At 39.1% G+C, this 72,089-nt stretch overlaps 4 protein-coding genes and 1 non-coding gene across 5 annotated transcripts; all 5 read left to right on the forward strand.

Moving 5' to 3' along the window:
- Window positions 1–18,093: 18,093 nt before the first annotated feature.
- Window positions 18,094–19,917, forward strand: LOC140184175 (uncharacterized). The gene has a single exon (XM_072234474.1). The coding sequence runs from the start codon at window positions 18,094–18,096 to the stop codon at window positions 19,915–19,917; it is 1,824 nt and encodes a 607-aa protein (XP_072090575.1).
- A 3,716-nt stretch (window positions 19,918–23,633) lies between these two features.
- Window positions 23,634–24,974, forward strand: LOC112795051 (protein FAR1-RELATED SEQUENCE 5-like). Its single transcript, XM_025837008.1, has one exon. The coding sequence runs from the start codon at window positions 23,634–23,636 to the stop codon at window positions 24,972–24,974; it is 1,341 nt and encodes a 446-aa protein (XP_025692793.1).
- Window positions 24,975–31,571: 6,597 nt separating this feature from the next.
- On the forward strand, window positions 31,572–31,982 carry LOC140184176 (uncharacterized). Its single transcript, XM_072234475.1, has one exon. It carries the CDS (start codon window positions 31,572–31,574, stop codon window positions 31,980–31,982), a length of 411 nt encoding a protein of 136 aa, XP_072090576.1.
- Window positions 31,983–49,893: 17,911 nt separating this feature from the next.
- LOC112799189 (small nucleolar RNA R71) lies at window positions 49,894–49,997 on the forward strand. The gene has a single exon (XR_003200766.1). It is a non-coding gene; the product is annotated as a small nucleolar RNA R71 (small nucleolar RNA).
- Window positions 49,998–56,931: 6,934 nt separating this feature from the next.
- LOC112795053 (putative F-box protein At1g67623) lies at window positions 56,932–58,558 on the forward strand. The gene is made up of 2 exons (XM_025837010.1): window positions 56,932–57,024; window positions 58,172–58,558. The coding sequence occupies exons 1-2, from the start codon at window positions 56,932–56,934 to the stop codon at window positions 58,556–58,558; spliced, it is 480 nt and encodes a 159-aa protein (XP_025692795.1).
- The last annotated feature ends 13,531 nt before the right edge of the window (window positions 58,559–72,089 follow it).

The following is a 72,089-nucleotide window of genomic DNA, read 5'->3' on the forward strand; positions in this document are numbered from 1 at the left end:
TTTCACAGAGTTAGGACTCAACAACCTTGATTTTGAGAAGTGGATGCTCCCTCAGCTTGAGAGGAGAACTTTTGGCGTTTCAATTCTTGGAGTTCACGCCCCTGCTTCTCTTGTTCCTTCAGCAATTTGCGGAGCATGCAGTTCTGATTCTGCTGTTCTTCCTTCAGTTGCTCCATAGTCTCTTGCAGCTTGTTAATAGATGCTTCTAGGCTGGTCCAGTAGTCAATTCTTGGGAATTCAGGGAGGAATTCCTGCGCCCTCCTCTTGATAGAGTTGTCTTGCACTTGTCCTTCCATTGACTTCTTGGTGATTGGGTGTTCAATGGGTATGAACTCATCTACTCCCATCTTCACCCCAGCCTCTTTACAGAGCAAGGAGATTAGGCTTGGGTAAGCCAATTTGGCTTCAGTGGAATTCTTATTTGCAATTGTGTAGATCTCACAAGCAATCACATGATGGACCTCCACTTCTTTTCCAAGCATAATGCAATGAATCATCACTGCCCTCTTGATGGTGACCTCAGAACGGTTGCTAGTGGGCAATATGGAACGCCCAATAAAGTCTAGCCAACCTCTTGCAATTGGCTTGAGGTCTCCCCTCTTGAGTTGGTTTGGGACACCCTTTGAATTGGTTATCCACTTAGTCCCAGGGAGGCATATGTCCTCTAGAACTTGATCCAACCCTTTATCTACTCTCACCATCCTCCTATTGAAGGAGTCAGGATCATCTTGCAGTTGAGGTAGTTTGAAGATTTCTCTTATTTTGTCCAGATGGAAGTACATAACTTTCCCTCTGACCATGGTTCTGTAGGTATGGTAAGCAGTTCCAGTCATTCTCTGCTTATCTGTTAACCACAGATTTGAGTAGAATTCCTGAACCATGTTCCTTCCAACCTTTATTTCAGGATTGGTCAGAACTTCCCATCCTCTGTTTCGAATTTGCTCTTGGATCTCCGGATATTCATCTTCTTTCAGATCAAATTTAACTTCCGGGATCACTGACCTCAGACCCATTATTTTGTGATAATGGTCTTCATGTTCTTTGGTTAAGAACTTCTCTTGATTCCAAAGATTCTTTGGATTAGTCTCTTTCTTTCCTCTTGAGTTGGTTTGTTTTCCCTTAGGAGCCATGATCTTGATGAATCTTGGCTTAGTGATCACGGAAAAGCACACCAAACTTAGAGATTTTGCTTGTCCTCAAGCAAAAAGAGAAGAAAGAAGAGAAGAGAGAGAGAGAGGAAGAGGAAATTCGAATGGTGTGGTGGAATGAGGAAGCCAAACACGAATTTATAAGGTGAGGGGGAGAGCTTTTTCGAAAAAAAGAGAGATTTGAAAGGAGATTTGAGAAGATATGGAAAGAAATTGAGAAAAGGGTGAGTTTTTGAAGAAGATTTGGGATTAATTTGAAATAGATTTGAAGAATGGTTTTGATTTGTGAAGATTTGAAAGTGAATGATGAAAGGTTGAAGTGCATTTATGTAGAAGAGTATGGGTAAAAAAAGGAAAGTTTGAAAAAAATTTAGTTGAAAACAAAAATGTGGTCCCCCCACCTTTCTAGCGTTAAACGCCCAGAATGGCATCCATTCTGGCGTTTAACGCCCATATGGCACCCCTTTTGGGCGTTTAACGCCCAGCCAGGTACCCTGGCTGGCGTTAAACGCCAGAAAACCTTCATCACTGGGCGTTTTTCAGAACGCCCAGGATGTTGCACACCTGGCGTTAAACGCCCAGAATGGTGCCCATTCTGGCGTTTAACGCCCAAAATGGCACCATTCCTGGCGTTAAACACCCAGAATGGTACCCATTCTGGCGTTTAACGCCCAAAATGCACCTTACTGGCGTTTTTTCGCCAGTAAGCTCATTTTCTCTGCTTTTTGAGCTGAATCCTTCTGTAACTCTGTGAATTCCTTCATTTTTGATATTTGCCTCTGTAAGAACTAATCATATAACCTCCTAATGACTGGGTTGCCTCCTAGCAAGCGCTTCTTTACTGTCTTTAGCTGGACTTTCACTGAGAATCACTCAAGTCTCAGTTTTGAGCATTCCTGCTCAAAATTTCCTTCAAGATAGTGCTTGATTCTCTGTCCATTAACAATGAACTTCTTGTCAGAATCAATATCCTGAAGCTCAACATATCCATATGGTGACACTCCTGTAATCACATACGGACCCCTCCAACGGGATTTGAGTTTTCCTGGAAACAGTTTGAGCCTAGAGTTGAAGAGCAGGACTTTTTGTCCTGGCTCAAAGACTCTGGTTGATAACTTCTTGTCATGCCATTTCTTTGCCTTTTCCTTATAAATTTTTGCATTTTCAAAGGCATTGAGTCTAAACTCCTCTAGCTCATTTAGCTGGAGCAGTCTTTTTTCACCAGCTAACTGTGCATCCATGTTTAGGAATCTGGTTGCCCAGTAGGCTTTATGTTCCAGTTCCACAGGCAAATGACAGGCCTTCCCATACACCAGTTGGTATGGAGAGGTTCCTATAGGAGTCTTGAATGCTGTTCTGTATGCCCACAGAGCATCATCCAAGCTCTTTGCCCAATCCTTTCTTCGGGCCATCACGGTGCGTTCCAGGATTTTCTTTAGCTCTCTATTAGAGACCTCAGCTTGCCCATTTGTCTGTGGATGATACGGAGTTGCCACTTTGTGGCTAATTCCATATCTAACCATAGCAAGGTGCAGCTGTTTATTGCAGAAATGAGTGCCCCCGTCACTGATTAGCACTCTGGGAACGCCAAATCTGCTGAAAATGTTTTTCTGGAGGAATTTCAGTACGGTCTTAGTATCATTGGTGGGTGTAGCAATCGCTTCTACCCACTTAGACACATAGTCCACTGCCACCAGAATGTAAGTGTTTGAGTATGATGGTGGGAATGGCCCCATGAAGTCAATTCCCCATACATCAAACAGTTCTATCTCTAATATCCCTTGTTGAGGCATGGCATATCCATGAGGCAGGTTACCAGCTCTTTGGCAACTGTCACAGTTACGCACAAACTCTCGGGAATCTTTATAGAGAGTAGGCCAGTAGAAGCCACATTGGAGGACTTTAGTGGCTGTTCGCTCACTTCCAAAATGTCCTCCATACTGTGATCCATGGCAGTGCCATAGGATCCTTTGTGCTTCTTCTCTGGGTACACACCTGCGGATCACTCCGTCAGCACATCTCTTGAAGAGATATGGTTCATCCCAGAGGTAGTACTTGGCGTCTGAAATTAATTTCTTTCTCTGCATGTAACTGTACTCTTTGGGTATGAACCTCACAGCTTTAAAATTTGCAATATCTGCAAACCACGGAGCTTCCTGAATGGCAAATAGTTGCTCATCTGGGAAAGTCTCTGAGATCTCAGTAGAAGGGAGGGACGCCCCAGCTACTGGTTCTATTCAGGACAGATGATCTGCTACTTGGTTCTCTGTCCCTTTTCTGTCTCTTATTTCTATATCAAACTCTTGCAGAAGCAACACCCATCTGATGAGCCTGGGTTTTGAATCCTGCTTTGTGAGTAAGTATTTAAGAGCAGCATGGTCAGTGTACACAACCACTTTGGACCCCACTAGATAGGATCTAAACTTGTCAATGGCATAGACCACTGCAAGTAACTCTTTTTCTGTGGTTGTGTAGTTCTTCTGTGCGTCATTTAGAACACGGCTGGCATAGTAAATGACGTGCAGAAGCTTGTTATGCCTCTGTCCCAACACTGCACCAATGGCATGGTCACTGGCATCACACATTAGTTCAAATGGCAATGTCCAATCTGGTGCAGAGATGACTGGTGCTGTGACCAGTTTAGCTTTCAGGGTCTCAAATGCCTGCAGACACTGTGTGTCAAACACAAATGGTGTGTCAGCAGCTAACAGGTTACTCAGAGGTTTTGCAATTTTCGAAAAATCCTTTATAAACCTTCTGTAGAATCCTGCATGCCCCAGAAAGCTTCTGATTGCCTTAACATTGGCAGGTGGTGGTAATTTTTCAATTACCTCTACCTTTGCCTTATCCACCTCTATTCCCCTGCTTGAAATTTTGTGCCCAAGGACAATTCCTTCAGTCACCATAAAGTGACATTTCTCCCAGTTTAAAACCAGGTTAGTCTCTTGGCATCTTTTCAAGACAAGTGCTAGGTGATTAAGACAGGAGCTAAATGAGTCTCCATATACTGAAAAGTCATCCATGAAGACTTCCAGAAATTTCTCTACCATATCTGAAAAGATAGAGAGCATGCACCTCTGAAAGGTTGCAGGTGCATTGCACAGACCAAAAGGCATCCTCCTATAGGCAAACACGCCAGAAGGGCAAGTGAATGTTGTTTTCTCTTGGTCTTGAGGATCTACTGCAATTTGGTTGTAGCCTGAATAGCCATCCAAAAAGCAGTAATAATCATGGCCAGCTAGTCTTTCTAGCATTTGGTCTATGAATGGTAAAGGAAAATGATCCTTTCTGGTGGCTGTATTGAGCCTTCTGTAGTCAATACACATGCGCCACCCTGTGACTGTCCTTGTAGGAACCAGTTCATTTTTTTCATTATGAACCACTGTCATGCCTCCCTTTTTGGGAACAACTTGGACAGGGCTCACCCAGGGGCTATCAGAAATAGGATAAATAATCCCAGCCTCTAGTAATTTAGTGACCTCTTTCTGCACCACCTCCTTCATGGCAGGATTTAGCCTCCTCTGTGGTTGGACCACTGGTTTGGCATTATCCTCCAACAGGATCTTGTGCATGCATCTAGCTGGGCTAATGCCCTTGAGATCACTTATGGACCACCCAAGAGCTGTCTTGTGTGTCCTTAGCACTTGAATCAGTGCTTCCTCTTCCTGTGAATTTAAAGCAGAGCTTATAATCACTGGAAAAGTGTCACTCTCTCCCAGAAATGCATATTTCAGGCATGGTGGTAGTGGTTTGAGTTCAGGCTTGGGAGGCTTATCCTCCTCCTGAGGAATTTTCGAAAATTCCTTTGCCTCCTCTAGTTCTTCCTGATCAGGCTGAGCATCTTTGAAGATGTCCTCAAGCTCTGATTCTAGGCTTTCAGCCATATTGATCTCTTCTACCAGAGAGTCAATAATGTCAGCGCCCATGCAGTCATTTGGTGTGTCTGGATGCTGCATAGCTTTTACAGCATTCAACTTGAACTCATCCTCATTGACTCTCAAGGTTACTTCCCCTTTTTGTACATCAATGAGAGTTCGTCCAGTTGCTAGGAAGGGTCTTCCTAGAATGAGAGTTGCACTCTTGTGCTCCTCCATTTCCAGCACCACAAAGTCAGTTGGAAAGGCAAATGGCCCAACCTTGACAATCATGTCCTCAATTATGCCTGATGGGTATTTAATGGAGCCATCAGCAAGTTGGAGGCATATCCGGGTTGGTTTGACTTCTCCAGTCAACCCAAGCTTTCTGATAGTGGATGCAGGTATTAGATTGATGCTTGCCCCAAGATCACATAGAGCTGTCTTGGTGCAGGCACCTTCCAATGTGCATGGTATCATAAAGCTTCCTGGATCTTGAAGCTTTTCTGGTAAGCTCTTTAATATGACTGCACTGCATTCTTCAGTGAGAAACACTTTTTCAGTTTCTCTCCAATCCTTCTTATGACTTAAGATTTCTTTCATGAACTTAGCATAAGAAGGTATTTGCTCAAGTGCCTCTGCAAACGGAATCTTTATTTCAAGAGTCCTTAGATAGTCTGCAAAGCGGGCAAATTGCTTATCCTGCTCCGCTTGGCGGAGTTTTTGAGGATAATGCATTTTGGCTTTATATTCTTCAACCTTAGATGCTGCAGGTTTATTCCTTACAGAAGTGGTTGAAGAAGCCTTGTTAGAAGGATTACTGTCAGCACCTTCAGGTGTCTGATCCCCCTTAGGCGTCTGAACGCCAGGATTGGGAGGAAATTGGGCGTTTAACGCCAGCTTTTCCCCTTTTTCTGGCGTTTGAACGCCAGAACTGGGCAAGGAATGGGCGTTTAACGCCAGCTTTCCTTCCCTTTCTGGCGTTTGAACGCCAATAGCATTCCTCTCTGGGCTCTTACTGTCCTCAGAGGAATTTTGAACAGTGGTTTGGTTGTCCTCTGTCAATTGTTCCTTGTTTGGCTTTTTACTCTTTTGAGCAGTGTTATTCAAGGTCTTCCCACTCCTCAATTGAACTGCTTGACATTCCTCTGTTATCTGTTTAGATAGTTGCTGTTTTGCTTGATTCAACTGCAGTTCTATGCTCTTGTTAGCAACTTTAGTTTCATTGAGCATCTCTTTAAAATCTGCTAACTGTTCTGTCATCATGAGCAATTGCTGATTAAGCTCAGTTATCTGTTCTTGAGGACTAGGGTCAGTGACTACTGTCATGACTTCCTCTTTTGGAGAGAACTCATTGCTAGAGTACAAATATTGGTTTCTAGCAACAGTGTCTATAAGCTCTTGAGCTTCTTCAATTGTCTTCCTCATGTGTATAGATCCACCAGCTGAGTGGTCTAAAGACATCTGAGCTTTTTCTGTAAGCCCATAGTAGAAAATGTCTAACTGTACCCACTCTGAAAACATTTCAGAGGGACATTTCCTTAGCATACCTCTATACCTCTCCCAGGCATCATAAAGGGATTCATTATCCTCTTGTTTAAAGCCTTGGATGTCCAGTCTCAACTGTGTCATCCTTTTTGGAGGGTAAAAATGATTCAGGAATTTGTCTGATAACTGTTTCCATGTCTTTATGCTTGCTGTAGGTTGGTTATTCAACCACCTTTTAGCTTGATCTTTTACAGCAAATGGAAACAACAATAGTCTGTAGACATCCTGATCTACCTCTTTATCATGTACTGTGTCAGCAATTTGTAAAAACTGTGCCAGAAACTCAGTAGGTTCTTCCTGTGGAAGACCGGAATACTGGCAATTTTGCTGCACTATGATAATGAGTTGAGGATTTAGTTCAAAGCTGCTTGCTTTGATGGGAGGTGTACAGATGCTACTCCCATATGCAGCTGTAATGGGGTTAGCATATGACCCCAGAGTCCTTTTGGACTGATTGATCCCACTTAAGTCCATAATGGACAAAAGGGAAATGATAATGATTGCAAAGAGATAAATTTTGTTTTTTTTTTGAATAAACGAAAAAAAATAAAATAAAACAAAATAAAATTAAAATAAAAATTCGAAAATCAAAAAGAAAATAAAATCAAAGCAAATTGAAAACTGAATCAATTAGTTAATTAAAAAGATTTTGAAAACAGCAATTAGAAAGATATGATTGAAAAATTTTTATGAAAAAGATTTGATTTTGAAAAAGAGGAGAGAGAAAAACACAAAAAGACACCAAACTTAAAATTTTAGAAAATCAAACACACAGTTTTCGAAAATTTTTAAAGGAAAAACACAAAGAGGACACCAAACTTAGAATTTTTTTGTAAATCAAAAAGGGACTAAAAACATGCAAAAATCGAAAATTAAAAGAAAAAACAAAAGCATGCAATTGACACCAAACTTAGAATATGAAACTAGACTCAACTAAAAGACTCTAAACCAACAAAAATAAAACAGTCCTAATCTAAGCAACAAGATAAGCCGTCAGTTGTCCAAACTCAACAATCCCCGGCAACGGCGCCAAAAACTTGGTGCACGAAATTGCAATCACACCTTTGCAACTCCGCACAACTAACCAGCAAGTGCACTGGGTCGTCCAACTAATACCTTGCGTGAGCAAGGGTCGATCCCACGGAGATTGTCGGCTTGAAGCAAGCTATGGTTATCTTGTAAATCTTAGTCAGGATATCAGAAATTATCAGGATTGATTGTGAAAAGCAAAAGAACATGAAATGATTACTTGTTTTGCAGTAATGGAGAATAGGTTGAGGTTTGGAGATGCTCCATCTTCTGAATCTCTGCTTTCCCACTGTCTTCTTCTTCAAACACGCAAGTCTCCTTCCATGGCAAGCTGTATGTAGGGTTTCATCGTTGTCAATGGCTACCTCCCATCCTCTCAGTGAAAGCGATTGCATATGCTCTGTCACAGCATAGCGGAATTCATCTGTCGGTTCTCAATCAGGCCGGAATAGAATCCAGTGATTCTTTTGCGTCTGTCACTAACGCCCCGCCTTCAGGAGTTTGAAGCACGTCACAGTCATTCAGTCATTGAATCCTACTCAGAATACCACAGACAAGGTTTAGACCTTCCGGATTCTCTTGAATGCCGCCATCAGTCTAGCTTATACCACGAAGATTCCGATTAAAGAACCCAAGAGATAACTACTTAATCTAAGGTAGAACGGAGGTGGTTGTCAAGCACACGTTCATAGTTGAGAATGATGATGATTGTCACGGATCATCACATTCATCCGGATTAAGAACAAGTATTATCTTAGAATGGAAGCAAGCATGATTGAATGAGAAACAGTAGTAATTGCATTAATCCATCAAGACACAGCAGAGCTCCTCACCCCCAACCATGGGGTTTAGAGACTCATGCTGTGGAAGAAAACGTGTAAAAATGTCATAAAGTCATCAAAAGGCCCTGATACAATGTCAAAAGATCCTATTAATAGTAAACTAGTGTCCTAAGGTTTACAGAAATGAGTAAATGACAGAAAAATCCACTTCCGGGCCCACTTGGTGTGTGCTTGGGCTGAGCAATGAAGGAATTTCGTGTAGAGACCTTTTCTGGAGTTAAACGCCAGTTCTCATGCCAGTTTGGGCGTTTAACTCCAAATTTTATGCCAGTTCCGGCGTTTAACGCTGGAATTTCTGTAGGTGACTTTGAGCGCCGGTTTGGGCCATCAAATCTTGGGCAAAGTATGGACTATCATATATTTCTGGAAAGCCCAGGATGTCTACTTTCCAACGCCGTTGAGAGCGCGCCAATTGGGTTTCTGTAGCTCCAGAAAATCCACTTCGAGTGCAGGGAGGTCAGAATCCAACAGCATCTGCAGTCCTTTTTGGTCTCGGAATCAGATTTTTGCTCAGAACCCTCAATTTCAGCCAGAAAATACCTGAAATCACAGAAAAACACACAAGCTCATAGTAAAGTCCAGAAAAGTGAATTTTAGCTAAAAACTAATAAAAATATACTAAAAACTAACTAGATTATACTAAAAACATACTAAAAACAATGCCAAAAAGCATACAAATTATCCGCTCATCACATACCGACCTTTTCGCATGGACACCATCAGACATGCCCGGAATCGACCCACAGATCATCAGTCATAGACTAGCAATAAGCTCGGCAATCCGACCAGTACAACAGAAGAAACGCAAACTCGGCGAAGAAAAAAAGAGAGCCTCACTGGAAGAAACACAAAAGCTCATCAACGCCGAATTTATTAAAGAGATCAGATTCACCACCTGGTTAGCCAATGTGGTAATGGTAAGAAAACAAAACGGTAAGTGGCGCATGTGCGTCGATTTCACTGATTTAAACAAAGCATGTCCAAAAGATTCTTATCCTCTGCCATCCATAGACTCTTTAGTAGACAATGCATCAGGCTACGCTACTCTAAGTTTTATGGATGCATATTCAGGGTATAACCAAATAATGATGCATCCCTCTGATCAAAATAAAACAGCTTTTATAACCGATTTTGGTAACTATTGTTATAAAGTTATGCCATTTGGATTAAAGAACGCAGGTGCAACTTACCAACGCCTTATGGATAAAGTGTTCGCCAAACAAATCGGCAGGAATATCGAAGTTTATGTCGATGATATGGTCGCCAAAACAAAAGTCGGAGCTAACCACATCAGCGACCTTACCGAAATATTCGGCCAGGACCGCCAGTACAACATGCGTCTCAACCCCGAGAAATGTGCATTCGTAGTTCAAGGGGGTACGTTTTTGGGTTTTTTTGCTAACATGCAGGGGAATAGAGGCAAATCCAGACAAATGCCAAGCAGTGCTGGACATGGCCAGCCCTAAAACAGTAAAAGAGGTTCAGCGCCTCACAGGACGACTCGCTGCCCTTTCCAGATTTGTTCCCTGCCTCGCCTCAACTTCTATTCCTTTTTTCCAAACAATTAAAAAGAAAAATAAATTCGAATGGAACGACGACTGTGAGAAGGCATTTTCAAAATTAAAAACAACCCTCTCACAACTGCCGATTTTACAGAAACCCCCTACAAGGGGAGGATTTATTTCTATATCTGTCAGTTACTGATTGGGCGATAAGCTTGGCCCTTGTTACAGAGAGAAACAAAGTTCAGCATCCAGTATACTTTGTCAGTAAGACCCTCCAGCACGCCGAACTCAACTATCCAAGGATTGAGAAACTCGCACTTACATTGATATTCTCGGCGCGACGTCTCCGACCTTACTTCCAAAGCCACGTTATCCACGTCAGAACCGATCATCCACTAAGACAAGTGTTACACAAACCAGAAATTGCAGGTCGACTCATAAAATGGGCAGTCGAACTATCTGAATTCGACATCAGATACCAATCCCGAGGACCGATCAAGTCACAATTCCTCGCGGATTTCATCGCCGAGCTTACAATACTATCAGAAGAGGATCATGCAAAACAATGGATCTTGTATGTGGATGGCTCTTCAAATAACGAAGGCTGTGGTGCAGGAATTCGTCTGGAAGCCGAGGATGGATTCATATTGGAACACTCAATACACCTCGCTTTCAAAGCGAGCAACAACCAATCTGAGTACGAAGCACTACTCGCCGGACTACGACTCTGTTTAGATCTTCAGATCTCCACGATCAAGGTATACTGTGATTCATTGTTAGTCGTACAACAGGTAAATGACCTTTTTCAGGTAAAAGATCCCCTACTCTCTAAATACTTGTTATTAGTAAAAAGATTAACAAGAAAATTTTTCAAATTCGAAATAGAGCATATACCACGCGAACAAAATCAAAGAGCGGATATCTTATCTAAGCTCGGCAGTACACAATTCGATCTATCCACATTACAACAGTTCACAATAACATCACCCACTGTTACTCTAACAACCGTGTTAAGTGTTTCACAGGAAACAGATTGGAGGAACGACTTTATACACTATTTACAAACAGGTAATATACCAGAAGGAGTCGAGAGCGATAAAAAGTTCTGACGGCAAGCATCTTCCTTCACAATACTAAATGGAACGTTGTATAGACGAGGATATACTCGCCCTCTACTCAAATGCCTCAACAAGTCAGAGGCAGAAATAGCATTAGCAGAAGCACATGAAGGAATCTGTGGCACGCATACAGGGGCTCGAAGCCTAGCATCAAAAATCCTCCGAGCTGGATTTTTCTGGCCAACTTTGAAACACGACAGCCAACAGAAAATAAAGTCTTGCAACAAATGCCAAAGACATGCACCACTGATACACATCCCTGCCGAGCAAATGCATCATTCAGATATCAGCTGGCCATTTAACCAGTGGGGTTTGGATATACTCGGACCGTTCCCTACGGCACCGGGCCAGGTAAAGTTTCTTATTGTCGGAATTGACTATTTCTCAAAATGGGTTGAAGCCCAACCCATAGCAAAAATAACATCACAACAAATAATTTCGTTCATATGGAAAAACATTATTTGCCGTTTCGGCATACCTCAACATATCACAACTGACAACGGCCGCCAGTTCGCCGATCAGAAATTTCAATCTTTTTTGCAGAATCTCAAAATAAAACAACACTTTGCCTCTGTTGAGCATCCTCAAGCAAACGGACTAGCTGAGGCCGCAAACAAGGTCATCCTGCATGCACTAAAGAAAAAACTAGATGATGCCAAAGGACTGTGGGCCGAATTAATTCCAGAGGTACTCTAGGGTTACAACACCACCCCACAAACATCAACAAAAGAAACGCCATTCAGACTGGTATATGGATCGGAAGCCATGATCCCTCTGGAAATCTCCCAGCACTCCATCCGAACTTATATCGACAACCAAGACGAAGCTCGGAGATCTGAGCTCGACATCATCGAAGAAGTTAGAAACATCGCCGCCTTAAAGCAATGCGCAGCGCAACAAGTCATAGCTCGACAATACAACAAGTCGGTCAGAAACAGATCATTCGCTAAAGGAGACTTAGTGCTCCGCAAAACAGAAACTGCTCGGAAGCCACCAACACATGGAAAGCTCGCCGCTAATTGGGACGGCCCATACCGAGTATCCAAAGCACTCGGACAAGGAGCATACAAGCTAGAATCACTAGATGATAAACTCTTGCCTAATACATGGAACGTGTCTTCCTTAAAGAAATTTTATAGTTAACAGACAGGGACAGGCTGGTACTCTTTTTCCTACTACCAAGATTTTATCCTAAAGGGTTTTGCTTGGAGAGGTTTTAACGAGGCCAGCCTACCTGCACCTTTGTATGTAAAAGGTTCAAAACAAACTCCGAATATAAATGAGACGAATAATGTCTTATCTTTGCTACTCTATCAAATCAATCTTATCAATCTATCAATACAGCTCGGACAAATGCCACTACTCGTCTAAGCTACAAATCAAATAACACACTCAAACCAGAAAACCAATAAACTCGGAAAAACATCCGAACAATCGCAAAACAGCTTTTATAAAAAGCAACGGAACAAACATTCAAACAAGTCACTTCAACACAAGTTCAAAAAACAAGAGCCATACTGTTATCAACCTACAAATAAATATTCAAACTAAACATATGTAAAACAAGTTCAAAAGAACTTTTTTCTAACACCCTAAGCATTATCAGCCTCGTCTTTTGCATCCCTATCATCTTCAATAAGCTGACCATCTCGAACAATCTTCCTAGGATCCATGCCAGAAAGGTCGACATCCGGAACCAAAAACTTAACCTGCAACCTTGCCCTTTCGAAACCTTCAACAAATGAATCCAAAATCTCATCCCTCTTTCTTTTCTCCATATCCTTAAACTGAGCAGTCACCTCAATCAGACGACTTTGCACGTTCACCAGATCACTTTCCTTTTTCTTCAAGTCCTCAACATCCTTAGAATAATTTTCCTTAGTCTCTTTCAGCAACTTCTCGGTCTCAGTCAAACGACCTCGAACCTCAGCAGCAAGTTTCTTATATTTAACCAACTCCTCCTTCAAAACAGACACCTCACCCTTTTCCGCAGCAACTCCCTTATATTTCAGCTCCTGACTTCGCCCAAGACTTGCAAGCCGCAACCCAACAACCTATAGAACAAAATAAACTCATAAGACTACCAAAGGAAAAATAAGGAAACATCAATAACTTATTACCTGCATATATTGACCAATAGCCATATCCCCGACCTCCTTTGCAAGAGTTACATCAGCCGACGATTGGCAGTACTCGTCCACAACAGCCATGAAAGGATACTCCTTTCCCCACACTGAAAAAGCCTCACTCTCTTCAGAAATTTTGTGAAGCCTTTTTTGATTCCCCATAAAGGCATGTATCTCTTCCAGAGGGACAGCTAACTCTTTTTCATCAGAATCATCTGATAGCTCCACAAGGTCAGACTTTTTTCTCTTCTTCACAATCACCTTCCTCCGCCCTTGACGAACCTGCGACACCTCGCCAGTCCCAACAACCTTCTCAACATTTGATGAAGATACCTCCTTCTCCAGATTCTTACTCTTGAACCGCGTCCTTAGCGATGCGGCAGACACGCCTGGATACTTTCCACCTACAAAGAACAATTTGTGTTAGACTTCTCAGAAAAAAAGATGGACATTAATGTAAACCCTACAAACTCACCTAAATACTCTACAACAGCACCTTTATCATCTTCCCACTTCAGCAACTCATACATTGATATCAAATTTTTCCGATCAACATTCTCCACCAAAAACTCTATCAGACACTCATTCCTCGGCGATATCACCTCTGGGCCGAGTATATTTTGTGGCTCTGAACACCAAAACAGAGGAAACTTCTCAGCAAGATTTTCATCAATAAAAAACGGGAATTGCTCCTCTGAACCCCTGACCTTAAAATACATCTCTTTGAAGTCTTTAAATGAAGACTTGTAAAGTTTGAAAATTCCAAATCCCGGAGTACTATTGAAGTTCACCCACCCCCTTCCACACTCCTTTAGCTTGAAATAAAGAAAAGAATAAATCCACAGACGGCACTTCCTCTAGAAATTCCATCAAAACTTCAAAGGATCTCAGGAAAGCCCACCCATTGGGATGAAGCTGTGAGGGGGCACAGTTGAGCTGCTTAAGAATCTGACACTCAAACTCCGTAAACGGAAGCCTAACCCGCAACTCTTCAAGCACACAACTATGCATGTAAAAGAAGCCAAACCCCCACTCTCGATGATAAATCCTATCATCCACGCTACATGGTAACAATTCCACCTTAACCCCGGAACCCGCCCTCACTATTCTATTCACATCAACCTCCCTCACCGCCGCTTCATCAGAGAAGAGTGACACCCGTGATTTAACATCTTCACCTACCCAATCATAAGACCAATCCACCTTATCCTTTTTCTCTTTCTCAAAACCCATTAGTTCGAAAGATAGTACCAGAATAACAGAAAGAAGAAGAAAGAAAGAAGAGAGCACAGAAAAGGATCAGAAATAGAAAAGGAGACTCATACCTCTCTTGCTCATTCTTCAAAGAAGCAAGCAATATATCAAACAACCAACAAAAACCCACGAAAAATCTGAGAGAAACCAAGCAACTAAAGAGACAGACAGTTCAAGATAGTAACCCCCACTCCCAAAGCCACATCAAACAGTAAATCTAACATTGGGAATCAACAAACTTAAATGCAACCATCATTCTTTCTCTTTCATCAGGAAGTAACGGACACGACTCCCCACGTACCCAAAAAAATTAAAACACTGAACCATCTTTTAATGAAGTAAGTTGATCTGGGGGCTCATCCACTAACCCACGCAAACCGAGTTATAACTCATCAAAACATAAAAAATAAAGCTCAACCTGCTTCATTAAAATCCTCCTCAGGCTAAGCTTGGGGGCTGTGATATGGTCACCATTAATACGAATCATAACTCGTCATTTGTCGTTATTATTCGGCCTTTATGAGTGAATTATAAATAACTTTTCATCCTAACTAGTTTATTTTTATTTACTTTTATACACATTTAATAAAAAAAAGAGTGAATTAGTTGACACATTAATACATATTGATACACTAGTATTTATAATTTAAAACTAAAATTATATATAAATACCAAAACAAAATTAAACATGTATGTTTATATAAAATAATAAAAATTTAATTTATAATTATTTTTATCTTTATCTTTTTAAAATAATTAAATTTTTTATATATTTTTAATTTAATTTTGATATATTATCATATTAAAGATTTTATGCATCTATTTAATTATGTATTATAATTAAAAAATATAACTTTTTACATTCATCATGTAAATAGTTATCTAAAAGAATAAATGTAATTAAATGACTATGTAAAAAAAATACATATTTTAATATATCAAAATTAACTTTTATACTTTTAAACAATTGTTCTACTACTCAATGATTTTCAAATATTAATTATCACCCATTGAATTAGAAAGTTTATTTATTATAATATTTATGCCATAAGATACTTTTTAATCCAAAATAGTTATTACAAGAAAGATTATTTAAGAGATAAAATTAAAAAATATTATATAATTTTAAAATAAAGAATATTAATTAATAGATACTATTTTTTCTTATTTCAACTAATTTTTTAAGACAAAATAGATATTGTTAATTTTACTTATATTCAAAAAATTGAGTTTTAGTTTAGTAATTAACTAATTAATTAGTTTTAAAAATGATATATTAACACTACTCATTAATTTTTTATTGAATTAATTTATATACTTATTTTTTATTTTTGTATTAAATGAAATTTTACAAAATAAATATTGTTACATATTAAATATAATAAAAAATTATTTTTAACATAAATCTCAAGATAAAATTTTGTAAATTTTTGTGGGAGTAAAAGACAAATAGGTTCCTAACCTTTTTAAATGCGAAACATTTTTGTCCTTAGGATTAAAAAATACATTTAAATTCCTCACCTTATAAAACGCGTCACAATTATGTCCCTCCGTCGAGTTGGGGCTCAAAACGGCAACGGAAAATACTGACCTGGAGGAGTGGAAAATGAGCTGTCTATTTTGGTTGATAATGTGGATGGGGAATAAATTGTTAATGAACAAATTACTGGTTAAACTGATAGAACCGGTCCTATGTAAATAAAAAATAAAAAATAGTGAAAAATCAGTAAAGTGATAATTAGGTCCTTGAAGCTTTTAACTTCGAATTAATTCGCCCTTAAAAAAATAAAGTACTAATTTTGTTCTCCACATTAACAAATGGTGGACACGTTATATTCGAATATCAATTTATCACGTAAAACTTAACATTGATGCGTATATGTATCGTTAACTACTATGACATATCTATTTATGAAAGATTTTTATGAAGATAACAATTTTTGGAGTGAAACTTTACATGTTTTAATAGGATTCGTCATAAATAGAGAGCAGTTGATAAATATTATATGAAAACTCAAAAGATAATAAATGCTTTATTATCCAAAACTAAATTGTTTCTATGTTTATGTGACAGCAACGAAACATGCATCATTGTAAATAACAAAATACACGAAAAATTTCATTTTATTTTGTACTATCCATTGAAGAAAGGATATAATGTCCATTGTTTACTGTCGTGGATGACCTAATTAATACTTTTTTTTCTTCAAAAACAAATTAATCCTAAATCGAAATCTTTAAAGACCTAATTGTCATCACTTTACTCTAAACAATTTAAAATAAATATCTTTATTAATATTTTAATATGTAAATGTAAATATTAAAAATATTTAATACTTATTTTAATAATTATACAAATCCTAAAGAATTATAAATAAAAAAAGTGATTATAAAACCAAAATTAAATTAAATAAAAATAAAATAATTCAATTATATATATATATATATATAATAATTAGCACATATATTAGTAAAGAAAGCACCGTAACACTCAGTTGGTTCACGAATTTGTATCAAACTATCCGATTTATGACGAATTGTCTGATTTTTAGCGGTTTAATTGCGTCTTCCATCCAAACTTTCAATCGAATTGGTTAAACCACCAATTCACCAATTTTTTTTTATCGAACTGATCTAATTGCATGGAACGCAGGAAATACTGTAAGACTCGGTTGGTTCGCAAATTTGCATCGAATTGATCGAATTTATGATGAATTATCTGATTTTTGACGGTTTAATTTTGCTTTCGGTCTAAATTTTCAATCAAATCGGTCAGACTAACATTTCACCGATTTTTTGATCGAATCGGCTAATTCAATCTAGTTTTTATAACTATCAATTCAACTCAGTCTTTTAATGGCCAATAATGAATAGAAAGTGCATTAAAAACTATTATAAATCGCAGAATATAACTTTAAAATATAATATATTTAAATAGTTATTAATTTTAGAGATTATTTTATGATTCGAGAATAACTTTGAATACCACGTCACTTGACTCGTACATTATTTTCACACGCTACTAATTGTGACCAAAATGAAGCTTCAACATGTTTCAATTTTATAGCTATATGCTTGTTTTGACTTTTATATCTTTTTGCTTTATATATTTATCGCGTTGTAGTATTCTTTGACTTTATATCATATTTTAGGTCAATAATTTGCTATAAATATATGAAAAATTATTAGGTACTTTAACTCTAAATTAACTCTTAATTACATTAATATATTAATTAAATAATAAATTATTAATAAATATTTATAATTAAATTATATATATTATTAATAAATATTTATAATAAAATTATTTTATTGTATGTGACATAAATTAATTAAAAAGAACAAATTCTTTTAATTTTCTCTCGAATCACCTAATAATATCTCATATATATATGGTCGCACTCCTCTAAAACAAACATATATATGCACCCATTTTTTTCGAAACAACACCCAAGCACCAAAACTCCCGAAAATCCTCAACTAACCAACAAGATTAAGACATTCCTTTCTCAAATCACAACCAAACTATAAAAGTCAACGAAAAAATTTACCCACATGCAAACTAAGTAATGCAAAACCATGGAATCTTAAGCAAAATAAATGTCCCAACCTACGAAATTGCATCCATTTACCTAGTGTGAACAGCTTTCAAGGCCTAATTGCAGCACAATGAGCAGTAAATCAACAGAAGATCATAGTTTGGGAGACCACTTGAATCTGAATAGTGAGGAAGGTTACAAGTCACATATACAAACTATTCTAACTAGTATCGACGACCGATATGTTCAATCAGCTAGCATTGTCATAGTTCCACATGGGTTTCAAAAAGGGAATGAAGATGCTTACAAACCAAAGGTTGTGACCATCGGACCCCGATTTAGGGGATCCAGAAAAGAACTACTAAACATGGAAGAAACAAAGCTGCGCTGCATGTTGTCTCTCCTTCATCGAATCAAGGACGACAAGGACGACGGCATCAACAAAAGGTTGGATGATTGCCTCAAGACCGTTTTGGAGTTAGATAAGATAGTTCGAGCGAGCTACGTCGACTCATATCACATCAAACTCAACAAGTATGAATTGGCAACAGTTATGTTAGTGGACGGTTGTTTCCTTTTAGAGCTTCTTATTTGCGGATCCAAGAAACTTAGTAAAGACTACCCAAGCTGCTTGGAGCCTCGGGGTCCTGGACCTGAAGTGGTTAAAGAAGAAGTGGTCTTTTCTGATCTTACACTGTTGGAGAACCAGTTACCTGTTCTAGTCATCCATGCCTTGTCTCAAACATTATTTCCTGATTATTTTTCCAAAGATATTGATTTGGAAAACTTTCCCAAAGAAGAAGTTGAAGAAGCTAAGAAGAAGAGAAAGGAAACAAAGAAGGAAAGGGCAAACAAAATAAACGATCTTGCGTTGTGTCTCTTTTCCTACTCTACTAAGGTTGAGAGACCATATTCCCCTCACTTTCTTGAACTTCTGCACTCTTCCATCCCTGGTGATGAGAGCGTGGGGAAGAAACACATTAATGTTAGTGGCGGAAATAGTGATCATCAGCCGGACCACCAGTCGGCCATTGTTGTGAATGATGTTGAGCAAGAAACCAGTAAACGTGCTGAAAAATTGCTAGCAAAGACTCGTGTGGATCAAAGACTAAAGCGATGCGCTACAAGGCTTGAAGCATCTGGTATCAAAATTAGACCTTCTAAACACGGAGGTGAGGGGAAGAGTCGATTAGGTATGAGTTTTCTTGTCCACAAACTCTTCATATTTTTTGTCATGCTGGGGAATTGTTTGGGTACGGCGATAATAGGATTAAAGAACATGCTTCAGAAGCTGCTTGCTTATGCTTGGGGTACCCTCAAGTTTGTGCTTCTGGGAATTCGTGCCGATAGCAAAAACAGGGACACATGGCAAGAAGAGGAAGTGAGGGGCTTTGATTTTGGCATCAAATTCAGCAAAGAAAATGGGATACTAGAAATTCCGCAGCTGCACATCACAGAAACGACGAATGCAAAATGGTGCAATTTCATTGCTTGGGAACATCATAAAAACGATCCGATGCGTTCTTCTGTAGTCGGTGCGGCAAGTCTCAGCCTCAGCGCCAAATGCTCTTCTGCTGCGTTGATTTTCAATGGACTAGTTTGTTGTTCTTCGGATGTTAAGCTTCTTAAGAAGAAGGAAATTATTGTGGATCATATGAACATGAGTAATGATGAGCTGGTTGCGTTCTTTCGTCGGATCGCAGAAACGGTTGACCACGGTATACTTGATGACTATTCCGGTTATACTAAAATTTGTGATGATCTCAACGCTTACTCGGCAACAATTGGTATCAAACAATTGTTCTTAACAGGGTGGCATATTTTCGTCTGTAATGTCATGAGGTTTTACAAATTTTTGCGTCGCAAGTACAACTTTGCTGCTCTGTTCTTGATTCTTCTCACTGTTGGACAGCTTCTCTACGCAATGCTCGCCTATCATCGACCGCCCAAATAATTTGTTTTGTTTGGAATTGAATGGGACGCGGAAAAACTGCGTGTCTATTAATTTCCATCTAAGCTGCTATGTTTTTTATTTTTTTTAATGAATTAAATGTTCTATTTTTAATTTTTTTAATAGATTTAAATGTTTTATTTTAGATAATTTAATATGTTTGATTAAATTATTTAATATAATATATATTAATATTTTAAATATATTTTTATGTAAAAATATATTTATTTGTAAGGGTGTTCATGGATTGGATTTTATCCGCATATTCTCGGTATTTATCCGAATTCGATTCGAAAATTGCGAATATGGATCCGATCCGCAAGACTATCGGATCAGATCCGTATACTAATCGGATCGGATTGCGGATTTTGTGTTGGTATCCGTATATCCGATCTGTATATTTGCATATCCGCAAAAATAAAGAAATAAATAAGTAAATATTCTTTTTATATTTTATTTCATGAAATAATTATTATATATGTTGTATTATTTTAATTTATTATTTAAGAAAAATATGTTTAATATTATTTAAAGAGTAAACATATTTAAAAAATTGAAAAAATGAATGTTATTGATATTTTTTAATAAAAATAAGCTTTTAAAAATATTTTTGTGTTTTGCGTATATATTCGATATCCGATCCGACTCGATCTGCAAATGTGCGGATCGGATCAGATCGGATCCAAGCTTAAAAACTGCGGATATTGGATTCAATCCGATCCGATGATTTTAGTGCGGATCGAATCAAAATTTTGGCCATATCCGATTCGATCCGCATTCATTTGAGTAGTTATTTTTTAAATTAATTTGTATGTTGTATATTTTGTATTTTTTAAAATTGTGTTTTAAATTTAATATTATATGAGATACTCTAATAAAAATTTAAAAAAAGTTTTGAATTTATTTATTACCATTGCTAATTAAAAAGAAAAATATTAAATTAAATTATTGCATGAATTGAATTATATAAAAGGAGAAGTATTAGATACAATAAAAAAATTTATATACCCCAAAAATACTCTTAATTTTTGTTAATCTGTCACTTGTGCTCTTTTTTTCTCAATAACATTAAATCTTTTTAAATATTAACAAGAATTACTTATAACATATTTTTTAATTAAAAAAAATGAAGTTGTGCTGCTCTAAGTGTTTCAAGATTATTGGTATGAATTGTAGTTTTAATGATCACACGTCTAATACTAAAAGATTTTGTCCAAATCATTTCACCTACGGATAAAACGGTAATAAATCTTTAAGGACAGCGCATAGCACGATTTATAATAAAATCGTTCTAATATTTTTTTTATTTATTTTCTTATAAAATTTTATTTGTATTTAAAAATAATTAAAATATTATTTTAAAAATTTTAATTTCCAACAGTATAATGATTGGATAACTGTATTATTTACTTGGTCATAAAAAACTAAAAGTTACACTTTTGTATTAAAATTCGATATGACATCTTAATAATAATTCCGTAATTTAATAAATAATTAAATTATATGTTAAATTAAAGAATTATGTACAGAATAACAGAAGAATTTCATGAGACATATTTTAGACCGTGCAAATCAAAATGATCAGTTTCCTTCTTTTAAAGTACATGTAGGGATATATTTTTCATCAATATATAAAAGATAAAACTTTCATTTAAAATTGTGATATTGTGAATTAGGTTAAAAAAAATGCAATATTTTTTAAAAAAATTGTAAACGAAACTAGTCAGTTGTCAGGTGGAGGCCCCAAAATTATACTGACCACTACATGTATCCTGTCGTTTTCTATGTAAAAGTATCAATTCATTGTATTGAACACTACATACACCAGGTAGCTTTTTTTTGTGTGGTAATTCTTATGTGTTTTTTTAAAACTTATTATTATTATTACTACTACTTCTAAATGGAAAAACTAATTTCTTTTTGAATAATTAATTTTCTATGCTATAATACATTATTATAGTACATAAATCAAAATTAAAGTTAATACTATTCAAAGGTTGATTAATAAAAATTTAAATTGTTCAAATAAATGTAAAGACAATACAAAATTATTATTGGTTATAACATTAGACAATACAATAAAAAATTTAAAAAAATAATTATAATTTAATTTTAACAGAGTATTTAACTAATATTTTTTTATAAATGGAACACTACACCTAAGGTGTCGCTTTCTTTGACTAAATTTTAAAAATTGAAAAGCTACATGTCATGTATCGTATTCTTTGTATTTGACAATGACACCAACTTTAAAAATCAGAGTTTTATAATACTTTTAAAATTCTTCTTTTTGTAATCAGAATTTGTTTTTCTACATTTTTGTGAATCAATTTATATTTTACAAAAGTGTGTCCATTTTTATAACATTTAAATTTTTAAGATGAAAATATTTAAAATACCTTTAATATATCAGATAAATAATGGTGCCCAGGATTCTTAACAATGCATATTGCATTAGTATTATGGATGTTTCTACGGTGGAAAAAGTATATTCAAGACCTTGGTGGACCAGATAATGAAGTTAATTTTTGGAAAAGTTTGGGACCGGTTCACAAATAATCAAAAGTAGCGGTTAGGGATGGAATTAAGAAAACAACCAAAAAGAAGGGGAGGAGATGAGAATCCAGTATTAATCCAAAGCCATTAATAGTTACGTAAAAGATGTTTTGGGGTCAGTGTGAAGCTTCGTTTGGTCGAACTGCACGGAGACGGCGGTGCACGGCGGAGGAGAAGTCGGGGTTGAACGGCGCGGAAGCAGAGATCGAGATCTGGCTGTCTCGAGGTTCAAATAAGGGAAGGAAATGGACCACCCAGGGCAACGAGATTCACAGGTACGCTTTGTCGGTGTCGATTAGGTTTTTACCGTCCGATAATTGCACGGGAGGCATGCGCAGAAATTGATTTCAATTGGGGGGCGGCCTTCCCATGTCCGCCGACAGTTTTTACCGTTTGATTTTTCGGGGTTGCCGTTTAGAGTGGCATACCGCCGAATTAGATTTGTTACCTCTTAAATTCTATACCGAAAATCGGGGGCGGTCGTTACAGTTGAATGAGTTTTAGTTGGATTATTATAGTATGACTGGAAATACAGTTGAGTGAGTTTTAGTTGGATTATTTTAGGGTGTCCGGAATTATAGCTGCGTGTTCGCAGTCATGGTTGATAACACCTATATTCTGTTCGCTCACTGCGATTTTTTGAAATGTGACAGCCAAATGGGTTTGTGGAGCCTAGCTACGAGTTTTCATTTAATTTTGACCGAGTCCATGCGTCACAGGTGTGTTTGTTTCTCATGTTATGAGTTTTTGTTGACCGGTTTATGTTCATGTGGCCCATCGCCTGTTCTCACACATGCCACGTGTTGTTAAATGCAGGATGCTGATGGTGGGATGAGCAGCGAAACCGTGTCGGTAGAGGAAGCAGAAGCGATGGAATCGTCCACCGCAGATGCTGACATAGATGTAGAAGCAGCAGTGAGGATTGTTGATGGGATAGGGTCCTTTGGCGCAACTGAATTTTCTTCCCTGACAGCCAAGGACGTGCTGACGACGGAGTTCACAAGCCTACAGGCAGCTTATGACTACTACAACGAATTCGGTCGTATGAATGGATTCTCGGTCAGGAGGTCCAAGGTGGGCCGCAGAACAAAGCAGGGGCAGAGGGCGAAATAATTTGGCAGATATTCGTGTGCTCCAGGGAAGGAGAGCGCGACAGGAAACACATGCATCGGGAAGACAGGAAGAAGGATCCTCGACCGATCATGCGGTGCGGGTGTGAAGCCCGGATTAAGGTCCACGCTGATGATGCCAGCGGGCGATGGTTTGTTGAACAAATCTGCGATAACCACAATCATCCCATGCTGGATGCGAGGTTTAGGGGTCTGTCGCGGTCACAGAGAGCAATCAAGGAAGGGGATTTGCACCAAATGAATTCCATGAGGAAAGCTGGGTTGCGAGTGTCGACGATTTTCCGTGCGTTTGCCAATCAGTCAGGAGGATTCGAGACTGTTAGGTTCGAGATAAAAGACATATATAATGCGATAGAGAAGCAAAGGCGGGCTGGCGTGACAGATGCGGAGTCCGCGTTGAAGTTCCTGGGAAATTTAAGGACAACTGATTCCGGGATGTTCTGGAGGTACTCGCTGGATGTTGACAAGAGGCTGGAAAATCTCTTCTGGTGCGATGGAATAAGTCGTTATGACTACAGCATCTTCGGTGATGTCCTGGGTTTTGATGCAACTTACGGTCGTAACAAATACAAGTTCCCTTTGGTAATATTCTCAGGGGTGGACCATCATATGCGGACGGTGGTGTTCGGCTGTGCCATCTTGAGCAACGAGAGCAAAGCAAGCTATGTGTGGTTGCTGCGGTCATTCCTTGAGGCAATGAAGGGAAAACAGCCGAAATCTGTCATCACGGATGGTGACCTCGCCATGAAGAGTGCGGTTAGCACAGTTTTTCTGGGTGCACATCACAGGTTGTGTAGCTGGCATCTGTTAAGGAACGCCACTGCTAGAGTTGGACGGCCGGGTTTTCTTAGGAAATTCCGTCTATGCCTCATGGGAGATCTAGAGGTTGACGAATTTGAGACAATATGGACGGATAGTGTGGCGGACCACGGGTTGGAGGATCATCCGTGGATAGTGGATATGTATGCCAAGAAGCATTCCTGGTCCAATGCCCATATCTGGGGGAAATTCTTCGCAGGACTGAAGACGACATCCAGGTGCGAGGCTCTGAACATGCAGCTTGGAAAATTTATACACAACGGGTACAATTTGAGGGAGTTTGTCGAGCACTTCCAACACTATTTAGAGTTCATGAGGAGGAGAGAACTAGTGGCAGACTACAAGTCTGCGTATGGCGAGCCTATTGTGAAGACGAAACTCGAGCCCATTGAGCAGTTCGTTGCAACGATTTATATAAGAGAGGTCTTCGAACTGTTTCGGGAGGTGCTGATGCTAGCCAGCAACGTTAGAGTTGTGTCCACCAAGAGGACGAGCGCTTGTGTTTTGTTCGAAGTTGCAATGTACTGTAAGCAGAGATCATGGGCCGTGTCGTAGGCCGAGGAAGACGACGAATTCAGGTGTTCTTGTCAGCGGATGGAGTTCTTTGGGCTTCCTTGTGTCCACATGGTTGGAGTTCTGGTTTATCTGAACATGACAGCTATCCCCAAAGGCCTAATACTTGACCGGTGGACAAAGAGGGCTAAGCAGCCGCGTGCACCCTGCGACGAAACTCGTGTTGGGGAGATCCCAGACGCGGCATACATGATCATGCACGCGGCGATGCTAGATGATTGCAGGGAGCTGGTGAGCCTGTCTTGCCAGTTTTTCGAGGACTACGTTGACGTGAAAACAAGGTTGGCAAAGGAGCGTCAATCCCTGCGGGACAAACATCGCCAAAGGTTGGGTGTTGCTGAGGAGGCCAGCAGGGTGTCTGTTCGGGACCCGATGCGGGCAAGGTACAAAGGATGCGGTCGAAGAGTTGTCACTTCCTGGGAAAAGTTTCACCGTGTTCAGAGGTGTCGGCTGTGTGGAAAGGGCAGACACAATTCTCGCAAGTGTCAACAATCGAGTACGGGGGAGAACATCGACAGTTTTGAGGCTGGCGCGGCTTACGAAAGCATGGAGGTAGGAGAGGGGGTGAGGAGTACTATGAATTTGAGTGAGCTGGCTGAACCGTTCTTGTTGGTGGTTACGCATTGAGCTGGATTCCGTATGGGTGGCTGCTAAGCACTGTACTTGTTGGCGTGGCATCCGGAAGGGCGTATGCATAGCGTAGGTTATGTGAGTTAAAAATTTTATACTTCTGTTCATATTCATTGAGATCAGGGACGGATGTATTATGCAGTGCAGCTTGTGAAGATGTATACAGTGCAGCTTGTGAGGACGTGCCTCCTCAATGTATTGGTCTGTGTTGTGACAATATTTGCGTTTGTGTGTTTGATTAATTAAATTAGTAAGGGCTAGTTAGTGTAAACCGAGTCATGTAACGAGTCATTGTTGCCTCAAAAAATTTTATTCATTCGGCCATATCGGTTGCGTTCACGGAAGAATGTAGTATGTAGTGGAACTTGTGAGGAGGTTCCTCCTTAATGTGTTGGTGTGTCTCAATGTGTTGCTATGTGTTGTGACAATAGTTGCATTTATGTTTGATTAATTATACTAGAAAGGGCTAGTTAGTGTAAACCGAGTCACAAGTTTGTGTTGATTAATTAAATTAGAAATGGCTAGTTAGTGTAAACCGAGTCATGTAACGAGACATTGTTGCCAAGTTAAAGTGGTCAGTGCGTAGGGATTTCGGATGCCTGGGTTTCAGGACGAAATTGCCTATCATAAACTGCATCGACTGTTTATGCTTTCCTGGTATTGAGAATATGGCACTATGAATCGGCAAAGGAAAAAAATAACCATATAGTGAGACGATTTGTTTAGGGGTTGATAATAAAGGCATTGCATTATATTGTAGACTCCGTGGTAAAACATACAAAACAGAGGACAAAAATGCTAATTTAACATCCAGCGCACGACAATAAAGTAGTTTACCAAAAAAGCGGTTGTTCCTGGCATGCAAGGGTGGATACGCATGCAATCAAATACAGTCAAGCAGTTAAAACTACCTTTAGTGGTTTTACAATACGGCGGGTCAGGTAGCTATCACGTCGAAGTGGATTCGTGTACAATGATTTGTTGGTACCACTTCAAAGTGACGGCCTACCCCGGTCGCCAACAAAAGGGGGCATGAGAAGCCCAACATGGTCAAAACATAGCTCACGTTGTGAACAGGGTCATGGCAGCACTACTGCCATTGCCCTCTGGCCATTCCAGTCCACCTCTGCCCGCTGCCTTATCTCATCGCGGAACTCATTGAAGTGCTCGTTTACAATAGCCAACGCAGTGTCAATCCGTATCCTGTCGGACATTTGATCGATGCTCTGCATTATGACAAAGTAAAGGCATACATGGATGTGTCGAATGAGAGATATTTACACAACGGGAAACCTTTTTAAATGCATACAGTGCGGGAAAAGTTGTGTTGAATACCTTCCTCTGCGGGACAGGGTTGGTTGTGAACATATGCTCCATTTGAAGCCACAGCATCATCCATAGCTTGTCCTTGTCACTTTTTTTTCACGGTCGCCGCCGGAAACACAAATTGGTGAATACCTGTCAAAATCGGAGAATAATACACATGGTTGAACAATTAATATAATTCGTACCAGCTGTAATCGTTAGTGATCCCCAGGACGAAGTCCGGATTCCACTCAGACAGTGGCGGGTTCCTTCCAAAGACGTCGAGATCTGGGAACATGGTTCTCAAGATCTTGTTCAGAACAGTGGCCTGCAAAACGGCAGGAGATGAGACAGGAAAAGGAGTTGTAAAGTCCACAAAAATGAATGTTTGGGTTTAGTTGCATGTCCAATAAGGGATGAGACAAGGAAAAAAAAACAAATTTTGTCCCTATGTGGGTAGGGAGGAAACAAAATTTTTTTTCGGTTTGTTACTTTTTTTTTAGATATCGTCCCTTTTATTTTTTATCTCTCTTTGGATTCTGCGTGTCCCGGACTAAACCCAGCAGGCCCAGCATTTCAGAACAAATTGGATTAGACAAAAAAAGCCTTCGAGGACGAGATGGAAACACAACAAAAATGCAGTGCATCATGGGAAAGGATACGTAGAGATTACGTACCACCGACTTAACCGCAGAAATTCTTCCCTTGACAGTCTCCTGTGTTGGAAAGCTGTCAAATATCCACGTCCGGCGACTGGAGACATCCACGGCCATCAGGTAGTAGTGAGACTCCTTTGTGCCCTCGAGGACGTCCTTCATCTGGACGTAGATCTGTCACGGAGTTATGCGTTAGCGTTTTCTGGCCAGGTATGAGCGGCAATGGGAAATAATAAACAGCATTCTGGTTTTTTTGTCTTTCCTCGATGTTATGTCATTTTTCCTTGTAACTATCGGTTTTTCATGCGGTCTGCGCTGCGACAGTGCTTACATATCTCAGGGTGTTAGGACGTGGTAGCCATGTCCCACAAAAGTAGTCCATCAAGTGATCATCGTCGATGTCCTCGGTCAGAGCAAATTCCTGTCACATGTGACATTGACCGGTCATATAGCGGTCGTAACTGTTGCGCAAAAAAGAATCGGTACCTCATATCACGTAGTATGGAAACGTTACCGAAAAAATTAGTGGAAGGGACCAGACCGAACACCGTTGCATCTGCGACTGTGTCCATGAGGTCCTAGTTGGATAACCCTCTCTCTTTCCCTCTGGTCCCATCAACGACCTTTGGGACTTGGGAAGATGACATGGCCTAGTGAAACGGAAAGTTTTTCGACCAACGGAGGGAGTTGAACATTTTGATTTTACATATATCTAATTTATTCAAATACCCATCCCATAATAATATAGTTATAGTTAATTATTTACATGTGTAGTCAAATATAATGGCATAGTCCATGATTTGATTAAAGAAAAGGGTACTATTAGAAGTCTTAGCAGAATAACAAAAGTGCAACATTCCTGTTACCAACATAGAAGGAAAACAACGTGGTCGTATAGTGGCCGTCGACCAGCGGAAAATAACGGAAGATATGTTAACCAGCTAAGACATGGACATGTGTCATCACCCTTAAGCTCGGTTCTCTTAATGGCTCAACTAGTCGCGGTTGGCGTCACCATTAGCCGCCTGCTCATTGTCATCGGCACGCCTTTCGGTAAGGATCATTAGCTTATCCTCCAAAGTTGCCACCCTGCCTAGCACCTCCTGCCACTTGGCGAGTTGATGATTTTCCTGTTGACGGAGGTTGTTGATCTCCGCTGTTAGCTCAGCTGCCTTGGCTTCCATTCGCCTAGTCGTGGCGTCTTTCTTCTCCCTTGCTAGGGTAAGCAACATGTGCTTCCCCCGAATTTCTCTCGCCACTTCCGCCAGCTCCAACTCCGTCGCCCTCAACTTCATGTCAGCCATCAAATGCGCAGTCCTGGCGGTGCTCAGCCGTTCAAGGTACTCCTGGATTTTGGCCTTCAGATATTCTTCCTACCTTGCCAGTACCTCCTCAACCAGATCACAGTCTGCACACTGTCCCTCCGGACGGATGATGTCAATCAGGGCCGCCACTGGAAGGTCTGCTAGGCCATCTTGGCGCCTCTGGTAGGTCGGTTCGGTGACCGACTCTTCGGACATTGTCAATTCACTCGGCGTGAGTTGTGGTCTCCTGGAGGGGTGTTTGCGCTAGGGCAAGCGTGTGGCAAGTATCGCAATAAGGGTAAGTGACGGGTTACGATGGATTTATAATGATGCGCTTGATCAACCAATGCGCGTGTGACACGTTTCGGCATCTAACCGGGACAAATGCATCCAAGGTTATCTCTATTGGCTACAATTAGCATAAACCTTTGTTGAGATGTATACTTTCACTTATGCGGAACATAATTGATATCTTGCATTCTATAAACATTAAATTTGACCCCATTCGGGCCGTTAGGTATGGAATAAATTGATGTACTAACAAACGATATCTAAGGTGTTGGACAGAATATGAAACTGATCGTCGAATTTGAACAGGGGACGAATAGAAACTCGAGGGCCATCGCATGGCTGATAATCAGTATTGTAAGTTTTCATCCGTAATTTTTTGTAATTTTTTAAGCAATGGGAATAACAACATTGACATCCAAGTTGGAGGTGCTTAAAAGAAAAAAAAAGATAAAACATCCCTATCTGAGAGCATTAACGTGCTTACGCGCATGGCAACAGAGTAGAACAGAAACAACAAAACATCATAGTTGCTAAGTATGAGCATCCAAACGAGGACGGGAACGGTATAACGAATGGTGTCATGGGCTCCACTCAACTGGATGACTAGCCCCGGCATCATCATCGGCCGATTGTGTCTGGTTAATACCTGCCTCACAGAGCAGTTCCTCATGCCTCTCCTCCAGCTCCATGACACTCACTCCCAGAGCAGCCCACTTTACATACTCGGATTCTTGTCGTTCGCAAAGGTCTTTGACCCTCACCTTCATGTATTTTGTCTGTTGTTCCAGCACCCTGATTAGGTGATCGTTAGTGTCTCTCGCGAACCACAACAACGTCTCCACCTCCTGGCATGCGTGCTCGCACTCCCTCACCTCGGAATCCTTTGCCTGTAGCCTGACTTCGGCCACTGACTGCGTCAGCTTCGCCGCCTTCACTCGCTGGCCGAAATCGAGGATTCCCTCTCGGTCAATGCGGCCTCACGCATCTTCGCCTCCGTTGTTTTCACGTCCAGGCGGAGGTGGTTGAGAATCTCGTCCGTAGACCGTCCTGTGAGACCGCCGCCAACAAAGGCCTTTGTTGGAGCAGATCCAGATCCCCGCGACATTCCTACTTATGTGGGTGTCTCAGTCTTGTAGTCACTATATCCCGGACAGCTATTCTGCATATGCAATGTTGGTTACCGTTGGTGGAAATTTATTATTGTAATTGCGCGCCTCGATCAACAAGGGAGACTTCCTCAGCACGTCTTGGGGCATCAGAACAACTCCAACGGGGATAAAATTATAAAATAATTTTTAGTGAGTTATTTATTTTTATTTATAAAATTTAAATGTTAACCACATTACAAAATAATAGAGTTTAACTATATTTTTTTATTAAATAATTTTATAAATTAATATAAGTTTGAATTATATATTGTGTATTATTTTTATATATGAATTTATTTAATATTACTATTTTTAAATCGTGATTTTTTTATAAACTTATAACTTTACATTATATTATTGAAAAAAATTAATTACATTAATAATTTTAAAAATTTTAATTAATTAATTAAGTGGAACCACAATAGGAATTACAGTTAGTTCTTTCTAATGGAGAAGAGATATATGCTATTAGTTCTTATTTACTGTTTATGACGCAAAAGCTGATGTGAATTTACTTTTTATGATAGGTGGGTCATAAACAGGAATTGAGATGAGTCCCCTACTGGAGATGGTCTAAACGAAAGTCTCTTTCCTGACACACGGGTATTAAAATAAAGGTGGGACCCTTATGCCAAGAGTTCCTCGGAAGAGGGACTTCCATTAGTTGATAACCTTTTACCATGTGGCATGTTATCAACAATTTTTAAAAAATATATAGCTTACTTTACATACATATAGGCGCTTATATTAAGTAATTAGTATAATTTTTTGGAGTTCAGGGTTTAGCATTTAGTTAAATAATCATATTAAATAATTAAATTATAATTAATTAACTAATACGTAAATAAATTAAAATTAATTTAATAATTATATTAAATAATGCAATTATAACTAATTCACTTATAACTATAGTATTTAATTATATTAGATAATGATATTTTTATTTAATAAGTAATTTATTAATTTATCAAAATTAAATATATTATTTATTTATGTTCGACATCTAATTTATGATTAATATACAATGTGTTTGGTTGCAACGTTGAAAAAAAAATTACGCACAATTTGAAAAATATATTAAAAAATAAAAACGAAAATTTGTCATAAAAGCGGTATAGACGCATCTGAAGTCTGAACAGGCCAAGTGATACAGTCTCCTGCTACTGAATACTTTCTCACCGGCGTTCTTTCTTGACCTCACCAATGGAATACATGGTTAAAGGTGATGGGAGGTGATGATTCTGCATGGACGGAGCCTCCAAGCATCGAACCCCCTGTGGGCGACGTTCGGGACCGGCCGTATTTCCTCTTGAACTGCTCCCACGTGACATATGGGTGAGGATTGCGACGAAAGTTGCAAACAACTCTATACAAGACCTTCTCAACTTGGAGTCGACTTGCAAGGGGTTTTTGGACGCCGGGCGGTCGGCCGTGGTATACAAGCATGCCATGGTGTGGACCATGTCGTGGGTTTCCTTTCTAAAGTACCCGGACCGGGGCGAGAGACAATTCGTAGATCGGTGCATAGACGCAGGAAATCCGGACGCAATTCTCAGGGATGGATTGAACGAGTATTTCTTCATGGCCAGACGTCATGCCGAAATGGATCTACTTACCAAGGCTACATTGCATGGTAGCTGGTGCACAAAATTATGACCATCAACAATGGCTCCAAAGACTTGGTAGCGCTCTCAAACGTGAATCACACTTTGTCACAACTCTGCACAACTAACCAGCAAGTGCACTGGGTCGTCCAAGTAATACCTTACGTGAGTAAGGATCGATCCCACGGAGATTGTTGGTATAAAGAAAGTTATAGTCATCTTGTAAATCTCAGTTAGGCGGATAGTAAATGTTATGGAGTTTTCGAATAGTAAATAAATAAAACAGAAAATAAAGATAGAGTTACTCATGTAATTTAATGGTGGGAATTTCAGATAAGTGCATGGAGGTGCTGTGTTCCTTCTGAATCTCTACTTCCCTACTGCTTTCATCCAATCCTTCTTACTCCTTTCCATGGCAAGCTGTATGTAGGGCATCACTGTTGTCAATGGCTACATCCCATCCTCTCAGTGAAAATGGTCCAAATGCTCTGTCACAGCACGGCTAATCATCTGTCGGTTCTCAATCATGTTGGAATAGAATCCCTTGATTCTTTTGCGTTTGTCATCACGCCCAACAATCGCAAGTTTGAAGCTCGTCACAGTCATTCAATCCCGGAATCCTACTCGGAATACCACAGACAAGGTTAGACTTTCCAGATTCCCATGAATGCCGCCATCAATTCTAGCTTATACCACGAAGATTCTGATTAAGAAATCCAAGAGATATGGGCCCGGTCTAAGGTAGAACAGAAGTGGTTGTCAGTCACGTGTTCATAGGTGAGAATGATGATGAGTGTCACGGATCATCACATTCATAATGTTGTAGTGCAACAAATATCTTAGAATAAGAACAAGCGGAATTGAATAGAAAATAGTAGTAATTGCATTGAAACTTGAGGTACAGCAGAGCTCCACACCCTTAATCTACGGTGTGTAGAAACTCCACTGTTAAAAATACATAAGTGATGAAGGTCCAGGCATGGCCGAATGGCCAGCCCCCATGAAAGATTGAATGGTCAAAGGAGTTAGATAGTCCAAGATGTCTAATACACTAGTAAAAAGTTCTATTTATACTAAACTAGCTACTAGGATTTACAGAAGTAAGTAATTGATGTATAAATCCACTTCCAGGTCCCACTTGGTGTATGTTTAGGCTGATCTTGATCTTTATACGAGCTGAGGCTTCTTTTGGAGTTGAACGCCAAGTTGCAACGTGTTTTTGGTGTTCAACTCTGGTTCGTGACGTGTTTCTGGCGTTTGACTCCAGAATGCAGCATGGAACTGGCGTTAAGCGCCAGTTTACGTTTTCTAATATTAAATAAAGTATGGACTATTATATATTTCTGGAAAGCTCTGAATGTCTACTTTCTAACGCCGTTGAGAGCTCGCCATTTGGAGTTCCGTAGCTCCAGAAAATCCATTTCGAGTGCAAGGAGGTCAGAATCCAATAGCATCAGCAGTCCTTTGTCAGCCTTTTATCAGAGTTTTGCTCAGGTCCCTCAATTTCAGCCAAAAATTACCTGAAATCATAGAAAAATACACAAACTTATAGTAAAGTCCAGAAATATGAATTTAGCATAAAAACTAATGAAAAAATTCCCTAAAAATAGCTAGATTATACTAAAAACTATCTAAAAACAATGCCAAAAAGCGTATAAATTATCCGCTCATCACAACACCAAACTTAAATTGTTGCTTGTCCCCAAGCAACTGAAAATCAGTTAGGATAAAAAGAAGAGAATATACTATAAATCCCAAAATATCAATGAACATTAATTCTAATTAGATGAGCGGGACTTGTAGCTTTTTGCTTCTGAACAGTTTTGGCATCTCACTTTCTCCTTTGAAGTTTAGAATGATTGGCATCTATAGGAACTTAGAATTTTAGATAGTGTTATTGATTCTCCTAGTTAAGTATGTTGATTCTTGAACACAGCTACTTTTATGAGTCTTGGCTGTGGCCCTAAGCATTTTGTTTTCCAGAATTACCACCGGATACATAAATGCCACAGACACATAACTAGGTGAACCTTTTCAGATTGCGACTCAGCTTTGCTAGAGTCCCCAGTTAGAGGTGTCCAGAGCTCTTAAGCACACTCTTTTTGCTTTGGATCACGACTTTAACCACTCAGTCTCAAGCTTTTCACTTGGACCTGCATGCCACAAGCACATGGTTACGGACAGCTTGATTTAGCCGCTTAGGCCTGGATTTTAGTTCCTTGGGCCTTCCTATCCATTGATGCTCAAAGCCTTGGATCCTTTTTACCCTTGCCTTTTGGTTTTAAGGGCTATTGGCTTTTTCTGCTTGTTTTTTTCTTTTTCTTTCTAAATATTTTTTCGCCATTTTTTTCTCTTTTTTTTCTTTTTTTCTTTTTCGCAAGCTTTTTATTCACTGCTTTTTTTTGCTTCAAGAATTAATTTTATGATTTTTCAGATTATCAATAACATTTCTCCTTTTCATCATTCTTTCAAGAGCCAACAATTTTAACATTCATAAACAACAAGATCAAAAAATATGCACTGTTCAAGCATTCATTCAGAAAACAAAAAGTATTGTCACCATATCAATATAATTAAACTAAATTCAAGGATGAATTCGAAACTCATGTACTTCTTGTTCTTTTGAATTAAAAACATTTTTCATTTAAGAGAGGTGAAGGATTCATGGAATTATTCATAGCCTTAAGACATAGTTACTAGACACTAATGATCATATAATAAAGACACAAACATAGACAAACATATAGCATAAAATCGAAAAACAGGGAATTAAGAACAAGGAATGAGTTCACCTTAGTGATGGTGGCGCCTTCTTCTTGAAGGGGCAATGGTATCCTTGAGCTCCTTTATGTCTCTTCCTTGCTTCTGTTGCATGATCCCTAGTGATTTTGGTGCTTGATGAGCGGATAATTTGTATACTTTTTGGCATTGTTTTTAGTATGTTTTTGGTATGATCTAGTTAGTTTTTAGTATATTTTTATTAGTTTTTAGTTAAAATTCACTTTTTTGGACTTTACTATGAGTTTGTGTGTTTTTCTGTGATTTCAGGTATTTTCTGGCTGAAATTGAGGGACCTGAGCAAAAATCTGATTCAGAGACCAAAAAGGACTGCAGATGCTGTTGGATTCTGACCTCCCTGCACTCGAAGTGGATTTTCTGGAGCTACAGAAGCCCAATTGGCGCGCTCTCAACGGCGTTGGAAAGTAGACATCCTGGGCTTTCCAGCAATATATGATAGTCCATACTTTGCCCAAGATTTGATGGCCCAAACCGGCGTTCAAAGTCACCTCAAGAAATCCCAGCGTTAAACGCTGGAACTGGCACCCAAATGGGAGTTAAACGCCCAAACTGGCACCAAAGCTGGCGTTTAACTCCAAGAAGAGTCTCTACACGAAATTTGCTTCATTGCTCAGCCCAAGCACACACCAAGTGGGCCCTGAAGAGGATTTTTATGTCATTTACTCATTTCTGTACACCTTAGGCTACTAGTTCTTATAAGTAGGACCTTTTGCTATTGTATTAGAAGACTTTGGTAGCTATCTTCATTTTTATGCTATCTTAGCTCATTGGGAGGCTGGCCATTCGGCCATGCCTAGACCTTATGCTTATGTATTTTCAACGGTGGAGCTTCTACACACCATAGATTAAGGTGTGGAGCTCTGCTGTACCTCGAGTATTAATGCAATTACTATTGTTCTTCCATTCAATTCCGCTTGTTCTTATTCCAAGATATCACTTGTTCTTCAACTTGATGAAGGTGATGATTGACGCCCATCACCATTCTCACTCATGAACAAAGTGACTGACAACCACTCTTGTTCTACAAGCATTTGAGGCTTGGTGAATATCTCTTGGATTCCTGATTGCACGATGCATGGTTGATCGCCTGACAACCGAGTGCTCGCCTGACAAACGAGCCAACCATTCCGTGAGATCAGAGTCTTCGTGGTATAGGCAGGACCTGATGGCGGTATTCAAGAGAATCCGGAAGGTCTAAACCTTGTCTGTGGTATTCTGAGTAGGATTCAATGATTGAATGACTGTGACGTGCTTCAAACCTGTAACCTACTGGGCGTTAGTGACAGACGCAAAAGAGTGATTCTATTCCGGTAGGGGAGGGAACCAAACCGGTGATTAGCCGCACTGTGACAGAGTGCATGAGCATTAGTTTTCACTGCGAGGATGGGAGGTAGCTGCTGACAACAGTGAAACCCTACACGAGCTTGCCATGGAAAGGAGTAAGAAGAATTGGATGAAGGCTGTAGGAAAGCAGAGAGATGGAAGGGAAGGCATCTTCATGCGCTTATCTGAAGTTCCTACCAATGAATTACATAAGTATCTCTATCTTTACCTTTGTGTTATTTTCGTTCATCACTATATCCATTTGAGTTTGCCTGACTAAGATTTACAAGATGACCATAGCTTGCTTCAATACTAACAATCTCCGTGGGATCGACCTTTACTCACGTAAGGTTTATTACTTGGACGACCCAGTGCACTTGCTGGTTAGTTGTGCGAAGTTGTGTAATGCCATGGTATTGAGCTACCACGTTTTTGGAGCCATTACCGGGGATTATGAGAGTTGTGAAAAAGTATTGTTCACAATTTCGCCACACCAAGTTTTTGGCGCCGTTGCCGGGGATTGTTCAAGTTTTGAGCAAGCTTTTGGTAACATCAGTGCCAAGATCCGGCAACAACATCAAGTTTTTGGTGTTATTGCCCGGGATTGTTTAGGCTGGACAACTGACGGTTCATCTTGTTGCTTAGATTAGGTATTTATTTTTTCGAAATTCTTGAAGTTGAATTCTAGAGTTTCATGGTGATTTGTTGAAATCTGGCTGGCTGAGAAGCCATGTCTAATTTCATTGGACCGAGGTTTCAACTCATCATCACAAGAGCTTGTTGGTTTCTTATCAATCTTGCCTTTGGAGCAGTGATCTGCTAAGGCTTGGCTGGCCTCTGGCCATGTCTAGTGTTTTGGACCGAAGCTTTCTTTGAGAGCTTGGCTGGCTGTGAAGCCATGTCTAATTCCTGGACCGGAGTCTTAGACTAGCATTGCACTGATTCCTGGAATTCTCATTAAGAATTTTGATACTTTTTCTCCACTTAATTTTCGAAAAACACAAAAAAATTTTACAAAATCATAAAATCCAAAAATATTTCTTGTTTGAGTCTAGAGTCTCATCATAAGTTTGGTGTCAATTGCATGCATTCATATGTCTTAGTGATCTTCAAGATGTTCTTGATGATTTGCTTGATCTGATCTTTGAATTCTATTGACTTGAGTGTTTTATTATATGCATTCTCATTTTGTTAGTGTCAATGATATACAAACTGCTAAGTTTGGTGTCTTGCATGCATTATTATTTGATTTTAGTTGCATTTTAATTATTCCTTATTATTAAAAATCCAAAAATATTTTTAATTTGTGTCTTTTCAAGTCAATTATACAGAGAATTGAAGATTCAGAACATACTGCAGAGGAATCACACAGAAAAAGCTGGGCATTCAAAAATGCCCAGTGAAGAAGACAGACTGGCGTTTAAACGCCAGCCAGGGTGCCTGGCTGGGCGTTTAACGCCCAAAAGGGTGTAGTTTTGGGCGTTAAACGCCAGAATGTGCACCATTCTGGGCGTTTAACGCCAGGATGGCAAAGGGGGAAGATTTTGTTTTCAAAATCAATTTTTTTTCAAGTTTTCAAAGTTTTTCAAAATCAAATCTTTTTCAAATCAATTTTCCAATCAAATCTTTTTCAAAACCAATTTCTTTCCATTTTTAAAGATACTTGCTACCAATTAATGATTTGATTCAACATTTCAAGTATGTTGCCTTTTCTGTTGAGAAAGGTTTAATGTTTGAATCATATCTTTTCTTGTTAGTCAAGTTTTTAATTTTCAAATCAAATCTTTTTAAAAAAATGTTTTTCAAATCATATCTTCTCAATCACATTTTTTTAAAACCAATCATATCTTCCTAACAACATATTTTCCAAAATAGTTTTCAATCAAATCTTTCTGATTTCTAATTTCAAAACCTTTTTCAAAAATCACTTGATTTCTTTTCCTTTTTCATTTTCGAAAATTAAGTAGTGTTTTTCAAAAATGTTTTAAATTTTTCACTTAATTTTCGAAAATAACTTCCCTCCTTCTCACATCCTTCTATTTATGGACTAACACTATCCCTTAATGCAAAATTCGAACTCCATTTTCTCTGTTAAGTTCGAATTTTCCACTTCTGTCTTCTATTCTTCTTTTCCTCTGACACCTAAAGGAATCTCTGTACTGTGACATAGAGGATTCCACACTTTCTTGTTCTCTTCTCTTTCTTATGAGCAGGAGCAAAGACAAAGGCATTCTTGTTGAGGCTGATCCTGAACCTGAAAGGACCTTGAAGAGAAAGCTAAGAGAAGCCAAAGCACAACTCTCTTTAGAGCACTTGAACGAACTCTTCAAGGAAGAAGAACAAATGGCAGCCGAAAACAACAACAATGCCAACAATGCAAGGAAGGTGCTGGGTGACTTTACTGCACCTACTCCTGATTTCTATGGGAGAAGCATCTCTATCCCTGCCATTGGAGCAAACAACTTTGAGCTTAAGCCTCAATTAGTTTCTCTAATGCAACAGAATTGCAAGTTCCATGGACTTCCATTGGAAGATCCTCATCAGTTTTTAGCTGAGTTCTTGCAAATCTGTGACACAGTCAAGAATAATGGGGTTGACCCTGAGGTCTACAGACTGATGCTATTCCCTTTTGCTGTAAGAGACAGAGCTAGAACATGGTTGGATTCTCAACCTAAAGAAAGCCTGGACTCTTGGGAAAAGCTAGTCAATGCCTTCTTGGCAAAGTTCTTCCCACCTCAAAAATTGAGTAAGCTAAGAGTGGAAGTCCAAACCTTCAGACAGAAGGAAGGAGAATCCCTCTATGAAGCTTGGGAAAGATACAAACAATTGATCAGAAAGTGTCCCACTGACATGCTTTCTGAATGGAGCATCATAGGTATTTTCTATGATGGTCTCTCTGAACTATCCAAGATGTCTTTGGATAGCTCTTCTGGAGGATCTCTTCATCTGAAGAAGACGCCTACTGAAGCACAAGAACTGATTGAAATGGTTGCAAATAACCAATTCATGTACACTTCTGAAAGAAATCCTGTGAACAATGGGACTAGTCAGAAGAAAGGAGTTCTTGAGATTGACACTCTGAATGCCATATTGGCTCAGAATAAAATATTGACTCAACAAGTCAATATGATTTCTCAAAGTCTGTCTGGGATGCAAAATGCACCAAGCAGTACTAAGGAAGCTTCATCTGAGGAAGAAGCTTATGATCCTGAGAACCCTTCAATAGAAGAGGTGAATTACATGGGAGAACCCTATGGAAACACCTACAATCCTTCATGGAGGAATCATCCAAATCTTTCATGGAAGGATCAACAGAGACCTCAACAAGGTTTCAATAACAATAATGGTGGAAGAAACAGGTTTAGCAATAGCAAGCCCTTTCCATCATCTTCTCAGCAACAGACAGAGAGTTCTAAGCAGAATACCTCTGACTTGGCAACCATGGTCTCTGATCTAATCAAAACCACTCAAAGTTTCATGACTGAAACTAGATCTTCCATTAGGAATTTGGAAGGACAAGTGGGTCAGCTGAGCAAGAAAATTACTGAACTTCCTCCAAGCACTCTCCCAAGCAATACTGAAGAAAACCCAAAAGGAGAGTGCAAGGCCATCAACATGGCCGAATTCTGGGAGGAAGAAGAGGCAGTGAACGCCACTGAGGAAGACTTCAATGGACGCCCACTGACCTCCAATGAGTTCCCCAATGAGGAACCTTGGGAATCTGAGGCTCAAGATGAGACCATAGAGATTCCATTGGACTTACTTCTGCCATTCATGAGCTCTGATGAGTATTCTTCTTCTGAAGAGGATGAGTATGTCACTGAAGAGCAAGTTGCTAAATACCTTGGAGCAATCATGAAGCTAAATGACAAGTTATTTGGAAATGAGACTTGGGAGGATGGACCCCCTTTGCTCACCAAAGAACTGGATAACTTGTCTAGGCAGCAATTGCCTCAAAAGAGGCAGGACCCTGGGAAGTTTTCTATACCTTGTACCATAGACACCATGACCTTCAAGAAGGCCTTGTGTGACTTAGGATCAAGTGTAAAACCTCATGCCCCTCTCTGTAATGGAGAAATTAGGGATCTATGAGGTACAAGCTGCAAAAATCTCACTAGAGATGGTAGACAACTCAAGAAAACAAGCCTATGGACTTGTAGAGGATGTTCTGGTCAAGGTTGAAGACCATTACATCCCTACTGATTTCATAGTCCTAGAGACTGGGAAGTGCATGGATGAATCCATCATCCTTGGCAGACCCTTCCTAGCCACAGCAAAGGCTGTGATTGATGTTGATAGAGGAGAGTTGATCATTCAAGTGAATGAAGAATCCTTGGTGTTCAAGGCCCAAGGATATCCCTCTGTCATCATGGAGAGGAAGCATGAAGAGCTTCTCTCTAAACAGAGCCAAACAGTGCCCCCACAGTCAAACTCTAAGTTTGGTGTTGGGAGGCCACAACCAAATTCTAAGTTTGGTGTTGAAACCCCACACTCAAACTCTAAGTTTGGTGTTGGGAAGTTCCAACACGGTTCTGAGCATTTCTGAGGCTCCATGAGAGTCCTCTGTCAAGCTAGTGACAATAAAGAAGCGCTTGTTGGGAGGCAACCCAATGTTTTATAATTATTTTCTTTTGTTATTTTATCTTTTTTTGTAGGTTGATGATCATAAGAAGTCACAAAAACAATGAAAAAAGCAAAAACAAAATGAAAAACAGGAAGAAAAACAGCACACCCTGGAGGAAGATGCTGCTGGCGTTCAAACGCCAGTCAGCCTAGCAGTTGGGCGTTTAACGCCCAGTCTGGCACCATTCTGGGCGTTTAACGCCAGAAAGGGGCACCAGACTGGCGTTAAACGCCAGTAAAGGGCAAGAACCTGGCGTTAAACGCCAGGAATGGGCACCAGCCCGGCGTTTAACGCCAGAATTGGCTCAAAACGTGGATTTTGATGCCATTTGGTGCAAGGATGCCTTTTCCTTGACACCACAGGATCTGTGGACCCCACAGGACCCTACCATCACTCTCTCTCTTCTTCCCCCATTCACCAATCACCTCAACACCTCTTCCCCAAAAACCCTTCACCTATCAAATCCCATCCTTCTCTTCACCACTCACATCCATCCTTCATAAATCCCCACCAACCTCACCCTTCAAATTCAAACCACTTTCCCTCCCAAACCCACCCATAATGGCCGAACCTTTACCCCCTCTCTCCTATATATACCCTTCTTCATCCCTTCATTTTCACACAACCTAAACACCACTTTCCCCCGTCTTTGGCCGAACACACCACCATCTCCCTCTTCCTCATTTCTTCTTCTTCTACTCTCTTCTTTCTTCTTTTGCTCGAGGACGAGCAAACATTTTAAGTTTGGTGTGGTAAAAGCGTTGCTTTTTCGTTTTTCCATAACCATTATGGCATCCAAGGCCGGAGAAACCTCTAAAAAGAGGAAAGGGAAGGCAAAAGCTTCCACCTCCGAGTCATGGGAGATGGATAGATTTCTCTCAAGGGTGCATCAAGACCACTTCTATGAAGTTGTGGCCTTGAAGAAGGTGATCCCCGAGGTCCCTTTTTCACTCAAAAGGGGTGAATATCCGGAGATCCGCCATGAGATCCGAAGAAGAGGTTGGGAAGTTCTTACCAACCCCATTCAACAAGTCGGAATCTTGATGGTTCAAGAGTTCTATGCCAATGCATGGATCACCAAGAACCATGACCAAAGTGTGAACCCGAATCCAAAGAATTATCTTACTATGGTTCGGGGGAAATACTTGGATTTTAGTCCGGAGAGTGTGAGGGTGGCGTTCAACTTGCCTATGATGCAAGGAGATGAGCATCCTTACACTAGAAGGGTCAACTTTGATCAAAGGTTGGACCAAGTCCTCACAGTTATATGTGAAGAGGGCGCACAATGGAAGCAAGATTCAAGAGGAAAGCCGGTCCAATTGAGAAGGCATGACCTCAAGCCCGTGGCTAGAGGGTGGTTAGAGTTCATACAACGCTCAATCATCCCCACTAGCAACCGGTCCGAAGTTACCATAGACCGGGCCATCATGATCCATAGCATCATGATTGGAGAAGAAATAGAAGTTCATGAGGTTATAGCCCAAGAACTCTATAAAGTGGCGGATAAGACCTCCACCTTGGCAAGGTTAGCCTTTCCTCATCTCATTTGTCACCTCTGTTATTCAGTTGGAGTTGACATAGAGGGAGACATCCCCATTGATGAGGACAAGCCCATCACCAAGAAAAGGATGGAGTTCACAAGAGATCCCACTCATCATGAAATCCCTGAAATTCCTCAAGGGATGAATTTTCCTCCACAAAACTATTGGGAGCAACTACACACCTCCCTAGGAGAGTTGAGTTCCAACATGGGACAACTAAGGGTGGAGCACCAAGAACACTCCATCATCCTTCATGAAATTAGAGAAGATCAAAGAATCATGAGGGAGGAGCAACAAAGACAAGGAAGAGACATTGAGGAGCTCAAGCACTCCATAGGATCTTCAAGAGCAAGAAAGAGCCGCCATCACTAAGGTGGACCCGTTCTTTGATTTCCTTGTTATTTGTTCTTCTGTTTTTCGAATTTTATGCTTATGTTTATCCATGTTTGTGTCTTGTGATCATTAGTGTCTTAGTGTCTATGCCTTAAAGTTATGAATGTCCTATGAATCCATCACCTTTCTTAAATAAAATGTGCTTAATTGATAAAAGAAAGAATTGCATGAATTTTGAATTTTATAATAGTTTAATTATTTTGATGTGGTGGTAATATTTTTGTTCTCTGAATGTATGCTTAAACAGTGCATATGTATCTTGAATTTGTGGTTCATGAATGTTGGCTCTTGAAAGAATGATGAAAAAGGAGACATGTTACTGAGGATCTGAAAAATCATTACAATGATTCTTGAAGCAAGAAAAAGCATTACTATTCAAAAAAAAAAAGAGAAAAATCGAAAAAAAAAGAAAAAAAAAGAGAAAAACGAAAAAAAAAAGAGAGAAATAAGAGTTGTGATCCAAGGCAAATAAGAGTGTGCTTAAGAACCCTGGACACCTCTAATTGGGGACTTTAGCAAAGCTGAGTCACAATCTGAAAGGGTTCACCCAATTATGTGTCTGTGGCATGTGTGTATCCGGTGGTAATACTGGAAGACAGAGTGCTTTGGGCCACAGCCAAGACTCAATAAATAGCTATGTTCAAGAATCATCATACTTTACTAGGAGAATCATTAACACTATCTGGATTCTGAGTTCCTAAAGAAGCCAACCATTCTGAATTTCAAAGGATAGAGTGAGATGCCAAAACTATTCAGAGGCAAAAAGTTAAAAGCCCCGCTCATCTAATTAATACTGATCTTCACAGATGTTTTTGGAATTCATTGCATATTCTCTTCTTTTTATCTTATTTGATTTTCAGTTGCTTGAGGACAAGCAACAATTTAAGTTTGGTGTTGTGATGAGCGGATAATTTGTATACTTTTTGGCATTGTTTTTAGTATGTTTTTGGTATGATCTAGTTAGTTTTTAGTATATTTTTATTAGTTTTTAGTTAAAATTCACTTTTCTGGACTTTACTATGAGTTTGTGTGTTTTTCTGTGATTTCAGGTATTTTCTGGCTGAAATTGAGGGACCTGAGCAAAAATCTGATTCAGAGACCAAAAAGGACTGCAGATGCTGTTGGATTCTGACCTCCCTGCACTCGAAGTGGATTTTCTGGAGCTACAGAAGCCCAATTGGCGCGCTCTCAACGGCGTTGGAAAGTAGACATCCTGGGCTTTCCAGCAATATATGATAGTCCATACTTTGCCCAAGATTTGATGGCCAAAACCGGCGTTCAAAGTCACCTCAAGAAATCCCAGCGTTAAACGCTGGAACTGGCACCCAAATGGGAGTTAAACGCCCAAACTGGCACCAAAGCTGGCGTTTAACTCCAAGAAGAGTCTCTACACGAAATTTGCTTCATTGCTCAGCCCAAGCACACACCAAGTGGGCCCTGAAGAGGATTTTTATGTCATTTACTCATTTCTGTACACCTTAGGCTACTAGTTCTTATAAGTAGGACCTTTTGCTATTGTATTAGAAGACTTTGGTAGCTATCTTCATTTTTATGCTATCTTAGCTCATTGGGAGGCTGGCCATTCGGCCATGCCTAGACCTTATGCTTATGTATTTTCAACAGTGGAGCTTCTACACACCATAGATTAAGGTGTGGAGCTCTGCTGTACCTCGAGTATTAATGCAATTACTATTGTTCTTCCATTCAATTCCGCTTGTTCTTATTCCAAGATATCACTTGTTCTTCAACTTGATGAAGGTGATGATTGACGCCCATCACCATTCTCACTCATGAACAAAGTGACTGACAACCACTCTTGTTCTACAAGCATTTGAGGCTTGGTGAATATCTCTTGGATTCCTGATTGCACGATGCATGGTTGATCGCCTGACAACCGAGTGCTCGCCTGACAAACGAGCCAACCATTCCGTGAGATCAGAGTCTTCGTGGTATAGGCAGGACCTGATGGCGGCATTCAAGAGAATCCGGAAGGTCTAAACCTTGTCTGTGGTATTCTGAGTAGGATTCAATGATTGAATGACTGTGACGTGCTTCAAACCTGTAACCTATTGGGCGTTAGTGACAGACGCAAAAGAGTGATTCTATTCCGGTAGGGGAGGGAACCAAACCGGTGATTAGCCGCACTGTGACAGAGTGCATGAGCATTAGTTTTCACTGCGAGGATGGGAGGTAGCTGCTGACAACAGTGAAACCCTACACGAGCTTGCCATGGAAAGGAGTAAGAAGAATTGGATGAAGGCTGTAGGAAAGCAGAGAGACGGAAGGGAAGGCATCTTCATGCGCTTATCTGAAGTTCCTACCAATGAATTACATAAGTATCTCTATCTTTACCTTTGTGTTATTTTCGTTCATCACTATATCCATTTGAGTTTGCCTGACTAAGATTTACAAGATGACCATAGCTTGCTTCAATACTAACAATCTCCGTGGGATCGACCCTTACTCACGTAAGGTTTATTACTTGGATGACCCAGTGCACTTGTTGGTTAGTTGTGCGAAGTTGTGTAATGCCATGGTATTGAGCTACCACGTTTTTGGAGCCATTACCGGGGATTATGAGAGTTGTGAAAAAGTATTGTTCACAATTTCGCCACACCAGTGCTCCTATCCTTAGTTGCTCCCAATAGTTGTGTGGAGGACAATTTATCCCTTGAGGCATCTCAAGGATTTCTTGATGAGGTCCATGAGTGGGCTCTCTTGATGTGCAGTCAAATGCTCTATTACTGAGCTGTGGACCCTTGAGATGGAAGCTTTTGTCTTCCCTTTTCTCTTTTTAGATGTTTCTTTGGCCTTAGGTGCCATCAATGGTTTTGGAAAAACAAAAAAGCTATGCTTTTACCACACCAAACTTAGAATGTTGCTCGCCCTCGAGCAAAGAAGAAAGAAAGGAAGAAGAAAAAGATATGGAGGAGAGGGAGAGAGGTTTGTGTTTCGTCCATTTAGGGTGGGTTTGGGTGGGAAGGATGGATGGATGTGAGTGGTGAAGAGGTGATGAGAAAGAGAGACTGAGGTGATTGGTGAAGAAGAGAGAAGGTGAGTTGAGGTAGGTGGGGATCTTGTGGGGTCCACAGATCCTAGGGTGTCAAGGATTTACATCCCTGTACCAATGAGGCATGTAAATCGCCCTCTGCAGGCAATCCTAGCATTTGAACGCCAGATTGATGCTTGTTTTGGGCTTTCAACGCCAACTTTATGCCTGTTCTGGGCGTTCAACGCCCATCTGCAGCATGTTTCTGGCGTTGAACGCCAGCTTTCCTCAGTGTGCAATCCTGGCGTTTAAACGCCAGATAGGGGTGTAATCGGTTCGGTTTGGTTCAGTTTTGGACCGAAAACCAACCGAACTGACTTGTTTGGTTTTACAATAATACCAACCATTCGGTTTGCTGTTTTCTAGACAATCGAACCGAACCGAACCGAACCAACAGCGGTTTGATTCGGTCGGTTTTTTCGGTTTTTTTTAAACCTAATAATCAGAATTAAATCATCATAAAATGAAATTTAAAATCGTCAATCAACTAAAATAACAAGAGTACATGACATCCAAATTCAATACAAATTCAACTTGTCCCAACAATTAAACATAAAACAAAGACAATTAAAAATGTCTAGCAAACAATAAAAACAAACACACTTTAAAAAGTGAAACAACCACTTTAAACCAAATAAAAACCAAAACAGCCACCATGCTTAATCTGAATCCACACTAGACTCATCATCATCTTCTCCGGTTAATGAAATTTCTACAAATACAAAACAAAGACATCAATATAGATTATAAAGATAAACTATGAATGCATAATAATGAACAACAAAGACAGCAATTTTATTGGAAATCAGCATTCAAACTTGTTCAAAAAGCCACTTTCCAGCATTTATGCAACAACAACAAATTATGAAATATACTAAATTCAAAACACATTAATTAAAGCAAAATAAAGCAACAGCAACATATTAGGTCATTAAAGCAACAGCAACAACATATTAGGTTATTAAAGCAACAACAATATATAAAGATAAAAACAATCAAAGGCTAAAAAGATAAAGTAGCAACAACATTTAAAGAATATTTTTATCGAACAAATTAATAATTTATAGTTCTTTTATATGTTCCTAATATATTGTTTTTTCTTATGAAAGAAAAAGATAAACACAACTAAAAAGATAAATTCTTCCTAAACTTTTACAGGAAATATTTATCACTTGCGCTCTCTCCATTTCAAACTTCATCTCAATGGATTCTTAAATATTCTTTTTGGCATATAATATTTTTGGCATAAATTATCTCTAACTTGCTCTTCATTTCAATACATTTCAAGACTTTTTGGCATATAATATTTTTGGCATAAATAAAATTATTTGTGAGATCAGCTTCCAAGATGCCAAAAAACACATTCATTCACCATAAGATACGAAACAAAATAAAATAAAATAAAAACATATATAGAAAATGCAACGCGTGCTTTTAGCAGTAGAATGAAAATTTCTCCATCATGTATCATGTATGTATGTATGTGAGTGGCAATCTTATCACAAAGATTCGATTTTGTTGCCAAATTTCCACCAGGTACCAACAGACATGCATGAATAACCTTGTGACAATGAATTTTTATGAGAGCAACGAGAACAGACCAGCAACAAGAACATCTCATAAATTACAATAAATTGTGAAAAAATCAAGTTACTAACCTCAGAAGAAGACACTGAGTTGCAGGAGAGGGCTCGGACTAAGGGTTTGTTTGGCGACGGAGACTGTTGCTCGGCGACAGAGAAGAACGGATCAGACGAAGATCGACGACGGCGTGAAGACTGCAGTTAGAGATGGCGCGATGGAGATCGACGGCGTCCTTCACGATCACGATGGACGACTTGCGACTGAACTCTGAAGGATGGCGATAGCTCTCTGGCTCACTGGCTCTCTGAGGCTCTCATCCTCTCAGAGTCTCAGGCATGGAGGAAAAAGAGGGAGAGTGAGTTTACTGAAGCTTTGTGTTGGGGGTTGTGTGTGGCTGCACTGAGTGGTGTGGTAAGTTAGGGATTTGGGGGTTTAGTTATTAGGTTAGAGGGCAAATTTGTAAAAACGAGTATTTCTGAACCTATTATTCGGTTCGGTTTGGTTCGGTTCAATTTTTGCCGAACCAACCGAAAACCGAACCGAACTGATCGGTTTAATTCGAAAAAAACCAATTTTTTCGATTTTTCATTCGGTTGTTGTAAATTTCGGTTTGGTTTTATGGTAAATTTCGGTCCGGTTCGATAACTTACACCCCTAACGCCAGATTGCTGCATGTTTCTGGTGTTCAACGCCAGATCCATACTCTGTTCTGGCGTTGAACGCCAGCCAGATGCTACGCCAGTAAGCCTTTCCTCCAGGGTGTGCTTTCTCTTTTACTATTTTTGATTCTGTTTTTAATTTTTGTATTTGTTTCGTGACTCCACATGATCATGTACCTAATAAAACATGAAAGAATAATAAAATAAAAATAAAATTAGATAAAAAAAAATTGGGTTGCCTCCTAATAAGCGCTTCTTTAATGTCAATAGCTTGACAGTGGGCTCTCATGGAGCCTCACAGGTGATCAGGTCAATGTTGTAGATTCCCAACACCAAACTTAGAGTTTGGTTGTGGGGATTCAACACCAAACTTAGAGTTTGGTTGTGGCCTCCCAACACCAAACTTAGAGTTTGACTGTGGGGGCTCTTTTTGACTCTGTACTGAGAGAAGCTTTTCATGCTTCCTCTCTATTATTAAAGAAGAAGATCCTTGAGCCTTAAACACAAGGTAGTCTCCATTCAATTGAAGTACTAATTCTCCTATGTTAACATCTATCACAGCTCCTACTGTGGCTAGAAAAGGTCTTCCAAGGATGATGCATTCATCCTCTTCCTTCCTAGTGTCTAAGATTATGAAATCAGCAGGGATGTAAAGGCCTTCAACCTTCACTAACACGTCCTCTACCAATCCATAAGCTTGTCTTACTAACTTGTCTGCCATTTGTAATGAGAATAAGGCAGGCTGTTCCTCAATGATCCCCAGCTTCTCCATTACAGAGAGTGGCATAAGATTTATGCTTGACCCCAGGTCACACAGAGCCTTTTCAAAGGTCATGGTGCCTATGGTACAGGGTATTAAGAATTTGCCAGGATCTTGTTTCTTTTGAGGTAAAGTTTGCTGAACCCATGTATCTAGTTCACCAATGAGCAAGGGAGGTTCACCTTCCCAAGTCTCATTACCAAACAATTTGTCATTCAGCTTCATGATAGCTCCTAGATATTGAGCAACTTGCTTTCCAGTTACATCTTCATCCTCTTCAGAGGAAGAATAGTCTTCAGAGCTCATGAATGGCAGCAGAAGGTTTAATGGAATTTCTATGGTCTCTATATGAGCCTCAGATTCCTTTGGGTCCTCAATAGGGAACTCCTTCTTGGTTGGGAGACGTCCCATGAGGTCTTCCTCATTGGGACTCATGTCCTCCCCTTCCTCCTTGCATTCGGCCATATTGACTATATCAATGGCCTTGCACTCTCTCTTTGGATTCTCTTTTGTATTGCTTGGGAGAGTATTAGGAGGAGTTTCAGTGATTTTCTTACTCAGCTGACCCACTTGTGCCTCCAGATTTCTGATGGAGGACCTTGTTTCATTCATGAAACTTAAAGTGGCCTTAGACAGATCAGAGACTAAATTTGCTAAGTTAGAGGTGCTCTGTTCAGAATTCTCTGTCTGTTGCTGAGAAGATGATGGATAAGGCTTGATATTGCTGAGCCTATTTCTTCCACCATTATTAAAGCCTTGTTGAGGCTTTTGTTGATCCTTCCTTGAGAAATTTGGATGATTTCTCCATGATGAATTATAGGTGTTTCCATAAGGTTCACCCATATAATTTACCTTTGCTATTGCAGGGTTCTCAGGATCATAAGCTTCTTCTTCAGAAGATGCCTCTTTAGTACTGTTGGATGAATTTTGCCATCCATTCAGACTTTGAGAAATCATGTTGACTTGCTGAGTCAACATTTTGTTCTGAGCCAATATGGCATTCATAGCATCAATTTCAAGAACTCTCTTCCTTTGAGGCGTCCCATTATTCACGGAATTCCTCTCAGAAGTGTACATGAACTGGTTATTTGCAACCATGTCAATAAGTTCTTGCGCTTCTGCACGCATTTTCTTTAGGTGAATGGATCCACCTGCAGAATGGTCCAATGACATCTTAGAGAACTTAGATAAACCATAATAGAATATATCTATCATGGTCCATTCTGAAAACATGTCAGAAGGACATCTTTTGGTCATCTGCTTGTATCTTTCCCAAGCTTCATAGAGGGATTCACCATCTTTTTGTTTAAAGGTCTGAACATCCACTCTAAGCTTGCTCAGCTTTTGAAGAGGAAAGAATTTAGCCAAGAAGGCCGTGACCAGCTTATCCCAAGAGTCCAGGCTATCCTTAGGTTGTGAATCAAACCATGTTCTAGCTATGTCTCTTACAGCAAGAGGGAAAAGCATGAGCCTGTAGACTTCAGGATCTACTCCATTCGTCTTTACAGTCTCACAAATCTGCAAAAACTCAGTTAAAAACTGATAGAGATCTTCTGATGGAAGTTCATGAAACTTGCAGTTTTGTTGTATTAGAGCAACTAATTGAGGTTTCAGCTCAAAATTGTTTGCTCCAATGGTAGGGATTGAGATGCTTCTTCCATCAAACTTGGAAGTAGGTGTAGTATAATCACCAAGCATCCTCCTTGCATTATTGTTGTTAGGTTCAGCTGCCATCTTCTTCTCTTGTTCGAAAATTTCTGTAAGGTTGTCTCTGGATTGTTGTAATTTGGCTTCTCTTAGTTTTCTCTTCAGAGTCCTTTCAGGTTCAGGGTCAGCTTCAACAAGAATGCCTTTTTCCTAGTTCCTGCTCATATGAAAGAGAAGAGAACAAGAAAAGAAGAGAAGAGGAATCCTCTATGTCACAGTAAAGAGGTTCCTTATTGTTAGTAGAAGAAGAAAGGGAATAAAGAAAGGAGAATCCAAACAGAAGGGTGAGGATAGGGGTAGTGATTTGAGATGAAGAGAGGTGAAGAGAAGTGTTAGTAAATAAATAAATAAATAAAAGAAGAGGAGAGGGAAAGAATTTCGAAAATAATTTTTGAAAAGGAGTTAATAATTTTCGAGAATTAAGATAGGAAATAAAATTAAAATTAAAAATTGAAACAATTAATTAATTTAAGAATAATTTTGAAAAAGGGGGAGATATTTTCGAAAATTAGAGAGGGAGAAATAGTTAAGTTGTTTTGAAAAAGATAAGAAACAAACAAAAACTTAGTTAGTTAATTGAAAAAAAAGATTTGAAAATCAATTTTGAAAAGATAAGAAGATAAGAAGTTAGAAAAGATAATTTGAAATCAAATTTTTGAAAAAGATAAAATTTTGAAAAAGATATGATTAAAAAGATATGGTTGAAAAAGATTTAACTTTTAAAATTAATTACTTGACTAACAAGAAACTAAAAGATATGATTCTAGAATTTAAAGATTGAACCTTTCTTAACAAGAAAGTAACAAACTTCAAATTTTTGAACCAATCACATTACTTGTTAGCATAATTTTCGAAAATTTTGAAATAAAATTAAGAAAATATTTTGAAAATAATTTTTGAAATTTTCGAAAATCATGAAAGAAAAATGAAAAAGATTTGAATTTTGAAAAAGTTTTAAAAAGATAAGATTTTTAAAATTTGAAAATTTGACTTGACTCATAAGAAACAAAAATTTTTTTTGACTAAGTCAACTCAAATTTTCGAAATTTATGAGAAAAAAAGGAAAAGATATATTTTTTATTTTTGAATATTTAATGATGAGAGAGAAAAACACAAATATGACCCAAAACATGAAAATTTTGGATCAAAACCAATGATGCATGCAAGAACACTATGAGTGTCAAGATGAATACCAAGAACACCTTGAAGATCAGGATGAACATCAAGAACATATTTTTGAAAAATTTTTGATGCAAAGAAAACATGCAAGACACCAAACTTAGAAATCTTTAATGCTTGGACTCTAAGAAACGAAAAATGCATATGGTAAACAATAAAAAATACAAAACAAGAAAACATCAAGATCAAACAAGAAGACTTACCAAGAACAACTTGAAGATCATGAAGAACACCATGAATGCATGAATTTTTCGAAAAAAAAATGCAAGAACAATATGAGTATGCAATTGATACCAAACTTAAAAATTGACTCAAGACTCAAACAAGAAACACAATATATTTTTGGATTTTATGATTTTATTAATTTTTTTGGATTTTCTTATAATTTTTTGAAAAACATATAGGAAAAAGAAAGTAATGAATCCAAAGTCCTTAATCAAAATCCTGTGAATTAGCCATGGCTTAATAGCCAGCTAAGCTAAAACATGTTATATGAAACTCTAGGATTCATTCTTGAAAACTCTGAAAATTTTTGAAAACAGGTGAGAAATTTTGAAAAATATTTTTGAAAACTTTTTGAAAAGAAAATAAAAAAAAATTACCTAATCTGAGCAACAAGATGAACCGTCAGTTGTCCATACTCGAACAATCCCCGGCAACGGCGCCAAAAACTTGGTGCACGAAATTGTGATCATCAACAATGGCTCCAAAGACTTGGTAACGCTCTCAAACGTGAATCACACTTAGTCACAACTCCGCCAACTAACCAGCAAGTGCACTGAGTCATCCAAGTAATACCTTATGTGAGTAAGGGTCGATCCCACGGAGATTGTTGGTATGAAGCAAGCTATAGTCATCTTGTAAATCTCCGTTAGTCGGATAGTAAATGTTATGGAGTTTTCGAATAGTAAATAAATAAAACAGAAAATAAAGATAGAGTTACTCATGTAATTTAATGGTGGAAATTTCAGATAAGTGCATGGAGGTGCTGTGTTCCTTCTGAATCTCTGCTTTCCTACTGCTTTCATCCAATCCTTCTTACTCCTTTCCATGGCAAGCTGTATGTAGGGCATCACTGTTGTCAATGGCTACATCCCATTCTCTCAGTGAAAATGGTCCAAATGCTCTGTCATAGCACTTCTAATCATCTGTTGGTTCTCGATCATGTTGGAATAGAATCCCTTAATTCTTTTGCGTTTGTCATCACGCCCAACAATCGCGAGTTTGAAGCTCGTCACAGTCATTCAATCCCGGAATCCTACTCGGAATACCACGGACAAGGTTAGACTTTCCGGATTCCCATGAATGCCGCCATCAATTCTAGCTTATACCATGAAGATTCTGATTAAGGAATCCAAGAGATATGCGCCCGGTCTAAGGTAGAACGGAAGTGGTTGTCAGTCACGTGTTCATAGGTGAGAATGATGATGAGTGTCACGGATCATCACATTCATCATGTTGAAGTGCAACGAATATTTTAGAATAAGAACAAGCGGAATCGAATAGAAAATAGTAGTAATTGCATTGAAACTTGAGGTACAGCAGAGCTCCACACCCTTAATCTATGGTGTGTAGAAACTCCACCGTTAAAAATACATAAGTGATGAAGGTCCAGGCATGGCCGAATGGCCAGCCCCCATGAAAGATCGAATGGTCAAAGGAACTAGATAGTCCAAGACGTCTAATACACTAGTAAAAAGTTCTATTTATACTAAACTAGCTACTAGGGTTTACAGAAGTAAGTAATTGATGCATAAATCCACTTTCGGGGCCCACTTGGTGTATGTTTGGGCTGAGCTTGATCTTTACACGAGTTGAGGCTTCTTTTGGATTTGAACGCCAAGTTGCAACATGTTTTTGGCGTTCAACTCTGGTTCGTGACGTGTTTTTGGCGTTTGACTGCAGAATGCAGCATGGAACTGGTGTTGAGCGCCAGTTTACGTCGTCTAATATTAAATAAAGTATGGACTATTATATATTTCTAGAATCTCTGGATGTCTACTTTCCAACTACGTTGAGAGTGCGCCATTTGGAGTTCTGTAGCTCTAGAAAATCCATTTTGAGTGCAGGGAGGTCAGAATCCAACAGCATCAGCAGTCCTTTGTCAGCCTTTTATCAAAGTTTTGCTCAGGTCCCTCAATTTCAACCAAAAATTACCTGAAATCACAAAAAAACACACAAACTTATAGTAAAGTCCAGAAATGTTAATTTAGCATAAAAAATAATGAAAACATCCCTAAAAATAGCTAGATTATACTAAAAACTATCTAAAAATAATGTCAAAAAGTGTATAAATTATCCGCTCATCAGCAGCGTGGAGGCCAGCTACTTATGATCCATGCTGCTACTGTGTAACCACCCTGACGGCAACGACGTGAGACATGCCGTCGATATGTATGAAGTTATCCTTACATCTGGGAATGTCGACATGTGCAGGGAGATCTTCACGGACATCTTCGCAGAGCGTTGGGTTGGCATCACACCCTCGGATCCTGGGCAACTCTTGACCTGTCGATCCCCCATGTGCCCTATGCATGGCATCAGGGGTAATTCTCACGACGTCTCGGCCGTCTCGTGTGTCCGGTGCCTAGCTGATCACGAGGTCTGCGAGTTCTTGGCTATGTTTCGGCGATGTTGATTATCAGTAGGGACTCTTTTGGTTGCGTCGCGGGTATTGCATGCGTGGACGACTATTTCATGGGCACATATATGTGCCCAGGAAGTTCCAGATGCACTGAATGCTCCAGCTATACGAATTTCTTGTTATTTTTTCCTTGTTTGTGGTTATTATTATTATTATTATTATTATTATTATTATTATTATTATTATTATTATTATTATTATTATTATTCCCCATTGTAGTTTTACTATATTCTTCCCTATTATTAACGTACTTTCCCGCCGATGCGGAGTCTGTTCCAAATTGTTTCATAATTCAGTACTAACCAGGACGTTCTCGATGATTTATTTCTTCCATAAACAGATGTTAAAATAGTACATCTGGGGCTCGGGGCCTATGCACTCTAAGCTGAGAGCATCAACACAACAAGTAAAAGATCAAACACCAAAAACATGGACATAAATACAAAATAGCAAGCTCCTTAAGCTGATGAATGATAACGGAAAAGGACAGAGAGTTCGCTTGCCTGCACGGATCATAGGCTCCTTCGCCGCTCCCAGGATTTATTCCCCTCTGCCATACTCGCGACCCTCACATGCATTGCGTCTAACTTTTCAGAATCAAGTTGCTCCCGGTGATGAAGGTCTTCAACCTTCGCCATGAGGTCGCCTCCCTGCTTCTCCAGCTGCTGCATGCCGTTGGCGAAGCCGCTAAACCTGATCACACAGCAACGCGTGCATCCCACGCATGGCCTCCTCGGCCTCCTCGACCTGTAACTCCTTCGCCTTCAGCTTGACCGAGATGGTCAGATACACTGTCTTCGACTCACTTAGTAGCTCACAGAGCGTCTCAACTTTATCCTTGAGAATCTCCTCCCTCTTGACCATCGCAGCCTCAAACACTGTCCAGTCCATATTTTTCTCGTCCCTATGTAAGAGGCTTAACATCTCGTTGATAGACAGCCCCGCAAGGTAGTCCGCATCGACTGCTTTGCTTGGTTTTGCTCCGGAATCCTGCAACATTGATGCTTTTTTGTTCATTCTTTTTTTGTTATTCAATAACCGGTGGCACCGTCTGTAGTAGTGATAAAAATCTCCGCTCCAATTGCGAGGGGCATATATAATACACCTCTCGCACTGTGCGGGAGATACTTCGACAACACGCCTCGGCCTAGAACGGCTAAATAAATCCCATCCGTTAAAGATAACAGTAAATACATTATCTCCGAAATGGATCCTCTCCCGTTTTTTTAACACTGGACAAAATGCAGTTTGATCTCTCACCTTTGATTCTATGTGGGACCAAAAATAAATAAGAGAGAGAGAACAATCAATGGTTAGATTAAACACTGGATACTATCCAATTTTTTTCACTGGAAAGGATCCACTCCCTACATTGTCTGTGATATTGTTTAATATTGGAATAACACGATAGGAACAAAAAATTCTAATAAAAACTTCGTCACTGACCGGAAGAAATAAAAAAAATATAAAAAAAAGTTCGTTCCGTGAGAAGTAAAATGACGTAAGGTAAGATTCGCCTCAAAATTCTCCTGCCATTCATACCGCTACAAGTTACAAGAACCATGCGACTAGACAACACAACGTGTCTTCGAGTAGCCTAATAAATTTAGCAGTTCCAACTCAACAAGTAAGAATAAATTTCCATTACTCATACACGTACCCTGACGTATCTGCTCGTGATGAGACATGATGGAGGAGTTCAAATTTTATTCTGATCGTCGATAATTAACTCCTGGGTGAGAACACGGTTTTCCGTTTCATGTTTTCTTCTGCCAACCCACGTGTATATCCCACTGAGAGGGACTTTCGATAGATGATGATAGGTTGCCAGCTGGCAATTTACATTTAAAATCAACAATTAAAAACATGCTTAAATTTAATAGTCAAATCATAAGTAGTTTATACTCTATACATAATTATATACGTATTCAATTAATTACATTATGATAATTATTTAAGTTATCGTTAACGCAAAAGGACAGTCATCACATAAGGCATTTCAACTAAAGTAAGACGTGCCAATTACAAGAAGGCGTGGCGGAGGCGCAGCGTCGACAATAGTAGTCAACTAAGACACTAAGCAAAAGGTTCGCATCATGTTGCGACCGATGAACGGCATGTTATTCATAGAAGTATGCCTTTACTCACAGAAGGCGTGCGCACAGTTTAATCGTGTGCAAACGCGAACTCAAGTACATCCCACAATATCGTGATCCTGGGTTGACGGTTCAGAATGAGCCTTTCCGCAACCTGATCGCGCCGGGTGAACAGCAAGCCTTTTATTCACACATTTAAGCACATCCTCCACCTCTGTTATCATCATACCCAATTCATTCCACTTGGGGACCTCAGCTAGTCCCCATTGTCGGAACACATGTATTTCCGCCTTCAATGCGTGTTCCTGTTCAACCAGTCGGCGGATCGTGCCCTCATTCTTCTGCAATTAGACACCAAGTAACATCTCTATCCCCCGCAATATCTTACCTGCTTCCTCCATCTCCTGTGCCCTTGACCTCAGCTTGATGTCCGCTGTCAATTGCGCCATTTTTGCCGTACTCAGCTCTGCGCAGAGGGCCTGGATTGTATCATTCAGATCAACCTCCATTTTCAGAAGTGCAGCCTCAACCATATCACACTCCAAACAGATTTTGTCCCTACGGACAATGTCGATCAGATCGGCCACCGACAGTTCCGTGAGATCCTCGGTGTTCATGTTTGGGATTGGTCCGGCGCGTGTGGATGCCAAACAAGCAGCAAGATCCTTGTAAACGCGGCGTTTATGCTGGACAACTCAGGAAGCTTAACACCAACTGTGGTCCGGATTCCAAACGGGTGCTATAAAAACGAAAATGCCAACGTGTCCTATGTGTCTTACGCAATATGCTTCGCACGATGGCCGAGGTTTGGCTCCCCCCGAGTCAACCATGTAGAACATTCGTTTTTTTTAAAGTTATTTTTTTTAAATTGACAAAATGAGGAATCGCAAACGCGCGAGTGGCCTTGCGCATCCGCATCTTTATTTGAAAATCACGCGCTTCTTGTCTAATCAGAAGTCACTTCAGTGGTCGAGGAGTTCAGATCAAATCTCCTCTCCAAACCAAGATGCTTCGGCCTAAGCTACATCTAATAGATGTATTTATTAGATGTATTCATTGATATACATGCGCATACCATGTGCATGAATACAGCACACGTTTTCCCATATCTTTTCTTGACTTACCTATAACAGTAGGGGATAATAATTACCTTGCGTTGGAAAAACATAATGCGCAGTTTGAGATTTTTTTTAGCGAAAAACCTAAATTTGGGTTAACAAATTAAACAAAAAAATAAACGAATTAAAGAATGCGAAAGAACTTTGAGCAATTAATTAATGCGCACTCAACTGATAAAGTCATGGTCGATGTACAACGCACACGTTTTCTCAGATCTATCTAATATATTTGTTTACCTATAAAACCAGGTGATTATTGACTCAGTTATTCAACAAATAGAAGAGTTATTATAAATATCCATTATATTTACATGAAAGTATTAACTGCCTATGGATGAGGTTAATTATTTAAACAGTACAAACAAAGAAGCATTTATTTTTTTACATATTGGTTAAATCTTGGTGTAATACTTAAGAGAATAGTGATAAAAAATTTTATTTGAGAGAAGTCATTTTTTTAACTTCTCCTTACGTATAATAACGGAGGATATATGTGTGTTGGAAACTGGAATTACAAAAGTCACAATCGTACTACCGCTATAAGCAGCAAATTTAAGTGATGATAACACTATATACGAGCTTACATTTCATCTACTAACTACCCATCCTATCTACTCTTCGTAATCTGCGATAGTCTACCCAACAGTCCCCCCCACCTACACCAACCCTTTGCAGATGGCTGGGACTTCCAAGGCAAGCAGAAAGGAACGGGATGTATCCGTTGAGCATGAATGTCTGCTAAATATTCTGCCTCGTGATATATAGGTGAGGATTGCGACGAAGGTTGCATCAAATTCGATCCGAGACCTACTCAGCATGCATGCTACTTGCAAGGGATTCCTTGAAGCAGGTACATCCGACGCTGTGTACCAGCATGCGATGATGTGGCAGATACGGCTAGTCTCATTTTTATTTTGCCTTGACCGGCCTCAAAGGAGGTTCCTGGATCGCTGCGTTGAATCGGGAAATGCCGATGCTATACTCCGGCAGGGGTTAACGGAGTATTTCTGGATTGGACGCCGTGGTATTGGAATGGAACTGCTTGCCAGGGCCGCGATGGATGGAAACGTCGAATCAGGTTACCTATTTGCCATGTTCTACTGTGTGAACGCGAAGAAGAAGAAGAAGTGGAAAGGGGTGTTGAAATGGTAGACCTTATCCGCACTTCCGGAAAGATCGAGATGTACAGGGAGTTCTTCACGGACATTTTCTGGGAGCGATGGATCGACGCGAGACCATCGGATCCAGGACAGAGCGTGGCTTGTCGATCAACCGCTTGCACCACCCGCGGCACCATGGCTGGTCTGAAGGACGTCTCCCGCGTCTCGTGTGTGCAGTGCCTCGCGGATTTTGAGGTCAGGGTTTTCCTGGGGATGTTTGCATTTCAGTGACGCGGTTCTTTATCATCGATACTAATATGCCCTTAGACATAGTGTTGTAGGGTTATCCCCGAATAACTTTTGTCGTGCGCCAAAGCAGTGGTTAGCATCTGACGATCAGACAACGATCTAGTTCTTCGGTCGCAACGAGGTCTTACAATTTATTGACATATTTTACATTATTGTTGTTTATTGTTGACACATGCTTTCATAACCTCACCCGCAAATAAATCGGGAAAAAAATAGAACAAACAATTATGGAGAAAAAAAGCAGATAAACACAGACGGTGCTAAATTATATGTTAAGGGAAGCCCCCCATGAGACATTGCCAACGCGGGCAGATGACCACGTAAAGTAAACTGACATGAATGGCTATGTCAATTTACGTATATTTTGACAGCGTACTCTAGCCTATCAGACCATCAATTAGTCTTTACATAAGAATACAAAATTCTTGACGCATCAACTAAAAAACGCAACTTCAACGTGCACCTATTTCGGAGATCAAAGGCCCCGTCTAGAGCTTGTTTCACGGTGCTTGTCTCGGCCGCAGGAAGAAAGCTCACCAATGACGCGGCGCTCCACCAGTGTGAAGCAGATCCACCACCGCATTGGGATGGCGTCGATGGAACCACTCAAGAAACCCCTCAAACGAGTCAAGTGAGTTTATGCAATAACGCATCTCTTTCCTAAAACATTTCGCACGGATACCGAGGCTCTGCTCCAACGGGAAAATCATGGACAACAACCATATATATGTGACTCACGAACATGTTGGCATCACAAAGGCGCGAGTTGCGATGTGGGTGCTCTCATCCATGAGTGTAATAATGATCATCGTGAACCACAAATCAAATAACAATACACTGATGCCACTAATTAAGCTTAAGATTAATTTATTATTATTTTTTTTGTTATTTCACATTATTCACACATAATTACAAAATTTTGCAAGTAATCTATGCTTCCTTTTAAAATAACGTGCTTCCTATCTAACCAACCAGGAGTCACTTCAGATCAGTAGTTCAAGAGATCACGTGAATTCCCCCCTCAACGACGGTGTGGTGTAAGCTATGAAAAGTAGATGTCTTTATTGCTATGCCTGCGCAAACCATGGTACTCAATGCAGAGCACGTTTTCCTATATATCTTCCTCAGCGTTAAGTTAAGCCATGACCTTGGGGATTACCATTATATCGAACTGAAAAAAATAAAATATGTACATTGATCCAATAAAACAATTTAATGCGCATTGTTTTTTTCGTTACGAGGGATGAGTTTAGATTAAACATTTAAACAAAAAAACCACGTAAGATAATGCAAAAGAACTTTGCCTCACCCGACAGGAAAAAGATAAAAAAAAGGCGATTGCGAGTGTCGCGAGGACGAGGAAGCGTGGAGTCGTGATTAATCGCGCTGATGTCCGTGATCGTTATGTTGTTTTTTTTTCTTTCGTTCAAAGTTGCCGGTTGAAGCTTTTTTTTTTCTTTTTGCCAATTTAATTCCATTGTTAATTCAAACGATTTGTTTAGCCTTATCTGCAACGTGTATTTGTTTGCATTGGCACCACTGTGTTTTCCATATCTGGTTAGATAATTTTCATTTTCCGTATACATTATACTAATCATAGTAAACCACGACACATACCAATGAATTCGAAAAGCATAATTTAAGCATACCAGGAATATGAGCAACGATTACATCTGGTCTATTAGTACTCACAACGGACTTATGCAGTGACGACTTACCTGCTGTATATGCGAACAAACCACACAAGTGGCCGCTCCATCAGGGAACTAGAGAACCCACCCCAATAACTATAACACACTGCACGGACATGGCACTCGGCCACTCACCTTTGAATGTGGTGAGTCTGCGTCGGCTTACTAAATTAATCTGATTCAACGAAACCTCCGTCACAAAACCACCGTTGCCACCTCTCTCCGTATGTGATTGTTTTCTCGCACTGTGATCATACGAACACCCATGATCGTCACAGGATTCAATGGAACACCCGACTGACTAGCAAATCCTACCTTTAAGAATGGGACCACGCACATCGATTCCAAGTCAATCTTGTACCATATGGTCAATAGCCCGTGCGGGTATCGTTTGTATCCGACCAGGTGTGGGATGCCATCGAGCACACGCGTCTCCTACACGTGCTGAATTGAGTTGTTGGTTATCCTAATCTTGCTTAGAATAAAGGTGCCTGCGTCCAGAACGACCACATGCGTTGCGATCGTGGCACCACGTCCGCCCCAGTTGTCCCACACGGCCTTACCACGGTGGAACACCGAGGTATTTCCAAGATGTGTGAGACGCTGATCATTTATGTACCCGTGTTTCCAGGATCCGTCTGCGGAATTGAAAACATTGCAGTGCAAAAACCTGTCTAGAATGTGCCTCTTTGACATATGGACAACGTAGTAATTGTCAGTTCCCACCAGGTATCCAAATGCGTATCTGATAACGGCTTGTTTAAGCAGGGTGTCTGCCGGATCGTCCAGTTGCCGAGCCAGTCGCAGCAATGGGTTCCATACCATGAGTCTCAAATCAAAGCCAGTCGTGCTATACTGGACACAGACCATGCCGCAAGTGGAGCCGATAACATACCACCATCCGGAAGGACCCACTTGTGCTGGTATTGGCACGGCTACCGTTCCTCCGTCTGTTAAGTCCACGAGACAGAAAGATACCCTTGAACAGTAGGTCTTCTCGTCGCTGATTTGGAGCAACACCTTATGATGTTTCCCGATGTTTGTGAGCGTGTTCTCCCTCCGAAATTCGTCAGAAGCCAGTCGGACACGCCAAGTTGTGCTTGCGGCTCTGCATCTTGCCGTCGTATTTGGGTCCGTCCGGGTGAATATCTCCATCAAGATATTATCCGAAAAGACCTGCTCACCATTCTGAGCCAACGAATCCGCCAACTGATTTTCCATAACCTGGGCTGATTTTCTTCCTTTTTCTTTTGTGTAACTTTTTTTCTTTTTTCTGAGAAAGTCTCGAGTTACACTAACCAGAAAATTTAAGGAGTAAGGGAAGCGTGTAGGAACTAGGAAGCGTATACTCTATAGTTTCTCACTTTTGCTATTCTACAAAGGAAAATGCTATATGTCCTTTAAAATTAAATAATATTATTTAAATAAATTTTAGTTAAAAGACATTCCCAATTTGTAGCTAAACATGTTGATAATTAAAATTAATTTAAATTTTAAATATTAGAATTTCTCTAACTTCCTACTTACTTCATAAAATAGTTATTTTATTAGTTTTTTATTTATTTGCACGTTCCCCCTACCCCTCTCGTGTACATTCTTTTTTTCTTCTCTCTCACTGTTCTTCACAAAAATTTTCGTAGAAGAGTATTATTTTTCTACAGGTAAATTTATTATTTCATATTTAACATATTATTATTATTATTATTATTATTATTATTATTATTATTATTATTATTATTATTATTATTATTATTATTATTATTATTATTATTATATGAGTCCTGCTATTTTGTTCCTATTTCGAGTGACTTATATACTAACTCAAAATTCATTCATCATTATTATCAAATGAAATTTTAATAAGATTATATCAACATTTGAATTAAACAATAAATGATCAGTGTATGTATCAATATTCTTTTCTTCTTCTTTATTTTTTTTCTTTCTTTCTTTCTTTTTTTTGAATTTTTTCATTGTTTATTTGAATATTAACGCTTTTAAAATTATTAAAATATATATTCGTAGAAATTAATTTTTTTTCAATTGTAACACATCTAAAATTATTAAATTATACATAAAATATTTTTGAAACACATCCAAAATTATAAATCTAAAATTTAAATTTAAGCATTAAAAATAAAATTAATTTTTTATATCTTATTCGAAAAAAACTCATCTAATATTTCTCTTTTCTTAATAGTTAGATTTTTTCGTAACTTATTTTAATATTAATGCTTTTAAAAGTATTAAAATGCTTGTTTGTAAAAAATTCGATCTTGTTTTCAATTGTAACACATCTAAAATTATTAAGTGATACAAAAAAATTTCTAAAACACATCCAAAATCATAAATCAAAAATTTATTTTTAAACGTTAAATATAAAATTAATTTTTTTATATCTTATTCGATAACATTCACCTAATATTTCTCATTTTTTATTAATTGTTGAATTTTATCGTTACTTATTTGAACATTAATGCTTTTAAAATTATTAAAATGTATGATTGTAAATATTGGTTATTTTTCATTTATTACACATCTAAAATTATCGACTTATATACAAAATATGTTTGAAACACATCCAAAATCATAAATTTAAAAAAATAGAAGATCGTCGCAGAGAAGTGCGTAAGGAGAAGACGAAAGCGGCCAGAGATGAGGAGGGGGAGGTGTTGCAGCTCTGGATCTTTACGGAGCGAAGATTTTACTATTAAGATGGTTTAAGATTTATTTTAGAATTTTAAATTCAAAATTTTTGAATTCTAACTAATTTGATTTTTGGATGTGTATTTAAATTGTAATTATAATATATTAATAATTAAATATATTAAATTTGAAACAGAAATTTAAAATTTAAATTTAAATTTTAAATTTCAGTTTTATTTAGTTTGTATTTTGAATGTGTATTTAATTTTAAAAAGACACTAAATCTATTTAAAATTTTTAGATGTGTTTGTTTTATTTTTTAAAATTATTGTAATAAAAGGCTGAATATTGTACAACTTTTAAAGGATACTTAGTTGAACTATTCTACAAAATTGATGCACGCGCATCAAGTTGTGCTTATTTATGGGTCTGGCGATATTCTACCCCGGTCCGTCACTCATGTCACATCAAGTTGTGCTTACTAAGGTTTAGGGTTAGGGTGTGGGGTTTAGGGTTCATGGTTTATGGGTTAGGGTTTATGGTTCGGGGTTAAGGGTTTGGGATTGATGGTTTAGGGTTTAGGATTTATGATTTATGGGTTACGGATGAGGGTTTAGTGTTTAGTGTTTAGGGTGTAGGATTTAGTGTTTACGGTTTGGCATTTATGGTTTAGGGGGTGTTCAAATCCAAATCGATCCAAATTAAACCGTTCATCCAATCCAATTCAAATCGAAAACCGATTAAAACCGCACTAATTCATCTTTAATTGGATTCTATGTAATTACAAACCCCTGGATTGGATCGGATTCTGGATCTACTTTTCATACCCGATCGTATCAAATCCAAACCGCACAATGTGCTACAATATTAATATTTTACCATTATATTTACGATTTAGTTATAGCATGTTCAATTTGTTATACATATTTATATTATTCATATCTTAATTTTTTTAATAAATATTTATGTTCAAAATATTATTTATTTATTTATTTTAACTAACTTGTAATTTTATTTCTATTATTATGTTATCGTTGACTCTTTAAGGCATTGTTAAGACTTGTTATGCCATTGTTGATTATTTAGAATTTGATGTTGCGACTTGTTATATATATTTAATTTTTTATTTAAAAAACCGCAAATCCAAACCTATTCAAACCGTTTGTAATCGGATCGGATCGGATCAGATCGAATTTCTTAAAAAAGTTCATCCAATCCAAACCGCACCACACATAAATTAAACGTTCGGATCGGATGATTTTTACTCTTAAAACCGAACAAAACTGCACCGCGAACACCCAAAGTTTATGGTTTATGTATTAATGGTTGTTAACGTAACAATAAAATTAAAATGAAACCATAATAATAATATTAATCCCAATAGTCTGCCAATGAAAAAAAAAAACGTAATGAGATTTGGGGGCAATGGTGCCCATGAGGCCATAATGTGAAAGGAGAAGAGAAGTCTAGTCATATGCGCACAATTGTGGATAGCAACATCTGCAACTAATTTCCTCTTAAATGCGCACGATGCCAAATTTATGACGCGCTGACCGATAGCCGGGGTAGCGTAGTAGCTGCAGCAGCCGATGAGGTATACGTCAATTCGGGGTATGGGACACTGTATTGTGTATGGATATATATGCTTAAATAGGTGTGGCCTAATCTTTGGACAAACCGGTTAATACGTACGATATGCTGGGAACCAGATAGATAAAGGCATCTAATTTATTGTATTATACGGACACATTAACCCGGTTGTCGACCGTTTTGCAGTTACGGGAGAACGACATCAGGGCTACAACTGCGGTGAATCTGACAAGCACACCTTTCAACAAACTCACAGAGCGTGTGTTGAGCAACGCAGAGTCACAGAAGATAAATTCAAAGAAGCACTAATATATCAATCAGTTGGTTGAAATGAAGCTACTAACCCTCGTTGTTTCTTCGTTTTTTATTTGGTTACACTTCGACCACATGTGGTGATCGAAGTTTGTCTTCATCGCAATTCGCAAACTAGGAGACCGTTTGTTTACGGCAGTTGCCTTTCATCCTTTATGTTTGTCCTTCGAGCATGGGTGTCTGTTGAACTTTCCAAAACAAATTAATACATATATATATATATATGTATGTGTGTGTGTGTGTGTGTGTGTGTGTGTGTGTGTGTGTGTGTGTGTGTGTGATGAACTGATAATTAGTTAAACTATAATTGAATCATCACCTTTCTAACCAACGAGTAACATAGCACTGAGTAAACACAAAGTTACATGCCCCCCAAGTCATAAGGTTATTTATATTCGCCGTCGGCAAAAGCTTTTTCCTTATCTTTTCGTTGAAAAAATCGAAAATGGTTTTCCCTAGGGATAAGATGTGACGGTTTAGGTCAAGGGAACTAGATTTGAAAGGGAGGAGTTAAACCATAAATACGCTTGCACCCGTAACTACTGCACTTCTTGATAACACTGTCATAAACACATTCACTGTGAAGACCCTCAGCCAACGGAAAGTTTCAATAATGGAGCATTTGTCTACTGCCATAGAACTACCCCGCGACGTCTGGTTAGCCGTAGCCATTAAAGTCGCAGCAAACTCCATTGAGGACCTGTGCAGGTTCTGTATGACGTGTTCCTCTGCACGCGATGCAGGCGAAGAGGATGCTGTGCACAGGGTGGTTTCCATACCACCCCCGCATGACATGAGTTGGCGGTGGACATGCAACCCCATACCGCGAAGATTTTTCGACAGGTGTTTTGAGACTAGTCACCCAAAGCTACTGTTTCGGGAGGCTCTGCAGGAGCTCTATATACGGCGTAACGACGCCATCAGATGGGAAATGCTGCAGAATGCGGCAAGCAGTGGCTTGCATCTTGCCAAGTACGCACTTTCAATGGAGTTGCTCATCCAAAGGGACGTCAAGGAAGCAAAGAAAACGACCTCAGAAGTATTTCGCGCCCTAGAAGCGAGTGCTTTAATCCCTGCGTGTTACTCGAGTTGTTTTGCTGTTCTAACAATTTCTTGGCCGGGTGAAGTCTAAATGCCGGTGAAGGCAGAGGATGACACTGTCTGCAACTCGACCGTGTGCTTGAACCGAGGCCACATGGGTTTGCTGTATGACTATCGCCGAAGGGCGGCAGCGCGGGGCTCCGTCCACAGTGTCAGAGGTGCGGACTATATTTCGTGCATCCATTGTCGCGCCGACTACGAATTGTACCGATACCTAGATATATCTAGGATTTAGGGTTGTCATCCATATCGTGGTTGGCTGATCAACAGTGGGCTTATGGTTTATTAACGGTATTGTTGTTAGCTTTAAATTATATATATGATGATAAAATATAATTGTTACCACTTAGTAAATATTTAATTTATTTATAAACCTAAATAACGTTCTACTTTTTAGAATTAAATTTACAGTTTAATTCATTAATATTTATTTAAATTCGAGTAAATAAGTTGAGTTATTTTTTGGTTGGTGTATATATATTGTTCAGGGAGAAGATTAACTGAATTTATTAATAAAATATGTCAATCTAAAAATATATAAATATTTATATATTTAAACCACTTAATTTAATCTACTCTTAGTGTTTAATTTAATATAAATCAATAAAATTAGACCAAGTAAAAGACCCATTCAAATGAAACGGATTTGGATCCTCTAAATTATAAATTTGTACTTTAGAAGGTGATGTGTGATCTGCTACCCTTAAATAATTTCTCTCTCATATTTATTATTGGCCCCACCTATAAATAATTTCTCTCTCATATTTATTATCGTCTGCTTGAGGTGGCCGGTGCCCTAACAATCTGCATATGCAAATTGTTGTTCCGAAGCGTTATCCAGTAGGGAACTCGTCCATGGCCCTATTTCTGGCCTACCTGTCATAAAAATTAACTTCACATCAGCATTTGTGTCATAAATAGTAAAGAGGAAGTCAGAGCATCTCTCTCTTCTCTATTAGGGGGGAACTAATTTTAGTCTCTGTGTTGATCCCACTTAATCAATTAATTAAAATGTATAAATATAAAAATAATTTATTATTAAAAATATATAAATGTTAAAACAATTAATAACTTTATATATAAATAATACACAAGATATAATTCGAGATTAAACTAACTTGTAATATTAATAAAGAAAAACGGAATGAAAATTTATAGTTCATGAGGAACCTTGTGAAATTGATATATATTTTCAATCACTTTTTTTATGTAAACAAATTTAAGTAAGCATAAATTAATGTAACATCATAAATGATATTTAATATTAGTTTAACATAATTATTATAAACTATTAATTAAATAAAGATATAATTATTTAATATAATTTAATTACTACTTTGATATATATGTTATATATTTTAACTTATTTTTTAATTATTTAGTATGTGTCAAAACTTGATTGGAACCCAAGAGTTCCTCTGGGAATGGACTCCCCTTCTTGACCCCTGTGAAGGAATTGCATTCCTTTTCACTCCAATGCTTCAAAGTCCTTCTGTCTCAGAAAAAGGACTCCATTTTTATACCATTGGAGCTGCTTTAAGTACAAGAATTGCTATTTATGTCTTTTGTCACTTCCTATGAAAAAAGTTATTAAAGGAAAAAAAAATCTTCCCGGTTAATGACGTTTGGTGACAGCCCTTCGTCATTGAGTCCTTAATGTCTATCCAAATGTCACATTGGCTCGCTTCAGTAAATAGCTAAAGTCACACCAAATGCCACGCAAAGGAAGAAAGATGATTTAGCAAATATATTCCAGGATACGGATTTATTGCCACGTCTCCACATTAGATGGTACTCAACACAGCATGCATTTTCCATACTTTGTCTGCTTACCGATAATCCCAATACCATTGTTAACTTAATCTGACAAAAAAGCCATGAGGTGTATTAAAAACACTTATTTGTATTAATTTCCTGGTTTAAAACGCAGTAGAAGACTAACAATATTAGATAACGTAATAAGAAAAAAAGAAATACAAAACAACATTATATCAACGCAGAAGTACCGCGAAGCCAAACAGAACACGTTTCCCCGTGACGTTTCTGTTTACCGATAAAACCAGGAGCATAACTTTCTTAATTTTACGGATAATTCTTGCAGTGCTTTAACTAATCACAGTTAATTGTATTAATTTATTGTTTTAAACACAAATGACGATACAAAAGATTTAAACAAAGTAATAAAAAATAAAGAAAAAACATAACAGCATTATTTTATTAATTTTCCAAAATATAAGCGGTTCATTCTTTAATCAAGGGAAATTGTATATGTATTAATTTATTGTCTTAAACATAAATGATGACTCAAAAATTTAAGATCAAATTAATAAAATATAGCAATGCGAAACAGTAGCGCACAGTCACATAGGCAGTGCACGGTGAAATACCAAGAACATCCCTGAGATATACTTCATATACACGCTATTGTAGCCCTCAGTACCACCCGTCAGTTCATATAATCCGCCCCTTCTCCGCTAACCTCACTGTATGTAGAAAAAAAATCGTTGCAGGCTTCGTGTATAACCAACTCTCCCCGTCTTCAATGGAAAAAATGTCGCAGGAATCCCACACTGACCACGGCGTTAGTCCCGATGACCTTAGGGAAATTAAGACCGCAGATCTCGTCAACACCCTCCATTGGGGAGAAAAGGTTTTGAGGGAAAGACTTCACACGACATAAGTAGAACTAAGGCAGGCGAGGCTGGAGACAGTTACCGTGAAGATCAAGGTGGGGATAAGGCAGCGTGAACTGGAGAAAGCTTGCCGGTTGCAAGAGAAGTTGCGCGTGGAGCTGGAACAGCATCAATCGACCATTCGCCAGCTGGACGAGAAGGCAAACGAATTGAAGGGGCAAATTGACGATCTTCGTCAAAGGGAACAGCAACCATGGTGTGTATTGGAAGGCAGGCTCGAGAGTGTGGAGATCAAGGTTGGGTTTTTGGCCCGCCAATTGTATGGTCATGCTCCCCTGCCCGAACACGGCTCTACCGATTAGGAGACCGCCCGGTAGATTGCATACGATGTCAGGGGTATATGACCTACGGCTTTTATGTTTCAAATCTTTGTTTGCTGTGTCTATGTAGCCGCCTTTTGATGTTCTGTAAACCCAACTTAAATCTCGGTTGTCTTGAGTATATCTAATAGTTATATCTAATTTTGCAGCATTTTAAAGATTTCTGTGTGTTTTTTTTTCATCTGGGTGAAGCTATGGTATAATGCGCGAGGCCAAGAATGCGAAGTAATTATGTTAACTTATTGGATCAAAGTGTCATTTTATCTCCTTTTATTTAATTTCTTTGTTCTGTAGCCCATTTGATCTTCTGGTGTGGAACATAAACTCTCACATTCAATTTAGATCTACTTTAATCTGTATATTATTAACCTGTTGACACACAATTAGTGATTTATGTTACGACGGAGCCAAATACCACTTCCTAATCGTTTAGATCATTACACCAAGTACAAAGGGCAGTCCGTTTGATTGTCACAAGCCAAATGCATTAGTACCCATAGTAATTAGGAAGGGGTTAATGAGTAATCATAACAAACCGGCATTTGGTAGCCAATGTATTGACTGGTTACATGAAGATAAAACCACAACAGTACAGGCGGGGGCAGTCACTCAAAATTCAAGTGCATACATTTCTTTCAAGAGGACAACGACATCTTTGAAAACGCCCCTGAAGTACTTGCTGCATCTCTCGAGCTGCCCAGAAATACGAATATCTTCCATAAATTGAACACCCATTTGCACTTCTTAAACACTGCTATGATGGTAGTTCCGTAAACAGTTCCCAAGAAAAGAGAAGCTCATTTGACCTTCTTAAACACTTTATTTTTAATTTTGGCAATATTTTATTCTGCAAAATTATTTTTGTCCTCCACAAATTTTTTTTTTCAATTTCCAAGCTCCTAGTAGTAATTAATTTCCTATATTCCAACCGCCAAATCAAAACTCACAAACACTAAATTTTTTCATTTTTAAATTTTAATATTTAAATTACATTGTTAAAAAAATTAATTACATTAATTTTAAGTAATTTAATTAAGTGGGATCACAGCAAATACTAAAGTTAGTTCCTACTATTAGAGGAAAGAGAAATGCTTCGAGTACCTATTCAATGTTTATAATAATTACTATACTAGGCTCCTACTATACTAGACATCTGAACGCATCCGTAAACGAAAAGTCGAGGGAAATTCATGCGGTACTGAACCACAGCACACCCCCCGGCCCAAGTGGAGTATGTGCCACATGCTCAGTTACAAACTCGTTTATCCTCTTTATAATCTCCAATAATCGCTCCAGCAAGTCCTTGCAAATGGCCGAAAGTTTCCAGAAGGTCAAAGAGAGAGTGGACGTTCACGCTCAGCACGAATGCCCGCTGAATCTTCTTCCTCTCGAGATATGGTCGTGTATTGTGACGATGGTTGCATCGAATTCGATTGCGGACCTGTTCAATATGCAGGCGACGTGTAAGGTGTTCCTCGGTGCGGCGAGATCAAACGCTGTATACAAGTACGCTACGATGTCTTATAAATCGTTACGGTGATTTGTACTTCACCCCGACGGGCCTGAAAGGAGATTCCTTGATCGATGCGTGGAAGCAGGAAATTTGGATGCAATGGTGCGACATGGGCTCGAGCAGTGTATCAGGTTTCGTCATCGTGACAAGGGAATGGAACTGCTTGCGAGGGCCTCAACGGAGGGCAGCGTCGAAGTAGATTACCTGATCTGCGTTTTGCTGATGTGTGACTCCATTGATGACGAAGACGTGCGAACGGGTATTAAAATGTTGCAGGCTTTCACCATTCATGGGCAAATCGAGAGTTTCGCCAATTTCATGAATGACATCCAGAACGATAACAATGTCATCTTGAAATAGATGTCTGAACGTGTATGAACGACCATGACTGTTCAGCACTCTTGCCAATCCTCCATGACTATACTGTTATGCGTTTCTCTTTATGTAATCCTGTGGCTAGTAAATGCCAGTTTGTTATGATCCTTCAATAACCCCTTTTCGTTAACCCCTTGCTATGCTTACGGATGTTATTGTTTATATTATTTTGTTTTATTTTATTTGTTAAAACAGTTTCAGTTTGATCAATAATTATGTGGATGGCACAGACGACGCAGGTATTTCGTAACTTGGCCGTAAGCAAATAACTTAGTCCAAATTATGCTTTCTTCTTGACAGGGATATGATATCAACTTTGCACTATATCCCTGTGGCGTTTGAAAGGACATAATACTATTTTTCCAAGCAATCTAATTTCAAAGGTCTTTATTTACAACAATCTTAATATAATATTGGGATACAAGGATATCAGAATATGTCCTTCATAATGTGTTCCCAGTTAGAGTATTTTAAAAAGCATAATTCGGCAAAGTCATGTGCAGCAGATCAAGTTACTCCGTCCCTGTCTTCATTCTGGCTGGCCGGGTGACGACTGCGACGGAGCAAAAACTCTTGCCTTTCCTCCACAACGTCGAGCCTGCGTTCCAGGTCACGCCACGAAAAAGACTCTGACTTTTCCCGTTCACGGCGCTTGGCGATTTCTGCCTTTAATTCCTTTTATGTGACATCCAACTGGCGACGGAGCACATCATTTTTTCTCTGCTCTATTTTCAAATCCCTTTTCAGCCGTCGCCTCTCCTGCACCTCTTCCTCCAGCTCATCCTTCTTTGCCTCGAAAATAAACTTGGCGGCCATCATCTCCACCTTCGCCTGCCTCAGTTCTGCGTCGGTCGTTACAAGCGCAGCCTTCAACACCTCCTCCCTATTGACCAGTGCGGCCTCAACGAGGTCATAATCTGCGGACTTTTCAACTCCGCGGATGATGTCGATTAGTACTTCGATCGAGAGATCCACGAGGTCATCGATAGTAATGGCATGGTCGGTGGCGGGTTCCTCCGACGTTTTCTTCTCG

Source organism: Arachis hypogaea, chromosome 4 (genome assembly GCF_003086295.3).
Source record: "Arachis hypogaea cultivar Tifrunner chromosome 4, arahy.Tifrunner.gnm2.J5K5, whole genome shotgun sequence".
Lineage (NCBI taxonomy): Eukaryota > Viridiplantae > Streptophyta > Magnoliopsida > Fabales > Fabaceae > Arachis > Arachis hypogaea.

Coding starts and splice junctions, on each gene's coding strand:
- LOC140184176 (XM_072234475.1), top strand. CDS start 31,572: ATGGACGGAGCCTCCAAGCATCGAACCCCCTGTGGGCGACGTTCGGGA.
- LOC112795051 (XM_025837008.1), top strand. CDS start 23,634: ATGCATCGGGAAGACAGGAAGAAGGATCCTCGACCGATCATGCGGTGC.
- LOC140184175 (XM_072234474.1), top strand. CDS start 18,094: ATGAGCAGTAAATCAACAGAAGATCATAGTTTGGGAGACCACTTGAAT.
- LOC112795053 (XM_025837010.1), top strand. CDS start 56,932: ATGCCAAACAAGCAGCAAGATCCTTGTAAACGCGGCGTTTATGCTGGA. Junction 57,025..58,171: donor GTGGTCCGGATTCCAAACGG/GTGCTATAAAAA, acceptor CGTGATATATAG/GTGAGGATTGCGACGAAGGT.